Source organism: Carya illinoinensis, chromosome 16, assembly GCF_018687715.1.
Source record: "Carya illinoinensis cultivar Pawnee chromosome 16, C.illinoinensisPawnee_v1, whole genome shotgun sequence".
In the NCBI taxonomy this organism is placed as follows: Eukaryota; Viridiplantae; Streptophyta; class Magnoliopsida; order Fagales; family Juglandaceae; genus Carya; species Carya illinoinensis.
Window position 1 is genome coordinate 11012422 of NC_056767.1, and position 71530 is coordinate 11083951.

Below are 71530 nucleotides of genomic sequence, written 5' to 3' on the forward strand. Positions count from 1 at the left end.
GCTCTCAGATCTTGCCGCAAACAATACTTTTGTTTCAAGACATGTTGTTTTTCATGAGTATGTCTTTCCTTATAAATCTCATTTTTCCTTACCTTTTGTTTCACCTCCTGCTTCCACTACAGTGCATTTTAATTATGTTTCAAGTCAATCATCAATACTTGAACATTATCGTATGCCTTCAACTGAGTTTTCATTCCCTGCTAAGGATTTTTTTTCACCAAATACAGCTTCTCCCAATATATCTCAAGTTCATACAACTCATGAACCACAACCCTCGTCATCTACACATATTCATACAGATTTTGAACCACTCACAGAATCTCAAACAGAACCTCAAATAGTCTCCATTCCAATCCGTAAATCATCTAGACATAGAGGAGTTCCTAGTTATTTGCAACATTATTATTGCAACTCTCTTACTACACACTCTGCATCAAATTCCACAGGTTCTGTTCCTATACCAGCAGGTACTCCATATGATCTTAATCATTCTTTCTTATCATAGGCTATCTCCTAAATATAAATCATTTGCTTTAGTTGTTACTGTTGATATAGAGCCTGAGTTTTATTATCAGGCTGCCAAGCACTCTCATTGGAGAGATGATATGGCAACCGAAATTCTAGCCTTAAAAAATAATAATACCTGGACTGTTACCTCTTTACCTAGTGGAAAAAAACCCATTGGATGTAAATAGGTTTATAAAATCACATATAGAGCTTATGGTTCTATTGAGTGTTACAAAACTCGATTGGTTGCTAAGGGGTATACTCAACGTGAAGGGTTGGATTATTCTGAAACTTTTTTACTTGTGGCAAAAATGGTTACTGTTCATACCTTTCTTGCCATAACTGCTGTTCAGAATTGGTCTTTGGTTCAACTTGATGTCAATAATGATTTCTTACATGGTGATTTACTTGAGAAAGTTTATATGACACTTCCTCCTGTTTTCATACTAAGGGAGAGTCTAAAGTGTGCAAATTAAAAAAGTCCCTTTATGGATTGAAGCAAGCATCTCATCAATGGTTTTCCAAATTTTTCAATACTCTTCTTGCACTTGGTTTTAATCAGTCCAAAGCTGATTATTCATTGTTTACTCGTTCCAATGGTGCTTCTTTTATTTAATTCTTGTGTATGTTGATGATATCTTAATCTCCAGTAATGATTCACATGCTATTGATGATTTGAAATTGTTACTGGACACTAAATTTAAGCTGAAAGATCTGGGTCAGCTTAAAATTGGGCTTCATACCTTGATACTCGTAGATCTATCATGGGCTATTGTGTTTTCTTGGAGATTCCTTGGTGTCTTGGAAGTTTAAGAAACAACAAACAATTTCTTGTTCATCTACAGAGGCGGAATACCATTTTATGGCCACTACAACTTGTGAAATTGTTTGGCTTCTTTTCTTACTCTCAGATTTTAGAGTTTCTCATTCTAATAATTCTCATTTGTTTTGTGATAACACAGCTGCTCATCATATTGCTGCCAATCCTCTTTTTCACGTGCACACAAAATATATTGAGCTTGATTGCCATTTTGTACGGGACAAACTTCAAACTGCGATTCTTAAGACATTTCATGTTCCTTCTCAACATCAACTTGCTAATGTCCTTACTAAAGCTTTGGGCAGCCAACAATTTTCTACATTGATAGTCAAGATGGGAGTTCATTCCATTTACTCTCCATCTTGAGGAGGAGTATTACATTTTATAGTGTCTTGTATAGAGTTTTTATTGTAATATGTTATTTTATTGTGTCCTTATATGTAATTACACATTTTTTACTTTACTCTTCGTAACTAGTATAAATACCTTGTATTATTTTACAAATTAATACACACTGAAAGTATTTCCTTTCCACGTGTTTTCACATTTGATAAAATGTTTGTTCAATTTATCATTCTGTACAATTGAGTTTCATCTGTTAGTGATTGACTATAATTTCCTTTTGCTATATCCTTATTGGATGAGATACCATATCTGACGTGTTACCTCTATCTTGTTTTGACCCAAATTTTCGCTATCAGCATGGAATTTCACTTAATTATATATCTGCCAATTACTTCCCTGACCCGAAGCAATTCTGATAATTGGCATAGACTCATGTTCATCATCTTGATATGCATGTATGCATTCAAATGGTTCATTATCTTGATAAGGGACACAATTTCTGTTTTGACTTTTGGAGCCTGTTGGTCCCCATTTCCAGGTTTTTTTGGTTGCCAATAGTGGTACTTGTTGGCACTTCAGAATTTGTCTTGCATGGGAGCAAGTGATGTGATGAGAAAATATTCTCATCGGTTCTAATTTTCTGCCATCATAATGATCTATCCCAACTGATCTGACTTTTTTAAGACCCGCATGGAGCAATGGGAGAGAATATGGGAGTCTGCCCAGTTTGCCGCAAGGTTTTTCATTCTAAGGATATGGAGAATGTGCTTGGTTCTGTTGGCTCTCACTCTTCTCAATTGGTATGTCTCCTAACCGTGTAAGTTATATTTTTGGTTTGCATCGAAATACAAACTTTCCACGATAGACCAGGCTAGAAGTTACTGGTGAAGTTACTATTTTTTTTTTTTTTCTTTGATTCCAGAATGCTGATATATATAAGTAGATAACAGTGAGAGGCTGCTAAGTTGCAGTTTGATATGAGCAATTTCTTTACGGTTTTCACACTACACCCTGCAGACTAAGGCAGCAAAACCAGTGCTGGGAAAGTGTTATCACAAGCCAAAGAAGTTCTTCCATGTGGGGATTATATTTCTTTGCTGCTGCTTTTGGATTTTTCACATTTGTTGGAGGGTACAAATCCGTACAATCGTTTAGTATTACTGAAACTGCACCTGCTGCAAAGTTTAATTGACCAAGAGCTGAGACAAAGTTGCATTGCAATATTTCCTAACAAGGCTATGCTTTTTATACTTGAGGGCAACCCGTCTTCATTGCATCTACCTTTCCATTACCATCTTTTCATTTCCGTTTTTTAAGGCGAGCATGGAGATTGTTGATTGCAAAGATCCTCTTCAATTGTATGACTGATTTGGATGATACATTTCTAGAAAGAGACAGACATCTCAGAATTTCAGACAAAAGTTATTCGTCTTCTCTTAACCATCTTCTTTAAGTTCTCTGAAACCATTTCTGTCAAATTAGGATATTCAAATCCAAAAGCTCTGAACCAAGTCTGCCATTGATAGAAAAACAAATACGTCGTTCAGCATTTATAGAAAATATTGGACGGAAAAGTGGAGTGCAAATTTTAAGAGGGAAGAATGTCAATATAATGTTACAAACAAATCCAATTTTACTGGACATCTGGAGCAGCCTCACTTAAAAATACATCTGGAATAGCTTTTATAAAAATTACAACATATAAATTCAGGGAATCACTTTTCAATCGAACCCATCTGGTGGTTATAATAGAAGTTCCACAAAGGAATAGCGAGTCTGCTGAAACTTTCCACCCAGGGACATGTTACATCATAAAGCACCTCGCACAGAAGGGCGTAATATAATATAACCATTTGAGAATAGCACTTCTGTGGTCTGAAATAGACTCTGTTTTCCTTTCAATTAGTGGGCATGCAGTCCACACTTTTCAGAAATTCATTCCTCCTTTTAGCAAATAAAGATAGGGCAGTCCACACTTTGTTTGTGTAGATGCAAACATAAGCAGTTCTTTATTTATTCTGAATTTTTTGTTTATGATAAGGCTATTTTTCTGTTCAACAAAGATGGGTTGATGCCAGAAAAATTCAACAGCCAAGCAAAATAGTCAAACAGAAAAAAGATAAATGAAAGTGCTCAAGCACACCGACAATCATATCAAACCATAAAAAATTCAATATAATGCCAACCATGCCGCATGATAATTGCTTTTTTAAAGATCATGTCTTTCTAAACAACATGTGTTTGAGCGAACCAACATTCATATATCCTAGACATGGAAGAGCTGACATGTTCATGTGATTTTCTTAAAAAAGAAATAATTTACAAATTTTCATGTGTGCTCAAAAAAGGAATCTGTAAACTGAAACTTAATAATTTCACAGGAGAAGAGTTCCATTGTTATACACCGCATCGCAGCGTTTGAGCTCCCCATCTTTCTTTCTTTTCTTTTCTTTTTCTGCAGTTCTTATTTATTCTACTGCCACCAACAATTTCCATAAAATACCAATTGCAAGGTAATAATAGAGTTAAGAGAGGTTGTGACATTCTGTTCACTTATTTTTTCATTCCATGGTGGCTAAAATGAGAAATCCAAACATGTAAGAACTGGGAATCAAACGACCAGAAGTAATAACTTGAAACAAAGCACAGAGCTAGAAGCCCGAAACACAATTTGAGAAAGAAATGAACGAATATATATATATATATATATATCAATAAAACTCTGAGACGTTTACTTTTCCTTAATCTCATGGCTTCCCCACCCCCCCTAAAAAATGGTGGTCTCTATTTTATTCAGCTAAATAAATTTAATTGCAGTGACACATCTCAAGGTCGGATAGTCATAGGAGAAAGAATAAGGCCTAAATGATCTTCATGAACTCAGTCTCGTAGCAACAAAAAAATATTTACATATCCAAATGCAGTATTTTAATTAGGTACTGCAAATTAGACCGTACAAAATTTACCAACGTCTGGGTGTATACTATTTTTTTTTTTTTTTTAAAAGATGACGGACTCCAATTAGATTGATAATTCTCACTTGTGGTGGAGGATTACCGGTTACAACTTAACACTTGGGCTACAAAAAAACACCAAACCGGACCGAAGCATGCAAAAAACTAAAGCAAAGCAAAAATTAAAATTACCATAGCCAAAACAAAGCAAACCGTGTCAAAACCTGCACTAATTTCCTCAAATATGGCAGACCGCCCTTATCGAGTCGTAGGAAGCCTCTAGCCGTCTGTGGTAGGTCCAAAGCAGACGAGTAAACCACATTACTCCCTTTAGAACCAGACTTCGTCAAAACGTCAGCCACCGCATTGCACTCCCTATAAATATGACGACAAGTGAAGCAAACAGAATTAAGGAAGCTCATGATCTCCTCCCAGAAATCTTCAATCTTCTAGGTACCACAAGCCACACCTACGATTTATGATCCAATCAATAATTATTTATGAGTCCATCTCTACCTCAATAGCATCAAAACCCATACGCTGAGCATGTCGCAATCCATAAAGTAAACCCATCACCTCTGCCTGCGTATTAGAACCACAACCTATAGGAGCACAAAAGCCCAATCTCAACTCACCATAATGATCTCTTATGACTCCCCCTACTCCTGATGCACATTTCCCAAAGAGCAGCCATCAACATTAAGTTTACACCATCCAATCTTTGGCTTCTCCCACCGCACAATCTTATCACATCTCATACGAACATTCGGAAAAGGAAGATGTAGAGACTGAAGCACTTTCTCATCCCTTTTACTGATATTATTTTGATCTTTAAATTTTAAAGATACCCAAGACAACCAGTATTTAATCGATATCCATACCGTTTCAATTGAATCAAGGGAGCCCTCCATACTAGCCTTACACCTCCTCCACCACAAACGCCATGTAATGACAATAGGAAGAATGCCGAGGATTTGTCCTCTACAAGAGGAACGTTTTGCACGACGAAGCCAACACTCCACCCTTTCTCTCCAGGTTCTTCCTAACAAATTTGGCATGCCTAAATGAAGACAGGCTCGACTCCATATCTGAGAAGCAAACTCACCCAAATCTAGAACGTGGTCCTGATCCTCATAAGCACCCATGGCACAACAGTCATACTTTCATACTAGAGTTATACCAACTCTCCTCAATCTCTCATCTACAGGAAGACAACCATGCAAAGCTTTCCACATCAAGAGTCACTGATCGGTCAATCCATCTATAGGATCAGCACCACAAAGTTAGACTCTGTAGCAGAAAATGTTATTGATTTTCAAATTCTATACTGTATCTGTTCTAAATATTGGAGTTATTAGAAGTTGAAGGGTTGAAAATGCCCACCGTAATACCTCTTTTTTTTTTTGTGGTTTCGATTGCTAGTTGGGGTGTGATTACTTAAATATGCCCCCAACTCTCGCTTTTCTTCTGTTCTGTTTTTCCTCCACAACTTTTCATAGTTTGGGATGTATATTGCACAAGGGTGGATTTTTTTCGTCAGCAAAAGGGTGATAATTTAAAGGGAACCTACTCTGCGGATAGTGCATACGGTGCTACAGCACTTTAATCAATTAAATGAGACAGCTTTAAAAATTTTATTCATAATTCTTCTCAGTACACTTCATGAAAGTTTTTAGAACTCATAACTCATCCCGAAACAGAGGTTCTAGACGGTTGCTAGGACAGCTTGCATAAAAATTCTGCCAATGAACATAGTATTACTTTTTTGTCGCTTGGGGGTGGCACTGAATCATTTTTGCAGGGAGTTCAGCTGAAAATTGCAACATTTTCAATTTGAAAATTGATTTGCCTTTATCCTAGGGAATTTCTTCACCTAGTTCTTCTCCATCAGAGCTCAGAGGTAACTAAATGCGAGTAAATCTTATGTTTATACGTTTTTTAAAAACCTCCATTAGAATGTAAGATATTCTCTTAATTAAGAATGTAAAACTGGAATCTGCTTCCATACCATTGGGGTGGGGTTTCAAAGGAAGGTAGAAATGCTTGTGAAGAAAAGAACTTTGATGGCAAAATGGCCCAGCCAGAATCACATGATTCTTTTTGCCATTTTCCTTTTATTCTTTTTCAGTTTATCTTTCTTCTTTTCTTTAATCAGAACTTAACGAAATAGCTAAAATTCGATATAAGCATTCTATTGAACTTTCGGGTTGAGTTGTCGTGCATGGGGACAATGAACTACGTATTTTCTTGAACGGCATTTAATACGACAAGCACCTCATTCATCGGAGTCATGAAGCTTGGGCTGTCTGAATTAAAAGGGATCCATGTTTGATTACGTGGCTTATATCTAGCTACGAATCAAGTTAATGTAATTTTTAAGGCAGAGTATTGTTCTCATGGATAACATCTCTGTATTAATTAATCCTATTTGGCCATTGATGATCTTCGTGCATGAAGCTAGCTGGGAAGTTAACTGTACATGATGATGAAGTTATTCTTCATTACCCTTCCTGACCTGATCTGCTCCCCCAACACTTTCCTCATTCTTGCTTTCATGCGAAGTGTTTCTAAGGCCAATTAATCAGGAACCAGTGAATTTTCACGACACACTGACAACTTTTGTAAACAACAATGACAGCATAAAAGTGTAAATTTTTCTGTTAATTTTTCTTTCCTGAAAAGTTCAATAACATCTAAGGGAAAACCACAAGAATTTATTAAGTATGGAACCCAGAACAATTTGGATTTCCATTGTCAAAAACGGTGTGGCATTCTTTTTTGTCCTTTCTCAAAGACTTCCATTAATGGTAGACAGATTAAATGTAAATCCAAAAGAAGACCTCTAATCATTCCCAACCATAATTTCCCTGAACTACATAACATCTCACTGAAAATATGAAGAATCTAAAAAACAAGGAGTTTTCAATTTCAAATGTTTTTCCCTCATGACTCAATCGCCTTCAGATCTATAACGAATTCAACCGATCAAATGCAGAGACATTTGGCATATTTCTAAAAGAATATTGGAATAAAAAGACGAACCAAAACCTGTTCAAACATTTCCTTCACCCTCTCAGCCTTAAAAATCAGATCTTGTGTCACTATGAACTCCTATGGCATCAAACATGCAATAACTAGAAATAGTTGGTGATCTATTTTTCAGAGTATGCACTGAAAACTAGTTTTTTAGAACGTAAAGTTGGAATCTGCTTCCATTCCAATGGGGAGTGGCTTCGAGGGAAGTTAGTAATGCTTGTAAAGAAAAGAACTTCAATAGCAAAATGGCCTAGCAAGAATCACATTTTCTTTGCCATTTTCCTTCTTTCTTTTTTACTTTTTCTTTCTTTTTTCTTTTATCATAACTTAACGAAATGATAGTAAGTTACTGTTGTAGAAAGTGAATCTTCACTTGCTTACACGTATCCTTTCCTCAAGATTGGTTTGCAAGTAATGTAGGAATGCATGTGAAGAAAAGAACATAATCGACAAAATTGCCAAGAAAGAACCAGAACCTCATTTTCTTGCAAAAGGCATTTAGACTTGTATAAGTAGACACAAGAAATAATGGGCGTTCCCCTACCATCTTTGTGATTTCTATCTAAACTACATTTTGCTCAAAATCGCTCTGCTGCTCTGCTATTGTTTTCCAACGTCACTTTCTCAAATCCATACATACATTTCTGTGTTACATATATACTTTCTGCTTTCAAGAGGAGGCCGTAGAGGTTAGTCCCAGAAACTTTCACTTCTTTCTTTCGATGTTTCTCTGTCATGTTTTTCTTTTAATTCTCTACTAATTTCATTTTTTCTATGTAATACTTCTTGGATCTATAATTGCGAATATATAAATGGTAAACAATTTCTCATAGGCTATGGGTCCTCCTTGGCATATGTCGGTTTTAGGACCCTATTCTCTTCTTCTTCTTTCTTTTTATTTTTTATTTTTTATTTTTTATTTTTGGGTTTAAACTTATATTCTTGCATACAGCTAGGCCTGCCAGCTAGGCATAGTTACCTGACCCCAGCCTAGGGCAGGCGGGGTTGCCCGCCCGCAACAGTGGCAGACAGGCGAGCACCCTAATTATAAATACTATGTTTTTGTCTCATCTCATTTGTCTCTTTCCTAGTTCTTGGCCGTCCTCCCTTCCTCTCTTCTTATCTTCTCCCCTCTTCTCTTCTCTTTTTCCTTTATCTTTTCTCCCCCTTCCTTTCATGCTTCAATGGCCGTTCAACGTCCTCTCTCATCTCCTCCCTCTTCTCTTCTTCTTCTCCTCCTTCTCTAGGCCGGCTTCTCTTTCTGTTGCCATGGGTCACAAGTCACGGCCAAGCCACAGTCTATGACGATAAGACCACAACTTGGATATGGGGACAACTGTGACCCATGATTGTGGCCGTGGCTTTGTAAGTTAAAGACTTGCGACGATGAGTTTGGGTCTGCGAGTTTTATGACCCACGACTATCACCATGGGCCATAGAGATATCATGGCCATGGATCTTTATGAGTCATGGCTGCAGCCTGCGGTAGTGGCCTATCAATCTGTGCACATATATTAAGATTTGTGCGATTTGTAACTTTGTTGTGCTTTGTTTTTTTTTTTTTTTTTGTTTGTGCAATTTTTCTGATTATATGTGATTTTGTTAGATTTTTTTGTAGAAAATGTATTGTTGAATGGGATGGTTAGACGGTGGTTGCGTCAATCCACCCGCCTAGCATGTGGATGTGGACAGTCACCTCGCCCAAGCAGAGATGTGGTGCAGGGTAGATTTAGGGCTAGATTGGGTAATGAGATGAGATGTGAAATTCTCAAAAAATTTCAACAATTTATTTCCAAACATCACTAAAAAAAATAAAATACTTTTCAATTTCAAATTTTTAAATTTTGCTTCTAATCATTACTCAATCATTATAAATTTTACAAACTTTAAAAAAAAAAAAAAAAGCCTCAAACATCAATACAACTTTTTCTTTCTCATTTTTCAACACCTAATAAAACATCTTAATCCAAATTATTTTACTATTATTCAGTGTATTTATAGAATTCTAAGATAGTCCAAGTGCCCAAATGAACCCTTAGTCACCTAGTCCAACAGAACAGGCTGTGGGATGGGTGGCTACCCTCCGTATAGGTCAAGTAGCACCCCTACATACAACAACTAATATTCAAAAATCAAAGAATATATAGTTCGCATTTATTTTAGTATAAATTTTTATTGTAGGTATATATTTTCAATATTTTTCTTTAATGCATATATAATTGCCTACACGTTAACCTTTGCCCCTATAAAAAATTAGAGCCATGTCCATTTGTCTTTATAACCTACAACCCAATTGAATAGTTGAAAGGAGTCGCAAAAATTAAGAAGCTAGGAGATTGATGATATTAAATTCTCTATTGGGGTGTATTGTCGTTTCTTTTTTGTTTATTCTTTCTCGTTCAATGAATCTTGATGACTATTTTTTCATAGAATACAAATTATATTGATCTATTGTATTAAAAAAGTAAATACTTTTCTTTAAGAATTTAGAATTTCCTAATGATAACTCATTTCAAATAGATGAGTTTTTGACTGAACTTGAAAAGAAAGTTCATTTTGAAATTTAGTAAAAATTTGCTCACAGATGATTTTGAAGATCTAAAACAATAGCAAGTTTTATTTTGATAGTTAATTGAGGTAAAACTTAAATATATAACTAAATAATTACTTAATGATAGCAACTAATGTAGTGTTGAGCTGCCTCAAAGTATGAGGCCGCACAATAAATGTTTTTCAGTATTTGGTGAAGTTTCGTGGTTGTTAGTCTAAGACACAGTCTTAGTATTTATGCCCTTTGAATAGTAGAGCACCACAACTCCAATCAACTTGAAGAAAAGTAATAAGATGAGGAGATAGGTAGAATCGAACTAAATAGTAGGGTTGCTATATGGGTGGATAGCCACCCCTTCTGCACCCCATTCTCGTCTGGGTAGGTGGCTAAATCTCACCCTTGCACCTTGTCCCAACCCGCATCCTTGATCATCTACATCCACTTATCAAACAGGTGGATTAACACCATCACCAGTTGGCCACCCCATCTAACAATATATTCTTCACCAAAAAATAGCACAAAATTACAAATACATTAAACAAATCGCAAAACACCAACTAAAAAACCTCATATTTGTGCATAGAAATACAAATTGTGGCTCATAAAGCTTATAGACCCGGTCGTGGGTCATAAAACTCATAGACCTATGATAGCAACCATGGTGATTAAACTCACAAACCCGCGACAACAGTTGTGGATCATAAAACTCGCAGATCCATAGGCGCAATTTTGAGTCTTTAACTTACAAATTCACAATAACAACCGTAGTTATGGGTTGTAGAGAGATACGACTTTGGCATGAGAGGAAGGGAGTAAGAAGCGTCAACATGCGATGAAATATGGTAGGAGAGAGGTGCGATGTCAGCATGAGAGGAAGAAGAAAAGGAGAAGAGACTATATGAGAAGAGAAGGCCATGCAAAGGGAAAAGAAGGGAGAGAGAAGAGAGGTGGGCGATGAGAAGAAAGTGAGTAGAGAAAAGAGTTTAGGGTTTTATATTATATATATAAATTAACGAGGCGGGTAGGTGAAATGCTAGGTAGGTGGGGTACCCACACCCACCAACATGGTCTCTCTCTCTTCTTTTTTATTTTTATTTTTTTGGTCTTTAGCACCTGCTTGCATCAGCACCCATGGCAGATAGGTTGCCTGCCCATTCCCTAAAAGGTGGGTTGGGCTGGTGGGCTAGGTTGTGAGGGGTTGTCGTAAACTCAACTAGATAGTTAGAATTGAAATGTATTTTATTTTTTAGTATGTAAAAGTAGATAGGTAGAATTTACAAGTTCTAGAAGAGATTTTTGTAAAATATGATTTTTGATTTTGTTTTTTTAAAGTTATCTTTTATGCAAGCGTAAGTAAATGATTGGAAATATATATATTTTAAATCTATTCTTTTAATTTTTAAAAGATGTTTGGCTTGAAATTAAAATTTTTATAAAAAAAAAAAAAAATCTCAAAATTAGCAAAAACCAAATATTCCCAAAGTTTGGACAAAGATAATTGTGGCTGTGGTCTACTTGTTTACGGGGGAACAAACTCTTTTCTAGTGTATAGTTGTAGCTTGAGAATATTTTCATCAAAATAGTTTTTATTGTTTGGTGTGCATAATCTTTTATGTAAATGTAATTTTTTATGTGATAGATGTAGTATTAATGCAGAAGCTTAAACTTCTATAAAGCAAGAAATCTCTTTGTGCATATTAAGATTTATATAGTTAGGGCCTGTTATTCAATTTTTTTGAACTATTCAATTTTGTTTTTTACTCTTATGATATGAAACCCCAAGCGAAATGGACCTGGGTATTTTAATTTGCATGCCTAAGACCAAATATATATATATTCCTAAAGCTGGACTATTAGGGGTGAAAAAAAAGAACCGATGAACTGGTGGAGAGTTCAGTTTGGTTCTAAATCGATTCGGTCCGGTACCGATTTCATTTTTTCAAAATTAATCGAAATCAATCCGGTTCCGGTTTTTCTTTTCCTAACACCGGATCGGACCAATTCATATAAATATATATTTTAAAATTTTATATTATATAAAATATTTTTTATATCTAATATATATAATTATATATAAAATAATATTGTATTATATGCAAAATTACTAATTAAAATAACATTAAATTTTAAAATCCTATATAAATAATTATATATTATCACTATAGTCTAAAGTATCAGTAGTAATACTAATACAATATCACTATATATTGTTATATATTATAATATATCATTATAGTCTATAATATAATTTTAATATATATTATAATATACTACAATATATTATCAAGATATTATTATATACTATAATATATATAGCATATTATATATACTAGATATATAATATATCGGACCCTAAAGTACTGGTTTATGGATGTAACCGGTTTGGTATTGATTTTTCAAATCTTAAAACTGGTGTATACCAATTCGGTTATAAAATATGTTCAAAACCGAACTGAACTCAACCCGTTACACCCCATGGATTACATGGGTTTAAAGTGGGCTTGGGCTTAGATTTCATAAGAAAAAAATGATTTTGGACCTAGGATTACAAACTACAATAAGTAGGTCTATTTGGTGAATTTTCTAAATATCTATCTTGCACCAAAGGGCCGAAACCCATTAATTGGGACATATAGTGACTTGTACTTTGATCGTCCTGTGTGATATTCCTAAAGGCATTCATTTCATTTTAGTGTTTCTTCAATATTCCTTTGCCCCAATTTTCCATTAAACTTTTTTTTTCTTTTTTTTTTAATGGTTTTTTGATGTTTTTCTTCTCTGATTGTAAACAGGTAGAAGTAGACTTTGTCTTGTTATTTATCAAAGAAGTTAAAAAAACCAAAACCAAAAACAGAAAACTACTTTTGAAAAAATGGAAATCCTTTCATCAATTATTGTAAAAATAGGAGAATACTTGGTTCTTCCAATTGGAGAACAATTTGGCTATCTTATTTCCTACAAGAGTAGTATCATGATTCTTCAAGAGAAATTTTCGAAGCTACGTGAGAAAAAGGAGGCGGTGCAACAATCTGTTGATGGAGCCCTATGGAATCAAGAAGTAGTCCCAAGTGAAGTTAACACGTGGCTAACAAATGTGGGGGAAAGAATTGAAGAAGTGCAAAAATTCCTTGAAGAAGATGTCAAAACTAACAAGATGTGCATGAATGGTTGGTGTCCTAATATGAAAATCCGGTATTCCTTGGGCAAGAAAGCTCAGAAGAATACTCGAGCCATCGTTGAGTTGCTAGAAGAAGGTGGAAAATATGACAAGGTGTTCAATATTTCACCCCCATTGAAAGTGAGATCATCAACCACAGAACGGTTTAAGGATTTTAGATCACGACAAGCAATGATTCGAAATGTTTTGGAGGCTCTAAGGGATGAAAAAATCGACATGATTGCAATATGTGGTATGGGAGGTATTGGCAAGACAGAAATGGCAAAAGAAATAGCTAGAAGAGTCAAAGCTGATGATTTATTCCATGAAGTTGCCATTGCAGTTGTGTCTCAAAGTCCAAACTTGACAAAGATTCAAGGTGAACTTGCAGAAATGCTAGGTGCGAGACTTAATGCAGAGAGTTTACAAGGAAGAGCAAATGAATTATATTCAAGACTGACGAAGAGTAAGAGTGTCCTTGTGATATTGGATGATGTTTGGGACCCACTTGATCTTGAGGTTGTTGGAGTTTACCATGCATTAAAAGAAAAGAGCTGCAAAATCTTGTTGACGTCAAGAAGTGAAGAAACTTGCAATCAGATGAGATTTCAAAAGATTTTTCGAATTGGACTTTTATCCAAAGAAGAAGCTTGGAATTTTTTCAGAGAGATGGCAGGTGATTGTATCAATGCCCCTAATCTAATCTCAATAGCAAAACAGGTTGTGAGGGAATGTGCATGTTTGCCCATTGCTATAGTGACGGTTGGAAGTGCTCTTAGAAACAAAAGAGATGAATTTGAGTGGAAAGCTGCACTGCACCAACTTAAAATGTCTATCCCACAAAATATCCCTGGTCTACATCCAAAGGTATATTCTAGCATAGAGTTCAGTTACAATTATTTAGGAAGTGATGAAGCCAAATCATGTTTGTTGCTATGTTGTTTGTATCCCGAAGATTATGATGTTCCAATTGAGCATTTAGTCAGGTATGGAGTTGCAAAAAGGTTTCTTAAAGGCTTTAGTATTGTGGAACAAATAAGAGCACATGTCAACACAATAGTTCGGAATCTTCAAAGATCAAATCTCTTGTTGGTTAGCAAAAGCATCGAATGCGTCAAAATGCATGATATTGTACGAGATGTTGCTATATCAATTGCATCCAGAGATGAACATGGTTTTATGGTAGAGTTGGATAGAAGACATGAAGAATGGCCACAAAAGGACACATATGACAGTTACACCACAATTTCTCTTTTACTTGGAGAAATGAAAGGGCATCTTGATGGGTTGAAATGTCCCAAACTTCAACTTTTGCGACTATCATGTTTAAAGGATTCAGAAATATTGCTAGGCAATTTATTTAATGGGATGAATGAGCTAAGGATGTTGTCTTTACAAGAAGGCTGCTTCTCCTTGAATTCATTGCCACCATCAATCCAGATCCTCGAAAACCTTCGTATGTTGAATCTTGAGAGCTGTCGTTTAAGAGATGTGTCAGCAATTGGAAGCCTTGGAAAACTAGAAATTCTTAGTTTTCATGATTCCAAGATCGAGGAGTTACCATGGAAAATAGGAAATCTTAGTCAATTGAAGTTGCTAGATATGAAGGGATGCAATTATCTAAAGCGAATTGCAGCTGGTGTCTTATCCAATTTATTTCGACTACAAGAGTTGTACATGCCAAGATTCAAGAACTGGAAATGTACTACTACGATGGAAGGAAATGGAGAAGGAACAAGTAACAATGCAAGCCTTGCTGAACTAATTCCTTATTTTGGTCAAATGACGGTTTTAGAAATTAGCGTACTAAGTATCGGGTGCTTGCCTAAAGAATTGCACTTCAGTAACTCCAGTTTGAGATTTAGGATAAACACTGAAGATGATGGGAGATATTTATTTGAAAATGAAATTAGCCTCGAAGGGGAGGATGCAAATGATCTTGGAAAAATTCTGGAAATGGTCATTAGTAGGGGTGTTTTTGGCAACCAAATTCATTGTCGAATAGCTAAGTGCAAGCGTTCGGAAAGTATATTTTGGTTGGCCATGGTGAGAGATTTGGTTCAACTCAAATCGTTAGAGGTTTTACATTGTGAAAAGATACAAGAACTTTTTTCAGAGGAGGGAGAAGATAAGGAGAAAGTCATTGGTGATGCCATTACATTGCCGAAGATGGAAAAAATACGACTATCTTCCTTACCAAGGCTCATTGGTATCTCTAAATCCATGAACTTGGTTGAGGTATGTTCTCCCAATTAATAGTACATCTATGATTCACATTCTATATAGATTAATTCAAAGATCAAATCTCTTGAAAATTTCTAAAGAGTTAACGGTTTTATACTACTGCTGGAAAAATTTAGCTTTCTTGCTGAAAGAATTTGTAATTTAGAAATATGATTTTCGTTGGGAATAAACATCTTATTAATTTCCTATCTTAAGGATATACATTATATATAAATATATATATATTTTTTTATATTTGAAAACTAATACACACAACATTGTAATGGTTGAATTAATGGATTAAATAGGTTGAAGGAGGAGGCAACACTTCATCAACAACCCTCTCTCATAAACTATTTTCATCCAACACCATTTTCTGGTTTCCCAATTTGAAATTCCTTGAAGTAGATGATAGTGGATCACTAGAAGTGATATTTGATCTGGAAGGACTAAAGGTCATAGAGAAATGCCAGCCCATCCTAGCACTTTCTCAATTAACAAGTCTACATTTCCGGTTGTTAGATGAGATGGCACATGTGTGGAAGAATATTCCAAGAGGATTTCAAGGTTTTCAAAAATTAAAATCAATTAAAATCTGGAAATGTTGTAATCTTAGAAGTTTGTTTCCTTTTTCTGTTGCAAAACTACTTGTTCACCTTCAAAAGGTACAAATAAGTTTTTGCCAATTGATGGAAAATATTATTGAAAGAGAGGACGAAGGTGGAGATGAAAGGAAAGCAGATATTATTGTATTCCCTCAAATTCAAACCTTCCATCTACATGGTCTAGAAAATCTTGTGAGTTTCAGTAGTGAAGCCCATTCTTTTGAGTGGCCATCCATAGAGGAGATTGCTTTGTTTAATTGTCCAAAATTAAAAACATTTGATTCTGAAGTTCAAAGCGAAAAAAAGCTAAGAAAGAAGGATACAAAATTGGATGCAAGAGCCCCCCAAGTGCCTAGTGCTGGCTCCTCCTCAACAAGAGAATCTTTTAGATTTTTCAATCGATGCCTAGAGTTGTCTGGTGTACGACGGCATAGGAGTTACAATCCAGACCAAGGATATTGCAGCTCCACATCGGGAGAGAGCAAACACAACCTTAACAAAGAGGTATGTGCATCAAAACTAAGGTTTATTTATTATTATTTTTATTTATAACTTTTTTGAAACACTTTGTCTTCTACTATTTCTTTTCATTTTAACTTTTAAAAAGTTTCTTTTTATTTGTTTATCTTCATATTTTAAATTTAAACCTATAAGAGTACGTACTATTGCTTTGAGTAAAACAGAAAAACAAAAGCAAATCTTTTCCCTCCGTCCTTTTTATATCAGTACATTTACGTCACTTTAAAAATTAAAAATTAAATTTTGGAGAACTTCACTTTATATATTAAAAACAAAACTATCACTCGTTTTTCAAAGAATACTAGAAATTATTAAAACTAACGATTCTTTTATTTTAGAGATTGAATTTGATCTAAAACTCATATAGGGTGATTGAATAAATTTATTTTTCCTTACTATAAATTATAATAATCTAGTCACCTAACTACCCTTAATTAGTTTAGAACAAGAATTTAAAAAAAAAAAAAAGAAAAAGAAAAAGAAAAAAAGAGAGAGTTCCTCAAGTCTACATTTGACAGTGTCATTTTTTAAATGTTTTGGTAGGTTACATTGACGAATCAAGATGAGCTTGAAAATCAAACAAAGATGTGCTCTCTTTTTCCATACAACTTGATCGAAAGTTTGGAAAATCTTAAAAAACTTTTGGCATCTAAATGTGATTCACTGGAAGTGATATTTGAACTTGAAGGACTAAATGTTGAAGAAAGCAATATATTCAATAACTTGGCAGAGTTGTCATTAAAAACTTTACCGAAAGTGCTGAATATATGGAAGAAAGGTCCACGAGATATCAAGGGATTCAATAACTTGAGGTTGCTAAAAGTATGGGGATGTGATAGTTTGAAATGTTTATTCACACTATCCATAGCAAAACTTCTTGTGAAGTTAGAGAAAATAGAAGTACATTACTGCAACCAAATGGAAGAAATCCTTGCAAAAGAATCAGGAGACGAGAAGAAAAGAGATGTGATTACATTCCCTCAAGTGAAGACCCTCTCGCTCAGGGGTTTACCAAAATTAGAATGTTTTTGCAATGAGGCGATAGCTTTTGAGTGGCCGTCTTTGGAAAAAATGACAATTGTTGGATGTGAAAAATTAAAAATGTTTGTTTCAACAAGTATGCAAACACCTAAGCTAAAAGGAGTGCATACAGGGTCTGAAACTTTTCAACCAATGATAGAAGGAGACCTCAATACCACCATACAACACATTATCAAAAGAAAGGTATGTTACCTAGCAGGTTTCCCAAATTGCTGGTGAATTTGCAAGAGATATTAAACATGAGTATATATAGCGGTATTTTAAGTTTCTGTTTTCAAAATTTCAGGCGAATTTACAGGAGATCTCACAGAGCTCCAGGTCTCCATAGCAGGTTAATTCCTCAATTCGATCAATTTCATTGTATTTATGACTTCTTTTTTTTCTTTGGTTGCATTTCTCAATTTTCTCTAATAAATTAGCAACCGGAGAGTTTATTATCAATTTTTCTCTCATCATGTGAAATGTGAACGAGCTCCCCCAATTAAATACTTTGTGAAAAAAATCATATTAAAGCACCGGTTTCTTTATGTTGGTTTTTCTTGCCCTACCCCTGAGAGATTGTCTTGCAGCTTTGGAGTTTCTGGAGCTGCTGAAATGGCACCATCAGTTTCGTTGATATCAATAAGATTCCTAGATGCAAAATTGCGTCTCTTGTGGTTGGTCATTTCATTGGGCATTTCCAATAATTTGCCGTATAGTTTAATCTTACAATTCTGCTACATACAGTCTCAATTCAGAACTCATTTTCATTCCTTTCTCAAAAGAAAAGCTGATATCCTCATTTCATTCTCGTTCCTCTCTCTAAGAAAAGCTGAGATCCTCATATTCTCTTTCCTCCATCCTCTCTCTCAGCCCTCCACCGTGCTTGGTGAGTTTCGGCCTCATATTCATCATCTTGATAGGCATGTACGCATTCAAATGGTTCATCACCTTGATATGGGAAAGAATTTTTGTTTGACTTGTAGAGCCTGCTTGTCCCCATTTCGAGGTTGTTTTGGTTGCCAAGAATGGTGCTTGCTGGCACTTTAGAATTTGTCTTGCATGGGATCAGGTGATGTGACGAGAAAATAATTTCTAATTTTCTGCCATCTTAATGATCTATCTAACTGATCTGATTTTTTTTTAGACCTGCATGGAGCAATGGGAGAGAATATGGGGAGTCTGTTATGATCCCGTTGTAAGGCGATGTCATTTGCTGGAGGTTAAGTAGATGCAGGATGCAGTGTTTTGGTGAGGATGTGGAGATTCAGGACTACCATCAAGTGCACCATTTTGGGCAAGGGGATAGTGGAACTCAACATTTCACCTATTATAATAAAGTCCCTTTCCATTCTACAGTAGCTTATTTCCGTGTATTACTTTATTGTCTTATTTCTTGCTTTCCGTTAGTTATGAACACGTGTTAATTAATGTATGGTTCTGTTAATTCCCCTGCATGGGATATAATGGGAGGGAGGGGAAATTGCTGAGATATTCTGGAATCTGGAAAAGTAGTCTGAACTTGTATTTGCATTTTGGAGGTTTGGGAGCCCTCGAAGTTACTCCCGTATATCAATACTTAGTAGTGCATTTCCTTTATAGTAATTTGTCAAACATCTAGTGTGCCTTCTGCTTGTTCATCGCTGCAACCATATCCCTTAGCTTTCCATCATATTCCCTTAATATAATACATTCAATGCATCAGTAAAGCATGTTCTTAACAAGTTTGCCCAGTTTCCCGTGCTGAGGTTTCAGAGTGAAGACCAAGTATTTGAGAAAAGTTTTCATTGAGAATGTATTCCTTTACAAAGTAGTGTTGTATATTCACTTGCACCATTCAATGACCCTTATGGTCCTATTTATACAAAACTGACTTTTTAGAAATAAAGAGGATATATTCTAGACTTTCTATACTTTGGGACCACAAAAGATAATTCCACAATTATGTTATTATGTAGCTGCCAATCCAGAATCTTCTAGGTGCAATGAAATGTGCTCAGACGTGAGCCCTTCCTTCATGGTTTGATCCTTGCTATGTTGATCTGCTACAGCAGCTACCATTGCCTCAACAGTCCCCTGTGATCCAAGCAGCACATTAGAAATGGTCAGGCTTGATCGTTGATGAGCAAATCGAGCTGAGGATAAGGGTTTAGTGAAGATATATGCAATTTGATCCTTGTTAGATAGGAAGGATACTTGAAGAGCTTTAGATACCACACGGTCTCTAACAAAGTGATAATCCAAATCAACATGCTTAGTATGAGAGTACAAAATGGGATTAACTGTCAAGTAGGTAGCACCCAAGTTATCACACCATAAAGTTGGTGGATCAGTGAGAAAAATTCATAATTCTTTTAGGTGAGACTGTAGCCACAACAACTCACATGCAGTATTAGCCACTGCCTTGTATTCGGCTTCAGTAGAAGATCAGGCAATTGTGGGTTGTTTCTTTGAACCGAAAGAAATTAAATGGGAGCCAAAATAAATGCAAAAGCCGCAAGTGGATTTGCAGTCATCTGGGCAGCCAACCCAATCAGCATTCGAGAAGGACCTTCAAGAGTCATAAGTTTCATGGATGATGACATAGGAGTTGAAACTGATTTGGACTTATGCATGTTAGTATGAATTAATAGATTCAAAATATATTTTGATTGAGAAGGAGAAAATGGGTAGGAGAAGAAGAAGATTTGAGAGAGTGAGAAGGAGAAACTGATAGAGTATGGGTTGGATGGAGTGGTGGGCTTGATGTAAGCAGGTGCTAAGGGTTAGGTGGGTTGGTTGGTGGGCTGGATAAAAGGGAAGGAGATGGGCCAGTTGAAGTCAGATGAGGGGGTAAAGAATTTGGTGAGGAAGGCATAAGGGAGGTAGTATGTGTGGGTCCAGTAGTGTGTGGAGTGGACTGAGAGGAGTGAATGGGCTAAGTAACAAATGGGAATTCAGTCTCAACAAATGTGACATCCCGAGATATGTATTTCTAGCCTGTGGGTATGTGCAAACAAATGTAGCCCATATGATCTAGGCTGTAGCCCATAAATACACACAACTTGGATCTAAAATCAATTTTGTGACGATTTGATGGTCGTAAGTTGGGCCAACAGGCAATTCTAAAGGTATGCAAAAACTTATGATCAGGTGGTTGATTAAACAAGGTTTGATAAGGAGAAGAATTCTGAAGAATTGTTGTGGGCATTCAGTTAATGAGGTAAACTGCGGTTTGGAAGGCCTCAGCCCAATATTTATGTGGGGCTGAGGCATGTTCTAAAAGAGACAAGCATGTCTCAATAATGTGTCGGTGATGTCTTTAGACACTACCGTTTTGGGCATGTGAATAAGGGCAAGTATCTCAATGAGTAATTCCACACGATTTAAGCAAGGATTGAAGTGGACGAAACACCCCACCCCAGTCCGATTGCACGAAAATTACATTAATGGAGAATGTGTTGCTCACATATTGCAAAAATACCAAAAAGATAGAGGAAACATTGGATTTAAATTGTATAACATCCATATGTATTTAGAGTAATCATAGAAAATAGAAAAATAAAACCGACATCCTAATGGAGATAACATAGGGGCAAGACCCCAGACATCCAAAAATAAAAGTTGAAAAGGTCTCTGTGATCGAGAAGGTAGTCGAATTGGTCACTGGAAGATGAAACTTGTGGAAAGTAAAAGAGGTTATGCGAGAGGAGGGGTGCCCAAGTCGGGCATGCTAGATCTGAAGGGTGGTTTTTTCACCAAGAAAAGCTTGTGGAGGGGCTGAACAGGTTGATGAAGAAGCTTCCAAAGTCGTCGAGCATGAAGGTAGAACATAGAGGCCATCTTTAACGGCTCCCTGAAGAAGTGCCACCTGAGTTCATAAATCCTTCACAAAGAAATGAGAGGAGTGAAATTCAAATTATACTGAGTTGTCCAAACAAAATTGACGAGCTGAAATTAAATTTTTCGCAATGGAAGGAACATGAAGAATATTGTGAAGAAGATATTTGCCAAATGGAGTGTTGAGATGAGCAAAGCCAACATTCTGAATTGGAAGTCAAGAACCATCTCCTATGCTGACTTGGTTAGTGCCGATATAAGGTGCAGAGTCCAAGTTAAGGTTTGAAAAATCGGCTGTGAAGTAGTTTGTAGCTGCTGTATCGGGGAACCATGGACTCGAGGAAGGGGTAGAGGGTAAGGAGGTGAAGTTGGCTGTGAGAGAGGGGGGAACAGGGGCTTGGTATGGCTAGTTAAATCAGTGATAGCATGAGATGGCTGTGTGACCGTGTTTATGGCAGACTTGGCAAAGAGGTCTGGTATTAGGCCGAGTGGAAAAGTAATTGGGAGTTTGTCCTCCTCGTCCACGACCGCGATGACCTCCTCGTTGATTGGGGTTTCTTCCTCTGTTTGAGTAACCGGCCTGACGTCAAGGGAGGTCGAAAGCTTGTGGCATGTGAAGCAATGTTGGTACCTGAAATCAGTGACTGAGTTTGGTGAGCCAAACGTGATTGATGATTAAGTAAAAAACTGTAAATCTGATGTGAGGATAATGGGTCGGGACAGGTTGTAATAAACGTGACAATTGACTCATAGTCTGAGCCAAGGCCAACCAACAGATAGATCAAAAATTGGGAAGATGACAGTGGATGTTCAGCTTCTCCAAGAGAAGCTGCGAGTGATATGGCTTTATGATAGTATTCTGAAATTGATTCAAAACCCTTTTTTAGAGTTGCAAGTTGATATTGAATTTGGACAACGTGTGCTGAGGACTGGGCAGCATAAAGAGTTTGAAGTGTAGTCCATACTTCGTTTGAAGTTTTACATTCAAGATAGTGAGAGAGAACGGTATCAGATAGAGATGAATTTATAGCAGATATGATCAATTGATCCTGCAGGAGCCACCGAGTATATTCGGGATTAACAGCTTCATCGATGGTGGAAGGAGGCTGAGGAAGAGTCCCATCTACATAGCCATAAAGCTGATGGTCCTTAAGAAAAGGTACAATTTGTGCTTTCCACAATAGATAATTATCTATAGTGAGTTTGAGAGTGATGAAGTGAGAGGCAAAGTTTAGAATGGAAGAATTGAGGGTTGGTGATGGGTATGAGGAAGCAGATTTTGGGATTTTGTCGTTGGACCCCATTTTTGAGTTCTGGAAGAAGAAAAAAAAGGAAAGGAGGTAGCGTGAGCTTTTTTCAAGCTCTGATACCATGCTAAGGTTTCGGAGAGAAAACCAATTGTTTGAGAAAAGTTTTCATTGAGAATGTATTCTTTCACATAGTAGTGTTGTATATTCGCTCGCACTATACAATGACCCTTTGGGTCCTATTTATACAAAACTGACTTAACAGAAATAAATTCTAGACTTTGGGACCACAAGAGATAATTCCACAATTTTGTTATTCTGCAGCTGCCAATCCCAAATCTTCTAGGTACGAAATGTGCTCAGATGCAAGCCCTTCCTTCATGGTTTGATCCTTGCTGTGTTGATATGCTACAGCAGCTACCATTGCCTCAACATGCCGCTAGGTTTTTCATTCCAAGGATATTGAGCATGTGATTGGTTTGGCTGGCTCTCATTCTTCTCTATTGGTATGTCTCCTCACCATGTAAGCTTTATTTTTGGTCTGCATTGAAATACGAACTTTCCACGATAGACCATGCTAGAGGAATAGAAAAAAACACCCTGCTCAATTACTGTAGGACCAAGCAGCAGCAGCCTCCTATACTGAACTTATGGGGATTATTTACTATACTCCTTTATTTTAGGTTATGTTATTTGGACTGAAGGTTTTCTTCTCGAGGGCATGTTGTTGTTCTATTGAAAAGGGCAAAGTGGAGTCACGGCCCAAAACAATACCGAGAGGAAGAATGCAATAAGTATCTATTTTTCAAATAATATCTTGCCTCTTAACGTTTAAAACCCAAGTGCCCAAGTGCCAGTTTTGCAGCATTGTCATCCGATTTCTTTTAGTAAAACTGTCTTGTTTGGTTATACAGTTCAGATAAAATGAGATAAGATGTTTTGTTGAAAGTTGAATAAAATATTGTTATAATATAATTTTTTAATATTTGTTTTGTTTTGGATTTAAAAAAGTTGAATTGTTTATTATATTTTGTATTAGGATTTGAAAATATTGTAATGATGAGATGAGATAGTGTAGGTTTGGGTAAACAAACGGTAATTATTTTTAGATTTAATGCAGATGGTTTTCTAAACTTGGCTGTGGTAGTATTTTGTTAGGTCGGTCATGCTAATTCATTCCATTGTTCGTTTATGTCAAGTGCTGGTGAAGTCAACTTTTTTTTTTATTTGATTCCAGAATGCTGATGATATTGAAGTAGATCACAGGGAGAGGCTGCTAAGTTGCAGTTTGATAAGAGCAATTTCTTAATGGTTCTAACACTTCGCAGTTCACCCTGCAGACTAAGGCAGCAAAACCAGTGCTGGGAAAGTGCTACGATCAGAAGGCAAAGAAGTTCTTCCTTATAGGGGTTATATTTCATTGCTGCCGCTTTTGGATTTTTCACGTGTTGGAGGGTACAATCTAGTTGTTTGACAAGTACTTAACTAATTAAACCCTAATTAAAGGTTGTAAATTGGCCCCATGATTAATTTGAAACATTTATTTGTAGAATTGAAGCATTGGAGGACCAAAAGAAGTGGGAGAAGCAGTGGTTCGAACCATTACAGGGTCAGGCAGACGTCCTGATGTTAAGGGGACATTGATAGAATCAACTTTGAGAGAGGATCTTATAATGAATGTCTAATATTACGAGCTGGAATTGATCAGAGTTGAGAGCCCTTCATTTCAGAGGCATAATCTTGCAGTTTGTTGCTCTCATGGTGGTTGGCTATTCACTCTAAATCCTCAGGCACCAGAATCCGCATGGCCAGGGGTGAAATCAGACTTGCACACGATGGCTGATTCATTTATAGTATTACTGAAACTGCACCTGCTGCAGAGTTTAATTAACCAAGCCCCGAGACAAAGTTGCATTGCTATTTTTCGATTACCATCTTTTCATTTCAGTTTTTTAAGGCAAGCAGGGAGATTGTTGATTGCAAAGATCCTCTTCAATTGTATGACTAATTTGGATGATACAATTATAGAAAGAGACAGACATCTCAGAATTTCAAACAAAGTTAACCCTATGTAAGAATCTAATACTGCATCTATGTCTCTACATTGGATCATTCAATTCGGTCAAGAAATTGGAGAGAATGTCCAAACAAACATGGAAACAAACAGTTTGAGCATGTAACTCCTAAAACACTGAAGTTGTTATTATTATTTTTTAAAGCAAATGTCTTTTTCTCCGGGAATACTCACAATAACATAAGAATGAAGATTTTTTGTTTATGATAAGGCTATTATGAGTTCAACAAAAATGGGTTAATGACAGCAAAATTCAACATCCTAGTAAAATAGTCAAACATAAAAAAAGACGGATGGAAGTGCTGAAGCACATGCACCAACAATCATATCAAACCATAAAATTCAAGATAAAGCCCACCATGCCACATGATAATTGCCTTGTTAAAGATCATGTCTTTCTAAAAAACATGCGTTTGAGGGAACCAGCATTCATATATCCTAGACAGGGAAGAGCTGACATGTTCATGTGATTTTCTTAAAAAAGAAATAATTTACAAATTTTCATGTGTGCTCAAAAAAGGAATCTATAAACTGAAACTAGTTTTTCAAATAATGATCCTAGCAAACTTTATAATTTCACTGGAGATCGAAGAGTTTTCATTGTCATACACTGTGTAATAGCCACAAGGCAGTATATGTTTCAAGTTATAATACCTCATTTATCATATATAAATATCTGATCACTTGTAGCGGAAGAAAACCATGGTTAAGGTTTAGATCTCAACCAACCCCTTTTCCTTTGTCCCCTGTTCTTTGTTTTTTTATCATGGTTGAGTAAGGAGTAGTTGTTTTGGTAGTATAGCTCAAGATGGCACTACAATTTAATTAGTAATTTTGTATGTATATGTTTCATTAAATGCATAATTGTGAGGCTATATTCGTCTAATGTTTTTTAGGATGTCACATTGACATGCATATGGGGTTTAATTTATAAGAAGAGGAAAGATCGAACTAAGCAACGTCACATTTAGAATGTAAAGCGATACTCATATATCCACATAAACTTAAAAAGAAATGTGATGGTTGTGCATTTTGGCATTTGATTGAGAGATTAATTAGTAGGAAAATGATTATTGAATGGACATGGTCGCTTTACATTAGACCCACGAGAATTTGAGTCTGATGCATCCCATTGAGGAATAAATCCCATATTGACTGTGGTCAAGATCTTGGACATGTTTATAAACAATGAGCAACTCTCTTTTGTTGAACTTGTTTAAAAAGATGAGTTAGGTTCATGAATTTTTTCATAGTATCATAGTCTACTATACAACAAATGAGGGGGCCCACACTATTTACCCCGTGATAAAGACTAAAAAAAAATACTAGCCTATACGTCAAGGAAGGTATATAGGAATAAATCCTACATTGCCTGCGGATAAAGTCTTGAGTATGTTTATAAGAAATGAGCAACTTTCTCTTATTGAACCGGTTTAATGAGATGAATTAGGCTTATAAATTTCTTCACAGTCAACCAAAATATTCAAACTGTTTGCTGTTTTTCAGTTTATCTTTCTTTTCTTTTATCAGAACTCAACGAAATATTGATAGTTACCGTTGTGGAAAGTGAATCTGCAATTTCTTACATTCTCTCTTATTTATTCTCTCTTGTTTATTCTTTCTTATTCAAGGAATCTTGATGACTATTTTGCCGTATAAACCAAATTATATTCATGTATTGTATTGGCGTTTCGAGTTACCTAACATTAAAAGATCAAACACCATGCACACATTCAACACTTGCAGAAACCTTGTACTGGACCCCACATTTAATAATGTAAAAAGAAAAATTTAATACTTTGGAAAAGTTCAAAACCAGAACTTTAAAAAACAATACAAACAAAAATTAAAAATTAAAAAATTAAAATAAAAAGTTTAATTTCAAAAATTGTTTATCATCTCATCTTCTTCCCAAATACATACATCACTAAAATACAAAAACTTTCAAATTAATTATTAAAATTTTTTTAGACTAATTGTTATAACCTTTTCAAACTAATCATTATAATTTTTTCAAAATTTCAAATATAAAACAATTCAACTTTTTTAAATTTCAAAACAAAAATATAATGAATTTGTAATTTTCTTTTTAAATATTTAAAGGAGTTTAAAAAATGTTTGAAAAAAATAAATACAATTTGAAATATCAATACAATGCAGGATCATATTTTTTGGTGGGCCTAATATTGTCCTTATAGTTTATATCCTATTATATAAATATTAAGGGTGTCAATACGTGACACGACCTATGAATCCAATATGAACGTACAATACAAAATTAGCGAGTTTGAACTTGATGTTGACGAGTTTTGATCAAAACGGATTAACCAGTTAAGATATAACTTTTAAATAATTTAATAACGAGCCAATCTGCCTAACATGAAACTCATTTTGACCTATTTAGAATTTATTTTAAAATTAAATAAAAATAAAAAATATATATATAGAATTGATAGCTTCTCTCAGTGGGAGAACATTTTTGAAACTATAAAAGGGTGAAGTCAGAAAATAGAATAAAAAAACTTAATAGAGATGAGCAGAATAAAACTGGTAGCATTAGGTTTGAAGTGTGATGCTCCCTCCTTTTTACAAAGTCCTTTTTTTTTTCTTTTTTTCTTTTTTTTTTTATGCATGTACTTACATTTGCAATATTTAATTTGTAAGATTTAATTTTTAAAATTTCTATTCCGAATCAAATTGTTAAGTGCGTTATTTACGCATTTTAAGTATATATGCACAATCCTCATAAATCTGCCCATCACAATTCATATTCCTTTGGTGAGACTTTAGAGGGGAAAGGGGGAGAAGTCAGGCTAATCATCAAAGGGTATGCTTGTTTTACCTAAATTTCTGCCCCCCAGAATTTCTTTGTTGTTTTTTCATTTTGGTGCTGAGTTTTCCTATCTATACAGTCTTCCACAGGCTGTGGACGCCTGGACGGTCTTCAACACCATTCAGGATATATAGTAAAGAATGACAACACTATATTTTTTCTGCTTGTATTGTGTCTCTCCTTTGTTTTATTTTGCCCAGATTTCATTACTCCCTCTTTGATTGATCTTTGTTTCCCGATTAGACTTGGGAGACATTGCCCTTGTTCTTGAGTGGAGACTCGAGAGAACCCTTACTATGGGGAGCCACACGGCGTGGGAAATCATCATTTGCAGCCACCATTACCCCTTAGATTGACGTGCCCAGCAGGAAACGATTCAATTGAATCGGTGGAAAATTGATTTTAACAATTTTTTTTTTCTTTTTTCTTTTCTCTAAGCAAGAAAATTTCATTAAAATAAAAGATAATACGTACATGTTAGGGGGTGGGGTTCCCCAACAAATATCCCAATACAACAACCATAGTGCAAAAGTAGTGAAAAAAAAAAGGAGGGGTTTGAGACCAATTTATTGGTCTCTACCCAAGTCCTACAAATAGGGTATCGCATTCAGAAGGTAAGCTACCGTTGGAGATGATGTAAGTGGGTGCACTGCAGTCTATTGTTTTAAGATGTTTTTCGAAGAGATCCTTAGTCCCTTTAACAAAATCACTGGTTAGGAAAAACGATAATCCGGATAGACCGAATTAGAAGAGTAAATCTGCAGCAGAGGAACAGTCAACTAGCGCCCTTGAAGTGGCGTGTGAGGGCCACGCGCCGGAGACATAGAGGTGGGGTCGGGCCGATCTAAATGATCGAAGGGTGGAGAATCTGCTGGTATGGCGTGTGTAGCCGGCGGAGCTATCAGAGGGTGGCAACGCATGAAGACCACGTGTGGAAACAAGTCGAGCATGAGAGCCACACTCAGACATTTTGGGCGCAGCTCCACATTATACCAGCAGATCGGTGGCAGGGGAACGTAATGGTGGGATGCACTTTCCATGGCCGAAGTGCAGCAGATTTGACAAAATCCAAACTAGTGAACAAAAACTACCACATAAGCATATTCACATATAGGTAGTGGAAAGGAAAAGGAGATGGAGAGGAAGGTGTGAGTCACCTTCGTCTTTGGCGAAACCGAACTTAATGATGAGTTTATTTCTATAGAGCAGCTATCTACCTTAAAAAGGATTTTAACAAGTTAATGATGAGAAAAGTTTCTTTGGGAAAATTCAGAGAGATCATATAAATCATATGTTCTTTTCATTTACATATATATATATATATATATTCAAGAATGTTCTTAGTTAATTTTTTTCTTTTTTTTTTTTTTTTTTTGCGTACAAGAAAACTTTATATTATCCCTAATTATTTTTTTTTATTGGTATCGAGTGTAAAAAAAATAGCATCCCAATTAATTTTGAGAGTGCACACAGCAAGGTGTTTTCCACAAATGCACCATGAGTAATTCAATAAGAAAATCCCCTAGCCTTTACCACTTGAGCCAATCTCTAAGGATTTATATTGTCCCTAAATGTTATTTTTAAACGCATCATTTTCTAGATAATTAGGTATTGTTCTTACCTTTTTTATGGGCAAAAAATTTCATTACTAACAAAAAGATAGCATCAAGAGGGGCGCTGGATTCACTAACAATCATCCCAAAGAAGTATATGCACAGAACCAAATGGTGTTTTGGTCCGATAGTTGGTCATAATAATGATAATTGTTGTAGCAATCCAATCAATGGATTGCTTTGAATCATCCATCACGAGAGGTTACCGCAATAGGAGTGTGAACACTAATCTAACTGTGTCAAGACATTAGTTGAAGATCTCAAATTCACATCAAACGCCTTCTCAGATAAGGTAGGTGGACAGAAGCTACTTCTTGACAAAAGAGAGCGCGCACACACTCTTAGCAAGTGAAGAGGAAGTGGGACATTTTGAAGATCTTAATAGATCGAGCTTCCATGTACCAAAAAAATAAAATAAAATAAAATAAAAATTGATAAAACAAAGACATAACAATGGATAACCTAAATCTAATGCCCAAATGAGATTGGACTTGTTTGGAGGAGCAAGTGGCTCTGAGTGGTGGCTAATATGGAAGAGGAAAAGTAGTGGCGCTTGGTGACAATTTATTTTGTCGCCAGCATGCGTGCCACACATGGTAGGCAAGGTGCAGTGAGGGCTTAGTTAGAAAGGCGATGGAGAGTGGAAGTGGTTAGGCAGGCATGTGGCAGGCGTTCAAGGGAGGATGGGTAGTGGTTTGTGGCATTTTAAGGAGAAGAAGTGATGGTGTATGAGATCTACACGTGCTGGAGTCTGCATGTGGATCACATGCTCATTGCGGCTTGTGTCCTCGGAACCCTGATGGAGAGGGAAATGGGACAACCCAGCAATTAGTGGTCGATCGTCTTCTTACAAAAAAAGAAAAGGACCTAGGAAAGAGGGGTTGGCTAGAATCTATGGGTGTTGGTGTGGAAGGAGAGGAGGAAGAGAGGAGCTGGAACTCCTCTCTTTGCCCCGATGGTGTTCTTTGTTGAAGGGCAGCGGTGGGCTGCATAGAAAGAAGGGAGAGGGTTTTTCACGATTAAGAAGCCGGAATGGCCAAGAATAAAGGGGAGAGGTTTCAGCATAAGAAACGATAAAAAATACTTAATAAAAGTTGGTTCAATTTAAAAATAAATAAATAAATAAAAGTTGGTTCAATTGTAGTAGAACTCAACAAACACCTTAAAACAATAGATAAGAAGTTAAGAAAGAAATATAAATGGGGAAATTGTGCCAAAAATTTGGCCTGATTCTATTACTTCTCGACCTTGAGATTAAGATACGGTTTGGATAGTGAGTTCAGATGAAAATTGACAATAAAATAAAATATTATTAGAATATTATTTTTTTAATAATATTATTATTTTAATATTTGAAAAAATTGAATTATTTATTTTATTTTATATAAAAATTTGAAAAAGTTATAATGATGAGATAAAATATGATGAAATGAAACGAAACATTTTTACTTTCTAAATGGGCCCAAGAAAGAAAGGCAAATCTACTCAATGAAATACTTAACATCTTAGGTTAAGAGAATCCCCAAATAGGGATTAGGACGTTAAGCCGGTTGGTCCAAACTAGAAAAACTGATTGGACTGAATAGTTTATGTATAATGAAATTATTTAATATTCATTAATCATATAGAAAATGTATGACATTATTAATAATTATACATAATAAAAAATAAAGTCTAAATTCGTAAATAGTAACTATCATCATCATAAATATAATATAGTAAAATATTTTTTTAATAAGTTAGTTACATAATCTACATTAATAATTCACTTAATTTTAATTTAGTAATTTAAAAAAAAATTATTTGAAAAAAAAAGGAAAAAAATAATTAATAGTTGAGCCGGACCGATAAAACCGCTATGAATGTTTACACCTCTAATAGGGATTAGTACAGTTAGAAGCAATGGCTAGAGCCTAGGGTCTCAACACTTGGCATCTACTTTGTTCCATCACAGGGTACATATCCTTGGCCCTTTTTTTATTTTATTTTGTTTTATTTGAAACTATAAAAATTAAAAATAATTTTCAATTTTTTTTTAAACAGGCCACCAAAAGCAACCAAAAGACTTACTAAAAGTCACTAAACACCCCAAAATGAAAAGGCTCTTCTTGAAAGCTCTTGCCAAACGGATCATAAGACAATACTTTCCAAGAACGAAAATATTGCTACCTAGAATATGATTGGGTTGATCAGCCCCATTATATCATCAAGATAAAAGATGGGGGGCCTATTTCCTCAAAATCTGAAAATCGTACAGATGAGCCATAAATAAAGGTTTCAAAATCAAGAGAAACGACTTTTTTAACTTGCTTATGCACAAAAGTTACGCCGGATAGAACGTTAAGAGTCTCATTTCTACTGCAAATATAACCATTGCGACACTAATACAATGGCAGCCAAGGCACAATCCTTGGTTCAAAGAAGCTGCACCCAACAAATAAAAAAAATAGTTAAAAGGAAAACCCTAAAAAAAATGGGGCCTACATTCTTTATTTTGGGAGTAAAGGGCCCGCCCTTGGTGTAAAAATTGTGTCATTGAACAAATACCCATCAAATGTGATTTAACAGTCAATTTTCTTAGAGCCAAACAAGAAAGCCAGATTCTTTCCCACTCAAAGGGAGCTGCATCACAGATTCACATGCATATTGGAGAGAACACATCGGAATCAACGTAGGGAAATAAATCACACAATTACGTGATAAATCAGCTAAAATAAACTATAATATTTTCCCTGAATTATTTTTGTATTAAATTCAGATACAGGTGGAGCACTGAAGTGACTAGCCTCTCTAACAAAGCAATCGTGAAAAAAAAACATGACAAAACGCTATATGTAAAACGGGAGAAACAGAAAATATACTTAAAGGGCAACAAAATATCATACTAATCTGGATTTTGGGATCTCATCCACAGCCAATTAGCCATGGAGTGCACCCAAATATAATCTACTGATTGATATATTTGGAGAACAAAATTCTGTCAACTCAATACTAGCTTGTGTATGTAACCTGGTCAGTCAGCGGCCCGATTTGTGATGTCGCTCTTTCTTATACCGAGACTGATCCGGATCAAATCCACCTTCCTCTGCTCCATAGACAGCCCAGGATGGTGTGGCAGCCATGTAATCCATGCTGTCAAAAGGTTTTCCAGAAGCCACCTGCATTTACAATGATAATAAAAAAACATAACTAAAAAAATATCAATCTAAAGGCATTCCAGAAGAGCAAAAAGTTCTGTTGCTGACCAAGTCATGGAACTTTTCATAATCTATCCACGTGAACCACTTGCCGTTGACCTTAAACTTCTCAGTATTTGCCAGGAGGACACAGCAGGAGTGGACATGTTCACATGCAACCTCATACTCCCCTTGGCTTCTTAGAGCTAAGGCTTCAGAAAAAGCTTTCACATCAGAATGCCATGGGACATTCTCCATTGTCAACTTTGATGTAGCAGACCTGTAGATACATCACAAATGATTATGCAGCTCAAGAAAACTTTTTGAGACCAGGGGAAAAGAAGGGGAGAACTCACGATCCACAATATGTAACGCCTTTTATTTCAACAAAATCAGGTTTTCCTATACTAAAGAGTTTAGAATAAGCATCTATATCTTCGATATTCCAGCCTTTCACCAGAGTGAGCCGGTATACAGTTCGCTGTTGTTTCTCCTTGAGAGCTTTTAAGGAATCCTGCCAAAGATTTGTAAAAGGATGCAAATAAGTAACGTCAAAGTCACTAAAGTCCCTGTCAAGTTAAATGATCAAAGAAACTAAAACGGAGTGGTGGTGAAACACTGCATATTATGTTAACTTTCTTTTTTTTTTTTGATAAGTAATATGTGCATATTATGTTACTTTCTTCATTACATAAACAGAAAAGGATCAATTATTAGATGGATTCGTGAGATGTAGACATCTTTAAAAGCCATATGAATGTAACTTATTTGAACAAACTATTAAAGAAAAGCCTAGTTACATTCAGCCTTTTGAGCCAACTTCTCTGCAGTAATCTAATTTATAACCTACTTCTACCTAAGAGCACAGATAGTCCTCGAAGAAGTAAAGCTAGAAACAAAACAAACATATATCAAGTTATGATATTGCCTTATTCAACTTTACAATTATCCACAATTAAATGTTTACTGTTAATTTTGATGGATGGAGAGACGCATCTAGACCTCTTTGGCATCATACCAAGTACGGCATGCCATCCTTTGTATATAGGATCTTGCCTTACTAATGGTTCATTCCCAGAGGATTTCAATGTGGAATGGCATCAATTTCATTACTTTCCAAGTAAACAAAAACAGGACCATCAAAGGTAGTCCTTGAAACACAATTCATTTAATTAAGGAAGAATAGAAACAATTTTTTTCCCTTCTCGGTGACAAACAATAGCAAATTTATGAATGAGTTAAGGAACTATTGATTTGGATTTATATGGTCCCTTAAAATGTGACCTTCAGAATGCAAAGTGCATAGAGGTCATCCAGCCAACTTGCAGATTGTTAGGCTACAATTACATTGGAGTGTTTGAAGGGAAATAACACTTACCTTTTTGGTTAAGAGGGAAATAATTTATCCCCAGCATGTATACGACTTCAGTATCAGGGACAAAGGCAGGAGTTTAATTTGGAGTCCCACTAAATTTAGGCCCTGGGCTTGCAAGCCCGGGGCACAAGCTTACAGGGCAAGAACCGATGCAAGCATTATTTTATTATTATTTTTTTTTATAAGCATTATTTTAAAAAAATGAAAGAAGAAAGCCAAACACAGTTATCATCTCAATCCCAGCATGAAGCAACATTTTTTCAGATTCACCAACCAAAATCCACCATTTTCTTCGCTTTATCAACTCCAAACTAACATCTTTCACACCCATTTTTTTTACTTTCTCAACATTCTTCATTCTTCACTTTCTCAACATTTTGCCTCACTTCTTCAACGCCAAACTAGTTAAGAGTTGAGATTGAGTTGTGAAAGGGTATAAAAGGAAGAGATCATAGTGTATGAAATGTGGACAAGAAGCAACGGTGATACTATAAATGACAAATAAAAACAATGGAGAGCTTTCAATGTTAAAGAACACAAAAGCAGCAAAGAGAACTAAGAACCAGACAGTATGGCTTAAAGTGAAGTTTTGCTGGGGCTCTCTCTCTCACTTCTCTTTGGGCTTGACACAGATCTGCTTTGATAGAACTCTCGTTTTGCCAAATTGAAACCACAAAATTGAAAACCACCAACATGTCCACTGCAGAACAGACCCAGAAACTAACACCTCACATGAGAAAAAACCCAAAAACTTGAATACGTCTGCCACAGAGGAGAACAGAGAAGCTTGAAGCTCGGCAGGAGTATTTTTTTTAATTTTGACTTTCTCATGCTGGACAATGGGTTACGAGATGAGGGAAGAGGATGGAGAAATTGTAGGGGTTCTGGCTTGGACTGGGGATACAGGTTCTTTTTCAATTTTAAGAACTGGGGCTGAATTACAAATTTTTACACAAATTAAACAACTAGTGTAGCATGGTACTGCAACAATGGTGTGGCCCAGGGACTGCACACCAGGGCCTGCGCCTAGAGTTTTCTTTAATTTGGGGCACAGGATATAATCTTAAATAAGATATAAAAAAACAAATTTTAACAATTAATTGATGATTGAATGTTCAAGTTAAATCTTTGGTTAACCTATCAAAAAGGATTGAATGTTCAAGTTAAACTATAAAAACGAAAACATATTTCCTATGATATTGCATGCCAAGAAATTATCATCTAACTCGAAACACCTATAAAAATGGTTAAGCTTAAGTTATAGTTTCAGATCTAAGGAAAAAAATCAATTATTCCAATTAAACTTGATATTTATTCAATGAACAAAAATTATTAAAACCATAAATAACTCAAACAACAATGTCAAAGCTAATATAATTAACAGGTGCACAAAGAAATAAAAACATCAAATTCAGTTATACACATACAAGAAAAAAAAAAAAAAAAAAAAAAAAAAAAGAATCTTAAAAGAGTTTACAAAATTTAGAAACACCCAAATTCAAGAATTTTTTAATTAAAAAGTGCAAAAATTCAAGTCCCTGCGTACAGTAACAAAAACAATTATTATTCATATTCATCTAATACTAAGGTTCTAATTTTTACTTATTCATATTTTATTTTTTATAATTTTCAAATCCTAAAATTTAGGGAAAAAATGTTCAAAATATTTTTTTAATAGTTTAATCTTCAAAACCCTTAGGATTACTCACTGTTTGGAGTTATTTTTGCATGCCTTATACTTTCTCCTTTATAACCTCTCTTATTACTCCACTCCTCGTTGAGTTAAAAAGATTTCCTCAATTCTTCACTTGCCTCTCTCCTTGATAAAAGAATTAGTGCCAAACAGTTTCAGCTAAATAATCGTGGATACTGAGAAAATTTGCATACAATGAATCGCTCCCAAAAGTCTCCAAAGAGTGGCCTATCAATTGCCTTCAAGCTCTCCTTTGTTCCAGCGTCTACACTCACGTATAACTGCACATATCAAGAAATTGAGCCAACTATGTTCACAATTAATTACAAAACCTGCAAAGATCTTCTGATGCTAGATTCTTTAAAATAACGAATTAAATTGGATGCATACCTGGGTAACAGGCTTCAGTGCTTCAATCTTTTCAGGAAACTGTGCGTTTGTAACTAGAAAAGTAGATATCCGCCGCCGGTGCAGCTCATTCACTAATGTATTAATCTCTGGATACATAATCGGTTCACCAACAAGAGATAGGGCACAATGCCTAGGTGCGAGACCCTCCATTAATCGCTCCATTTTAACACCTTCATGAACAGATTCTTGGGTCAACTACAAGTTTACTGTGTATAAATATAATAAACCACAATATTTCTTTTTAATTGGCACTGGGTATCCAAGAACAAAATCCCGACTAATCCCATGGGTGCACAGGCACTCAGCAAGGAGTTTAATAAACCACAATAGCAAAAAACATTGCTTCAAGTTGCAGACTCATATGCTCCCCACAAATCCATTATGATGAATGCAAGATATTCTATGGTAAAGGACTGCTCTACAGATGCCCTGAATCTTCAGGTAAGGAATTAGTAATCACTAATCTTCCCAAATCGTATAAGGGACCATATCTGTTTTTCGATAAGTATATAAGGGACCATATCTACTATTCTTTCAACATAGATTTTTTCTTAAAACACACATCAAACATAGACATCGATATGCATAAAAACTGAAATAGGACTTGCACAACTTTTTCAACTCATCATTACAACTTTTTCAAATCCCCATACAAAATATAATAAACAATTCAACTTTTTGAAATCCCAAAACAAAACTAATATTAAAAAATTATATTATAACAATATTTTATTCATTACTATTCAAAACATTTCATCTTATCTTATCTTAATTGTGTAACCAAACGGGACCTATCTATGCCAATATCATGATCACCAATAAACATCAGATGAAACCAGGGCAGACCAGAAGATTTTCATATCTCTAGGCCCACCTTAATGTTAATACCATGGTTCAACCTCTAAAGAAGCCCTATGAATCTCCCCGTTTTCCCAAAAACAAAAAAAAAAAAAAAAAAAAAAACCTAAGCATAAATCTGAGTCTCCACAAAACTAATTCAAGGTCAGTCACGTGATGAAGACTGTTTTGTAGAACTCACAACTACATGCAGGATCATATATGATTGCCACAATTATTTTTCTTTAAGAAAAAAATAAAAAATAAAAGGCTAGCTACATAACTTTTGCCACCTGATTACTATGGTAACTGCACAATCCAGGCAAGCAACTTAGTTAACCCAGAACTTGTTCAATTTGATAAAATCTACTGTAAGCAGCTTTATTACCTCTAGAAGGATTATCAACTAGTACAGAAACAAAATAATATTTTTGATCAGTTACAGAAACAAAATAATTTTTTTTTCAGTTATAGAAACAAAATAATTACCAGGTACTCCTTTCATTTGCTTAATCATATTTGTATGCAGGTCTATAGCAGTATTCACAATCTCTAGCGGATCATCCATCTTCCACTGCCAACTCTTTCCAACAGGATTTGTGTGATGTCTCCAACAGAAAACACATTTATTGGCACATGCCAAACTTGGGGTTGCCTCCATGCACCTGTGGAAACCAATTTTTTGAAAAATTTAATGTGCTAGGTGAGGCACTATAAGATCATAGGCATGAATAAAAAGCAGACCATCTTAAAGAAGGGGGTGGGAAAGAATGCAGAATGGAGAACTTCATATCTTTTGATAGGCAATCAAGAAGTTTTATTCATAAGAGAAGGCAAAGCCTAAGAACACAGGATGTATACATGAGAGAACTTCATCTATATGAACATAGAGAGGTACATAATCTTTAGTGATTAGTCATCAGTTTTTATTTGAATTATAATGATCTGATGAAGGTTTTCTAGGAACAGACCATATCATTTGGAAATACAAATACAAATGAAAACAACTTTTAATTAGAAATAAAAATAAATAAATGTCAAATTACCTATGACTCTCAATTCCATAAAATGAGTGCTTGTAGCAGCCTCCCCGGCCTCTAAGCTGTGATTTGGTCCATCTACAAATTTTCACACCGCTATGTGAACCAATAATTTTATATCCCTGCCAATTTAGAGTCATTTAGAGCCAATAAAACAGTAAATTGCATTATATAAAGGAAGGAGAGAGAGAGAGAGAGAGAGAGAGAGAGAGAGAGAGAGAGAGAGAGAGCAACAGATAAAGCTGAACTAGCAGAGATGTGAGGCTCCTAAGATCATTCTTATAATTGGGAGAGGGGCACCTCCCAGCCAATGTATCATTTAACCAAAAATATCATGCCATAACAATATCAAATTCACTGGGAGCTACAAGTATACAACAATTTAACTGTAGCATTACCTTTAGACCCATAACATCAACTTATTACAAAATGATATAACCTGCCACATGACAGCCATGTAACCTCCAATTGCAATATCTCTGTCTCTAAAAGAGTTGCTTCACAATTCCATACACTTTGCAGCTTTCTTCAATCACGGACAAAATTTGACTACTAGTTCTGTCAAAACTATTGACACAGGTTCTTGTAAAACTCAACCTGCTTCAGTGCACGAGCTGGAGCACTGAGTTATTATTCATCCATATTTGAACTTAAGCCAATAAACTAATTGACCTAGAGAGAAACTACATGGAAGAAAAATAGCTTTGCCACTCAATTTCAGGTAAAAGCTCATAATGATGCATCTGTCATTTAAAAAGGGTTGAGAACTGATCTAAAAACATACAAAAAAGGCAATGAATATCCAGGAATATCTTATAAAAAAACATATAATAAAAGGCTCTAACATAAAAAGGCAATGAATATATAACAAAAACATCTCTGATGCCTTTATCCAGGGAAAACAATTCATGAAATATCCAGAAATTCTACATGGAGTATTAATTAAAACCTAAACATCTCCATTAGCTCTAGTTAATAATCTAGAGGTTCCAAGACAACTTCATTGAGTTTAATGGGACTACAAATTAACAAATTTACAGTCACAGACATAGCCTTAAATGCTATAAAAATTTGTGAATCAAAACAGATCTTTTGTAATGCTCCAAAGGAAGTCCCAAGTCATGTCTGTGTCTATACTCCAAAGAGACTTTCAATAGTACAATTGGAGCTCCATTGAACCATTGTAAAAAGCAATAACTTTTTCATTCCAAGCAATGTAAGATCTTATACACCACATACACTCATCAATCAATATGGGGTATCATGACTCCACTTTAAATTCTCAAAATCCTCGTCAGGACAGTCTATTGTAGGTGGCACAGCACAAGTCCACACTTCTAGTTGAAATAGGCTTTGATACCATTTGTAACACTTCAAGGGAAGGCCTAAGCTACATTTGGGCCTATACTCCAAAAGAAACTAGTTAATGGTATAATTGGAACCCTGTCGGAACCATTATAAAGACCAAGAACTTCTCCCTCCCAAGCAATGTGGGATCCATGCACCACCTAGACTCATCAATTAATATGGGATATCACAACCTTAGTGCACGGTGTTTCACATAGCTGCGACATATAATTTTCAGAAATCTCAATCTCCGCAAGTGCAAATTTCAAGTTGGGGAACAGGAAGCAATAGAATAGGTATTTGAAATCCCAATACACAACCAGGGAGGGTGTAGGCAATAAAAATGTTCCACTAGAAACGACAGGCCCAGCCAATATCATAAAAGTTCAAAAGAACACATTTTTCCTAATTTCAGGGACAAGAAGATAGAGATAAAGAGAAAACTGCAAATACACGAGCGCACCTGCTTCTCTAAGCTCGCCCTAATCACCGGAGTCACCATCTCTTTTTTCCCATTCAATTTCCCGTTACTTTCAGCCATTACCGCCGACTTCCTTGATGGCCATTTTCCCGCAATATCCTCCAGATCAACAATCTCCGTGCTGCCTTCCCGATCCTCATCCGAGCTACCAAAACTCTCAGCATCACTCACCCCACCAGCTAAGGCCTCAGTCTCAGAACGCAAAACTGCACCATTATCTAAGACGCCAACCTTCAAAAGCCCAACCACCTTAGCACTCCAGGCCTCAAATACCTCATCAAAATCACCGTTATCCACATCCCCTTCCCAGACTGGCAAAACCTCGTTGGCACCCAACGCTCTCATCTGCTTCGAATAGTCCCTCGCAACCGCATTGAATGTCGCGCCGTAAGCACCGCTTCCCACGCCGAAGACTGCGAATTTACACCGAGACAGCAACAGAGACCCGACTCTAAAGTCCTCTGCGCTCTCGGAGAGCCAACTTGAGAAGAACTTGGCGTTTGGAGGGGGCTTGCCATCTTCCCAGGTGGAAGCGATGATTAAAACTAGTGATTCTTTCGGGAGGTCCTCAGGCTCGTAGTCCTTGGGATCGACAAGATCGAACGACAGATTGTTCGACGATAAAAGATCGAACAGACGGCGAGCTAGGGCTTCCGAGGTACCAGTTTGAGAAACAAAGAAGATCTTGGCTTTCGAATGAGAGAGATTAGGGTTAGTGTTAGGGATAGGGTTTAAGGAGAATTTGAGTTGTCTGAGGCGGCGAGACTTGTAGAAGCAATAGAATGTGGAAGCAGAAAGAAGGGCGAGAAGGGTGAGTCGAGCAGGGACAGAGGAGAGGGACATGGTGGGGATTTAACCCTCTGGTTCTGACCCTTCAGGAAAAGTGGCAAATTGTCGCAGACTTCATGTTCTTCGAGCTCATGGAGGTTTAAGATTTCGAGAGGTAGGAAGACTGGAAGAGCATATAGAACGAGAAGCGACAGCGCTTTGGCACATATCAAGGCGAATTGGCACGTATCAAGGTGCAAGCACATAAGTAGAATCAGTCACAAGGTGCGGGTACATGTACGGTTCCTATACGTGTAAGAGAATTCTGAAACTAAAGGAGAATTCTGTCCCTCAAACAATCCAAGGAATTTTGAGACTTTAGTGGTGCTCTCCACGCAAAGGTGGGAAATATAAGCAAGTCAAAGCAAAACTTCTATTTGTTATGCTCCAACATGAAACTTAATTTAAGATGATCTCAAATATATCGCAGCCTCAAATTGAAAGTATAGGCATCTCATATAGTGCTGCCAATGGCATTAAGATCATCTCAAGATCCCAAAAACTTTCTCAACTTAATGCATCATGGAAAAAGCTCAACTTAATCGAAAATGAGAAACTGTCTTTTCTATATTTTATTGGCTAGGCTTGCATATTTATTGTATTTTTTTTTAATCTTAATCTTAAGCATCCGGCTCACTTCCCTAGTTGAGGTTTCCTTCTTTTTCAGCCTAATGAAAAATAGTTAGCTCAAGAACATTTAAATAATCAGTGACTAGCAGAAGGATAATGCACATTCATAACTCTTGTCCACTTCAACCATTTTATAACAAAAATAAGAGTTCTCTCCCAAGCTCCAAAATAACCCATAAGGAATAGCACAGGAAAAGAAAAACCAAAACTGTTAAAGCATGTACACATACAAGATACATAAAATAGAATTTCCAAGCTCTCCCTCTTTTTTTCATTTTTTTTGAATGAAATTAATTCTTGGTTCCCTAACAGTACTCAGATTTTCACTCTAGTTATTCTGGGAGGAACAACAGGACTTATATGGCAACGGTAATGGCTACAACGTCAACTACCGTATTCAAACAAAAAATCAAGAAATCTCCATCAAAATCAAGAAGTCCCCATTCTTCCCCTCTTACTATTTTTTCAAACAAAACGTCAACAATAACCATGCTCAACAGTAAGAAATTAATCAAGAAATCTTCCTCAAATTGCAAATAAAAGAAAATAACCTTGCTCAACAGTAAGAAAATAATCTAGAAAAATTTCCAAATCACAACAATAACCATGCTTGAGAGAAATTTTACAAATCACAATAATAAGAGCAAACGACTGTTAGAAATTATGAGAGTTAGGAGAAATTTCGGGAGTAAGACTGGTGCCAGGTTTGAAGAGAGTGGGAGTTTCTTATGGCCTCTACTTTGCTAATGATTAGGTAATGATTAGATAAAAAAATTGAAGATTTAAAATTGAAAAATTTTTATATTTGATTAATGTTTGTAAATAAAATATCTGTGAATATCTTGTTATCCAAACCAGCCCTAAATAAAATAGGTAATAGAGGGAGAGTATTGTCTAATGATTAGAAAGAATAGGGGAAGTAATATGCCAAATTCATATATCATTTGAAATTTCCACGTTTAGGGTGCTAGCAGACGTCTTATTTATATACAATGGCTAAGAAAAGAACCTCTCTAAATTTTTGTCCGAACTTAAAGGTCTCAAGTGGGAGAGGGAAGACACAAATTTCTATGTAAGGATGAGTTCGTATTACGTACTGAAACCAATTGAAATATCTCTTCGAATAGGAAAAAATATTGCTACATTTAGACAAAACTCCTGAAAAGGGCAAACACCAAGCTAGTGGAGATCAATTAGGCCCCTTTCTTTCTCATATGATCGAGATGTAAGGTTTTTCTCTAAGATTAAACTAGAGTTTGTCAACCATTTTTCAGGAGTTTTGCTTATTGTCTCAATGAATAGAAAACTTAGGGGCAGTTTGGGAATATAGATGATTTATCTCATCTCATCTAATCTAAAAATTTCATGTCTCATTTTCTTCTCAAACATCATTCAAATAAAAATACTTTCAATTTTTAATTTTTAATTTTTTACCTAATTATTACTTAATCATTATAATTTTCCCAACTTCTAAACAGAACATAAAAAAAAAAAAAATTCATAATTTTTAAATCTCAAAACAAAAATAATATTAAAAAATAATATTCTAACAATATTTTAACTTATTAATATTTTTATTCAATTTTTTCTCTATTAATTTTCAAAATCTAAAAAAATATCTTAACTCAAACTATTTCACCACTATTCACAAACTATTTTACTACTATTCATAATTTTTTTTATTTCGTCTCATTCTCCAAGCATCCCCTTAGTAAGAAGGCTTTAGGGGTTAGGCACCTAAGCTTCTTTGTGCTCTAAGTTTAATTGGAGCTTGTAATCTTAGTCTTCCCTTAAAGAATAGGCTACATGTGTCTTCTTAGATGGGGAAAGTTGATACATGCATTAGGAATTAAGTCTATAATACTTGTGTTGATCTTTATTTGAGAAATAACTATTGTTGCTCAGATGACTAACACAAGAGGGGGTGAATTGAGTTGTATTTAAAAATTAAAAATCATCTACATTTTGCATAAGTCAAAAAGAGCATCACTCACTTTTGAAAATATTCAAATAAAGCATGCTCATGTGAAAGATGACAATCAATCATCTTTAATATTTTTAAAATTTTCAAACAAAATTATCTATTTTTTGCATAAGTCAAAAAGAGTATCAATTACTTTTGAAAATATTCAAATAAAGCATGCACATGTAAAAGATGACAATCAATCATCTTTAATATTTTCAAAGTTCAAACCTTTAATCATGTCATACACATATGAAAGATGATAATCAATTATCTTTCAAAATTTTCAAAATATTCATGCACATGTTGAAAATGTATTTTAATGATTTATGATAAAATATTAATTTTAAGCCTTAATCCTAATTTCGAATTTTTAAGAGATTTACAACATTACTCTATGACTTTAATGTGAACTTATTCCCTTCTTACCCATGCTTGGTTCATTGATGTGCTTGATTCCATTGTGTAGACAACTTGAGATTGAGACTCCTTTATTCTTTGAATTCATTTGTTATCATCAATATCTATGTGTAGATATATAATTACACGAAACTTAAAACATTGGGTTCAACAACTATCTTATAACTACCTTATAAAATAAAAATGAGAGAAAGAATACAGAATTACTAATGTTCAGGACAAGTAGACAATGAATAGAAAATTCACCTCATAAAGACGTCTACGACTGCTAGCCAAAATGTGATAATCCGCTCGTTCTTTCTTCTGTAAGTATGAGCCTCGTTTTATGTGCTAAGTTTCGATCTACGTGCTGAGCCTCGTTCTATATGTTGTACCTCGATGGCGTGTTTTAGAAATTATCCAACGGATTTCAAAGCTAAATAGATATTTTAAAACTTACGGATATTTTAAATATTCTGAAAATATTTATAGGAGATATTTCCAGTATTATTAAATAAACTTGTTTTAAAGTAACACAATTATAATCTTTTGATGAGTTTTAAAAATATTATAATTGTGGATAATTATTTAAATTAAATATTTTAAGTCAATTTAAAATATTAAGAGATTTAACTTTACGTTGAAAACTCCAAATTTAATTTAAATGATTTTATTCTTTTTGAGTAATTAATGATACTTCATCATTTTAAATAATGATGAAGGAATATTATTTTATAAATTTTAGTTTATAAAATAATATTCTATCTTAATTCCTCTCAATGTAAATAAAACACTTACGTGTTTTCAAATTAGTGTTTAAACTCATCGTTAGATAGTTTTGAAGATCTCGAAATAAAGAACTTGGATTAAATACCCAAGCCCCTCTCTTTTCCTCCTCACTTTTCTCTTTTCCTCTCTCTCCTCTCTCTCCCCTTGAACCTGACATGCCCCTGCTTTTCCTCCCTCCATCATTCGGTTCTTGCCTCCCAGTCGGCGCCACCTCCAGCCACCGTACCTCACCTCCACCACCGGCGTGTTCCCCTCCCTCTGGTGAGCTCAACCCCGAGTTACATCGGTAGCTCTCCCTCTCCCATTCTCCTTCCAACCGAATGGGTTTGAAAACCCATTTATTAGCTCCTACTGCCACCGTACACGACCAAAGTGGCCACCGACTACCACCAACAGCTTCCCCACCTCATGAGCTTCCCTTCCATAGTCTTCGTTCCACCCAACTCTCTCTCTCTCTCTCTCTCTCTCTCTCTCTCTCTCTCTCTCTCTCTCTCTCTCTCTCTCTCTCTCTCTCCACTGGGCTACCTCAAGCACGGATCTCTTCATGCACAGCTTCACCGTGCGCAACTCTTAGCACCGCTATGCGTGGCCAGCTGAGCCACCAAGCTCCACCACCATGCTCCCTAGCTACCAAGGAACCATCAGCACCCTTCCACCTCCCCCACGAGCCCCTCTCTCTCTCTACCCGAAATGGGTTTCTCTTGGCTTAGATCCACCACCGACGGCTCTAGCGCCGCCGTGCTCCCACTCTTATGCCACCAAGCACTTCCACCAACCTCCCTCTACCTCCACCTAGCTTCTCACAAAATTCCATAGCCTTCCTCCACCTCAAGCACCCTCACTCTCTCTAGGATGCACCATTCACTGCGTGATGCCGCTATGCTCTGCCACCTCAGATCACCACGAGGCCATCTTAAGCCTTTCCAAGACCACGCCTAACTATTCTCAAGCCCAAACGACCACTTTACGTGGTGGACAGCCACTGTACGAGGTTTAACTGCCACACAAGACTCCTCCGATGCCTTGATTGTGACGGGCAACGAGCGACGCGCGAGTTATTTTGTTGATGGTATAACCCTTTATCTCTCGTTATTTATGTAAATATGTTAGTTAGTTGATAGGTTGTGAACTATGCTGTTAGTATTGTGGAGTTCGCTGTGTAGTTGTGAACTGTTAGGCTCAACGATGTAGTGTGCTGTGTAGTATGGGTGTGAGGTGTGCCGTAGTTGGCATGTAGCGTGCTTCATGTAGTGCAGCGACGCACCATGTGACGTGCGCTGTAGTGACATGTGGCGTAGAATGAAGAGAGTACACGTTGTGTGATGTGTGTCGTGATAATAAGTGATGTAGCGAAGGGAGTACACACTGAGGCGTGCATCGTAGTGATGTATGTCGTAGTGTGGATGGAAGAGAGTTCACATGAGTATACTCTGTGCTATGTCATGATATACCGGACGGCGTGTCACAAAGGGTTGGATTGCATGGATGACAGAAGCGTAGAGTATATTGTGTATTATCGGGAACTGTATAACAGTGTCTTGAAGCAATGGTAATGTGGCCTGTAGTCCGAGGTGACAGGTGTCGCCTTGTGATTGACTTATGGTTAAGAGTATATGGAAGTGGTGGAAAAGTATCAAAGAGTGTAGCGGAAGCATTACGGCCGACATGACGTGACTCGGGATTAATCTCGAGCTACGTGACGTAACAGAGGTGTATTTGTGGATGTAGTCCTCTCCTGTCAAGTGTCGAGATGAACTTGTACAGGGCCAGGAAGTAGGAAGAGTCCTATCGACTGGGTCTGAGCAAGTTGTTATCGGAGTATGGAGCTTGTTTATACAAGTGGGAATTCATTGGACTATAAGTTGGTCTTGGGTGATAAAAAGGATAAGATACATGTGCCTCTGGCGAGACACATGTACTGGACAGGTTTACCATATGTAATGGGTAATCTGTCATCAGCATGATTACATGGTGTTTTAGCCCTAGAGTTGGCTTAAAATCATGTAGCCTACCTGGTTGGGAATGATGATTTATTATGGGCTAGAATACGTGAAGATAGTAATGGATAAGTTGTTTAAGATTGGAATGCGTGACTTAGTCAGTTTGAGTCATGCATTGAAATGTGAAAATAGAAGAATAAGACAGAGGTCTTAGTATCTTAACCCTAAGGTGAATCATGGAGGTTCCCTTTAAAGATAAGACTCAGAAAGTTTTAGCATAGTAAATGGCCTGTAAGAGCCCAGTGATAGATGAAGAGTGTTCCAAGTGAAGCATAATTCTATTTTTAGTATAGTTGCTTATGCATTAGATAGATGATGACGTAAGGTTATGTGTATGCATGTAGGTTGTCATCTGACACGCACACGAATGGACTGTATGGAATGAGTATGGCATGAAGTCTAGGTAAGTATTGAGTTCATACTCTTTTAGAGTTTTTCCTAAATAAACGAAGAGGAAAACGAATTTTTTTTTTCTGTAAAATGAAAACAAAACGTTTTCTCCACGAGACACAGTTTACGAAAAAGAAAGCAAAACATAAATTTTTAAGTATAAGTATATAGCGGCCCTTTCTTTGCAGGCCCCTTTCACGCACCCAAAGTACGTCTGTATATGTATGTGGATGGATGCTATAAGTGGTAAGTATTGTATGTATGTTCACGAAAGGAAACAAACTGAAGCCTTAAAAGACACAAAAATAGACTTTTTAAACGATGTAAATGAAAGAAAACTGCTTTGAAGAAAAGAAAGAAAACTATTTTCTTTAAAAATGACTTTTTATGAACGAAAAGAACTAAAAAACAGTAAGAACTGTTAAGAATTGTAAAGAAATGTAAGAACTATAATGGACTGTAAAGGATTGAAAGGACTGAACGGATTGTAAAGGAAAGAAAGGACTGTAAATGAATGAAATGACTGAATGAATGGATGTATGAAGATACGTAACGGTCACATGAACTGAAATGGAAAAGGTACCTAAATGAATGGACTTGGCAGATTGCAATGCCGAGTAAATAGCACTGGTAGTGTACCCAATGCTGCAACTTGACGGAATGGAATCTCAACTCGTGGCCACAGGTGGAATCAGGTCCAAAAGACTGCCCAGCACACAGGGCGTAACAGTGTGCTACGGCCAATGAAAGTAAAAAGAAAGAATGAATGCATGTTAAGAAATAATGCATGTATGCATGTATGTATGTATGTATGTATGTATGTATGTATGTATGCATGCATGCATGAATGCATGTAAGAAAAGAAGCATGCATGAACAGATTTTTTAATAAATGAAGGCAGCGATGCGTGGGGAACTGTTTTAAGAAAGAAAGCATGTTTTTAAAGAAAAACGACACTTCGCAACATTTTAAAACGAAGTGAATGTCTATGCATACTATGTACGATATGTATGTATGGAACGATAAATGCATGACAGAAAATCTATGTTATTATATTTTAACTGTATGAAGCAATGCTTACGAGTCATCAACTCATTTTAGTTTTTATGTGTGCCCTCCCATGGATAAGATGAGCATGACAGGTTAGGACAGGCACAGCCCAATGGGAAGAGCACGAAAGCCTATGCAAGATATTTTGTACGAGAAACTTTAATTATAAAATTTATGTTTTCTGTTGTAACATTTTTAATTAAGATAATGAGTTTTATTTATAAACATTGAGTCTTTTGTATTCTAGCATGAAAGGAAAAGAAATTTTAAAAGGAACCATAATTTCTGTCTATTTTTATTAAAATCATTTGAAAATGACCCACCACAAGGACGGGTATTACACAAAATGTTCAGAAGAGGACCGGCCTGAAATTAGACAAAATTAATTTTAGAAAACTGAGAATTGCAAAAAAAAAAAAAAAAAAAGAAGAAGAAGAAGAAGAAGAAGAAGAAGAGAGAGAGAGAGAGAGAGAGAGAGAGAGAGAGAGAGAGAGAGAGAGAGAGAGTCAAATTTTGGGAATCAGTCAAATATAGAAATTTACCTTCTTGTGCCCATGGAGACATGTTCTTAATTTGAGATCTAGGACGAAATGTAGAAACTGAAATTTGAAAAGAATAACTTTAAGAATTTAGATTCTAAAAAGAAAGAAAAATATTTAACCACATTATGTACCTGTTGCTGTAGCCAGTTCAAGATATGAATAATTGAACCCCTAAAAGCAAAGAGAACCCATATATCAAAACCAAGTCGTGGAGCTCAATTATTAACTCATAAATACTATGTTACTACGAGGTGAATGATATTTAAGTTTTATAATTATATGCATCTCTACTATTACGATACGATGATAAACAAATAGTTGAAGTAAAAACTTTCCCATTAAGCAATGTTTGTTATAAATTGTAACATACCTTTCCCTTGATAATGTGTTGTATGGTGGCATTGAGGTCTCCTATCATTGGTTGAAAATCTCTTTCATTCAGTAGTGGAGGAGGTTCGGGCAACGTATACACTCCCTTTAGCTTAGGTGTTTTTGCACTTGTCGAAGCAAACATTTTTAATTCAGGACATCCATCTATTGTTATTTCATCCAGAGATGGCCATTCAAAAGCATGATTATCTTCGGTGTAAAAACATTCCAACTTTTGTAAATTCATGAGCTCGAGGGTCTTCACTAGAGGAAATACAATCACATCTCTATTCTCTTCATCTCCTGATTCTTTTGCAAGGACTGCTTCCATTTCATTGCAGCCATGTACTTCTATTTCCTCTAATTTCACAAGAAGTTTTGCTATGGATGGTGTGAATAAACATTTCAAACTATTACATTTCCATACTTGTAGCCATCTCAAGTAATTGAATCCCTTAATATCTCGTGGGCCTTTCTTCCATATATGCAACAACTTTGATAAATATCTTAACGACAACTTTGTCAAATTGTTGAAGCTATTGCTTTCTTCAGCATTTAGTCCCTCAAGTTCAAATATCACTTCCAATGAATCACATTGATATGCAATCAGTTTTTGTAGATTTTCCAAACTTTCAATCAAGTTGTGTGGAAACAGAGACAACATCTTTGTTTGATTTTTAGTCTCATTCACATTTTCCTCCCCTTGCTTTGTCAATGTAATCTACCAAAACATAAAAAAGTGTGAAGGAGTGCATAATCTTTTTTTTTTTTTAAAATGACACTTTCAAGCTAGGCTCGCAAGAGGACATTCTTAAGCTCAACTTTGATTTGAGCCCCTAAATTACCATATTTTCTAATTAAATTACACGGCCAAACTAGCAAAATCAATAATTTGATAGTGCAAATAACCAACTTTTTTTATTTATTTATAGTCTAATGGAACTCTAAGTCCTTTAAGCCTAATGTGGATGTTGATATGATTTCATTTCATCATAGTCCATCCAATCTTATTTCAACATCCAAATATCATTCAAACACACACTTTTTAATTTTAAATATTTAACTTTTTTATCTAATCATTGCATAATCGTTACAAATCTTCTAAATTTCCAAACAAAACACAAAAACAATTCAATTTTCCAAATTAAAAAATATATATTAAAATAATAATAATTTGATGATATTTGAACTTTATAATATTTTTATTTAATATTTTCTCTCTTATTTTCCAAAATCCCATAAAATATTTTAACTCAAACTATTTTACTACTATTTACAAACAATTTTACTATCATTCACATATTTTTCATCCTATGATCTCAACATCTAAACGATGCCTAAATGAATTGTTCAAACTTCCTATGGAGTTTTAGTAAAAATATATATAAAAAAGAAATAACAAGAATAAAAATAAATAATGCAATCGTCAAAGTGTTTCAAAAAATTTTTAAATGAAAAGAATAATAAATAAACTGTAATTGCATACCTTTTTGTTAATTAAGTCGTGTTTATTCTCTCCTAAAGAGGATCTGCTATTTCGTTGGGCTGGACTATAATTCTTGTGACGTGGTACACAAGACTCCATGCATCGGTTAAAACATCTTGAAGATTCTCTTGCTGAGGAGGAGGCGGCACTAGGCTCTTGGGCTCTTGGATCCAATTCTGCATCCATCTTTCTTTCCTTTCTTCTACTTTTAACTTCTGAACCAAATGTTTTTAAGTTTGGACATTTGGACAATTCGATATTCTTTATGGATGGCCACTTAAGAGAATGGGCTTCACTACTCAAAATATCTACTCTCCTTTCTTCTCTAGCTTCGTACTCCCTCTGAATAATAATTTCCATCAAGTTGCATTCCCATATTATAACCTCCTGTAGTTGCACAAGTAGTTTTGCTATAGAAGCAGGGAGTAAATTTCTCAGTGTATGACACTTCTTGATATTAATTGATATTAAGTTTTGAAAGCCTTGAAATCCTTGTGGAATATTCTTCCACACATGTGACATCCTAGACAAGTTCAGTAAATGTAGATAAGAAAGTACTGCTAGGATAGGCTTGCAGTTCTCTTTAACCTTTAGTCCTTCCAGATCAAATACCACTTCTAGTGATCTACAGTCTTCTACATTAAGGGATCCCAACTTGGGTACCCACAAAATGGTGTTGGATGAAAATAATTTATGAGCGACGGTTGTTGGTGTAGTGCTACCTCCTCTTTCAACCTATTTAGTCCATTAATTGAACCATTAAAATATTGTTAGTAGTTTTCATATATAATATGTATTTTAAAATAGGAAAGTAATATGATGTTTATTCCCTACAAAACAATATTCTTGAAGAATTATTCTATTCATAAGTTGGTGTGTAGAGCACATTATCCACGTCATTTAAATAATAAGATTTGATTTGGAAGATTCAAATTTTAAAATTTATCTTTCAAATTAAATCATACCATGTAAGCTGTGTGCGGTTTACAGACTTTAGAATATGAGTAATCATTTCTAAATTACAAATTTTCCAGCAATGTTTAAAACCATTAAACTCTTTGTTGGGCTTGGCAACATGTACAAAAATTTTCAACTAATCCACGTAGAAAGTGAATCATATATGTGGTGGTTACTGGGAGAACATACCTCAACTGAATCCATGGAATTACAGATTCCAATGAGCCTTGGTAAGTTATTTAATGATAGTGACTCCAAGAGATGGAAGGTATTAGGTGGAGTAACATCCGATGTGCCTTCGAGTAGATATTCTAAATCTTCACATCTAGAAAATTTTAGATCCTTCAAGCTGCATGGTAAAATTCTTTTTTGCTCTTTCTCAAACCATATATGTTTTGAATTTTTTGCAATATCCAACCACAAAACTACAGCTTTCTTCAACAGTGAACGAAATGTTCGGTGTTCCCCAAGATCACTTGCATCCTCCATTTTGAGTCCCAAAGTATTTTCAAATAAATACCTCCCATCGTCTCTACCATTTATATTAAATCTGAAATCAGAATTACAGAAGTTCAATTCTTCTGGCAAGCAACAAATACTTGGTACACTGATTTCTAAAACCACCAGTTGATTGGAATAAGGAATTAGTTCACCGAGGCTTGCATTATTATTTGTCACTTCTCCATTTCCTTCAATCATAGTCGTACATCCCCAATTCGTGAATCCTTCAACGTACAATTCTTCCAGTTTTGATAAACCAGAAAATACACCTGCTGCAATTCACTTTTTAGAATAATATCCCTTCATATCTAGTAACTTTAATCGACTAAGATTTCCTATTTCTCGTGGCAATACAACATTGGAATTAGGAAAGCCAAGAATTTCTAAGTTTCCAAGGGTTCCAATTGCCGACACATCTCCTAAAAGACAATCCTCCAGATTTAGCATTCGAAGGTTCTGGAGGATCTGGATTGATGGTGGCGACGATGTTAAGGAGAAGCAACATTCTTGCAAGGACAACATCTTCAACTCCTTCATCCCGTTAAATAAATTGTCTGGGAACGTTTCTGGCTGGTTTAAACATGATAGTCGTAAAAGCTGAAGTTTGGGACACTTCAACTCAGTAGGATGCCCTTTCATTTCTCCAAGTAAAAGAGAAATTGCAGTGTAACTGTCATATGATCTATCCGTCGATGGCCAATCTTTGAGTCCTCTGTCCAACTTTACCATAAAACCATTTTCTTCTTTGGATGCAATTGATATGGCAACATCTCTTACAACATCATGCATTTTGATGCATTCGTCCTTACTACTATCCAACAAGAGATTTGATCTTCTCAGATTCTGAACTATTGTGTGGACATCTACTCTTGTTTGTTCCACAGTACCGAAGCCTTTAAGAAATCTTTTTGCAACACCATACCTGACTAAATGTTCAATCGGAACATCATAATCTTCGGGATACAAACAACATAGTAGAAAACATGATTTGGCTTCATCACTTTCTAAGTAATTGTAACTAAACTCTATGCTGGAATACACCTTTGGATGCAGACCATAGATATTTTGTGGGATAGACATTTTAAGTTGTTGAAGTGCGGCTTTCCACTCATTTTTGTCATTTTTGTTGCTAAGAGCACGTCCAACTGTCGCAATGGCAAGGGGTAAACGTGCACATTCATTCGCAACCTGTTTTACAATTAAGATTAGATCGGAGGTATTGGTACAATCACCTGCCATCTCTATGAAAAGATTCCACGCTTCTTCTTCAGATAAAAGTCCAATTAGAAAAATCTTTTGAATTCTCATCCAATTGCAAGTGTCTTCATTTCTTGACGTCAATAAGATTTTGCAGCTCTTTTGTTTAACTGCATCGATAACTCCAATAGCCCCAAGATCAAGTGGTTCCCAAACATCATCCAATATTACCAGAGCACTCTTACTATCCATCAGTCTTGAATAGAGCTGAGATGCCCTTCCAACTAAAGTCTTCTCATGAAGTTCAGGGCCTAGCTGCTCAGCAATTTCATCTTGAACTTTTATCAAGTCCACTTTTTGGGACACTATTGCAATTGCCACTTTATTAAACAAACTATCAGCTTTGACTCTTCTAGCTATCTCTTTGGCCATTTCGGTCTTTCCGATCCCACCCATACCGCATAATGCAATCATGTCGATCTTCTCATCCCTTAGAGCCTCCAAAACATTTACAATCATTGATCTTCTCGATTCAAAATCCTTAAACTGTTCTGTAGATGTTGATTTCACTCCTAATGGAATTTTAATATTGTACACCCGATCATATTTTTCACCTTCTTTTAGCAAGTCATTGATAGCTTGAGTATTCTTTTGAGCTTTCTTACCCAAGGAATAGCGTAGCTTCAGATCCGGACATGAACCATTCAAGCACATCATATTAGCTTTCACATCTACTTCATCAAGGAATTTCTGCACTTCTTCAATTTTTTTCGCCACATCCATCAGCCACGTCTTAACTTCACTTGGTACCACTTCTTGATTCCATTGGGCTCCATCAACAGATTGTTTCTGTGATGACCAGTTTTTGAGTGTATTTTCGCTGAAATAGTTGTTTTTATTTTAATTAATGTATTAGTTATTTATTTTAATTTATTTGAGTTTTAAAAATTAGTTTTTAATTTATTTGATGTTGTGTTTTATTTCTTTTAGTTGTTTTGTGGTTTTTAATCTTTTTCGGCGTTTAGTTAGTTTTCCCGGAATGAGGATTAGATCTCCTCTTTTCCCTACATCTCTTTTCCTTTTTCCTTTCTTTTTCTTTTTCCTTTTTCTTTTTCCTTCTTCTTTTCTTTTTCTTTTCTTTTTCTTTTTTTCTTCTTTTCTTTTTTTTCTCTCTTCTCTCTCCCCGATCGGTCCCCCCCCGAGCTCTCTCTCTCTCCTCCCTCTCCCTCACGGCCGGAAACTTCAGAAGCTCAGACCGCCGCCGTCCGGCCACCGTTTGGCCCACCGCCGGTCTCGTTTGAACCCCCTCCCTCCGGTGCACCTTCCCAGCAAATATCTCCCCCTGCCGGCCGGCCATTTGGCCGGAAAAGCCAGTTGAAGCCCCACGGTTTTTCGTCCGATCCGTCGCCGTCGCTCCACCTCCGGCCACCATTTCTTCACCACTTCATCACCGGTCCCTTGCCGTCCTAACCCACCCATTTCCGGCCTCCAACGACCACCGGAACAGCTCCTACGAGCTTAGTTTCCGATTTGCTATTTTCGGCCATTTCCGGCGATTCCGCCGCCACCCACGGCCGTTCATCACTTCCAATAGCTTCACAACCATCCTTAGACCATCCCCTATCAATCTCGTGTCCTAGTTTGTCCCCGTTCAAAAGTGGGTTTTTCAGACCCACGGCCACAGTGAATTTTCACTGTGACGTTGCTGTTTTTCCGCCGTTTGCATCGCCTCGTGTTTTCTAAAATTGCCATATAGCGCTGTAAGTATTTTCCAAACCCTATTTTCAGGTTTTAATATATATTGCTCATTCAATTATTTATTTGTTGTTGGTTGTTGATTCCGGACTGAGTCCGAGGAGTTTCGGGGGTCGGATGGATTGAGGACGGAGTGTTTTGTTTGGTTGGTTGTGTTTGGTTGATTTGGTTGTGCCGTGTGGCGTGCGTTGCATTTTATTTGCGTGCGTTGCATTTTATTTGCGTGCGTTGCATATTGCGTACATGTGCATTTTGTTTTATTTGAGTAAATCATGTTTATCGGCATTTTTTTTGGCGGTTGGGTGCGTGTGTCTCACGAGCCCAAGCCGGGATGGGTTATTATCACGGTGGAGCTCCTCTGGTCACTCGGGAGCGGTCAATATTGAGTGACGTCCCCTGAGTTGTCGCTGGGCGCTGACGAGATCGGTACTAGAGGATGGGTCTAGCCCAGTACGCGCTTGGCGCGAGTCTAGGCATCGCTCTATTCACCGACTCCGTGGCCCTTCGCGATGACGGGAGCAGAACTAGAGGATGGGTCTAGCCCGGTACGCGCTGAGCGCGAGTCTAGGCATCGCTCTATTCACTGACTCCGGGAGCGGAAACTAGAGGATGGGTCTAGCCCGGTACGCGCTGAGCGCGAGTCTAGGCATCGCTCTATTCACCGACTCCGTGGCCCTTCGCTGGCGAGGGCTAGAGGATGGCCTGGCTCGGTACGCGCTTGGCGCGAGTTTGGGCATCGCTCGTTTAGGTGTCGCACGCGTAGCCGTTCTCTACGGTGTGGCACTGAGCCAGGGTGTGCGGATGATCCCTAGGGGAGATCATGGTGCATACGTAACGGGTTGTGTTATGGTTTTCGGATATGATCCATTTTCTGGAAAAATGGTGGCTTGGGCCATTATCGGGGATAATGGCGAGGTTTGGCTTTATGGATGTTTTATGGGCCAACTGGGTTTTTGGCGTGCGTGGTAAAAATGTGTTTTGCGGGGCATGTGTTTTGTTTGATCTTGCATTCATGTTGTTTGGGTTATATGTGTTTTTATCTGGTAGTGTTTGGGTTATACTTACCTGCGGAACCATTTTTGGTTCCGTAGCTTTTGGTGCAGAGTTCGAGGACGAGGAGGAGGAGGCTGAGCCCGAGGATGCGGCTCCGCCGGGTTGCTGATGCTGTGTTTTATATTTGTTTTAAATCTGTATTGGTGGTTTTTGTAATATTTTATTTATGTATGTTTTAAACAGCCTGTTTTATGTTAAGAAAAAAATTCTGGTACTTAGTTTTTGACTTTCTTTCGCTGCGTTTTCTTGTGCACTTTGTTGTCTTTGCACACACTTGGCACACGTCGATAGGGTGGTGACCCGTGATGTCACCATCCGGACGTCTCGATTTCCCCGTGTCCGTGCGTGGGGATTTGGGGGCGTCACAGGTGGTATCAGAGCGGTTTGGCTCTGGGTAAAAAAAACCACATGTCCCGTAGGTAGTACCAGAATGTTTTTAAAGTTGTGTTTTAAAAAATTATGTTAAGTATAGTTGTTTTATTTGTTTTATTTGTTTGAGCTTGTTTGCTTGTTTTTATTTATCTAGTTATGTTTTTGCATGTTGGTTTCTTTTGTTTCTCGCTGTGTAGTGTTGTTTTTGTTTTTGTTGGTTTCATGATGGTTTTATTTGTTTTCTTAAAGGAGGGTCAAGAGTGGTGTTGTGACAGGAAAATGGGGAGACCAAGGAAAAATACACAGGAACCACAGGACAATACCTCCAGGGATGACTCCATAGCCGAAGCTATACGGCAGATGACGGAGTTTATGCAACAGAGTGCGAGGTCTCAACAGGCAGGACCTTGGCCACCACAAGGGGGTCCTTGGCCACCACCAGGAGGGCCTTGTCCGCCACAAGGAGTGTATTGGCCACAACCAGGAGGTCCTTGGCCTTATCAGGGAGGGCCTTGGATGTATCCAGGAGGATCCAGTAGCATGGTGCAAGCCGGGTGCACCTATGAGCGCTTCCTAGCGCATAGGACTCCACACTTCACTGGAAATGAGGATCCACTTCAGGCTGGAAAATGGATCAAAGATCTGGAGAAAACCTTTGAGGTGTGTGGATGCACTGAAGCACAGCAAGTACTCTACGCCAGCTATCTCTTGCAAGGTATCGCTTCTGATTGGTGGGATACCAGGAGGGTGATGCTGGAATCTGAATTGGGATCTTTCGCTGCGGTGACATGGCAGCGTTTCAAGAAGGAGTTCAATGACCGCTTCTTTCCCGCATCGGTAAGAAAGCAAAAGCCAAGAGAGTTCTCCAATCTGGTCCAAGGGGGCGCATCAGTGGAACAATACGGCCGGAGGTTCATAGAACTTGAGCGTTTTGCTCCCCATCTTGTTGTCACAGAGGAGTTGCGAGCAGAGCGTTTCCAGGAGGGCTTACGCCCTGATATCCGCCGTATGGTGGTCAGCCATCGGATATCCACTTTTCAGGAGTTAGTGGATGTGGCCACCCTTATAGAGCGAGAAAATAATCTGAGTATGGGCTCCCCTCCAGGGCAAAAGAGGCGGAGTTTTTCTGGTGAAGGAAGCAGCTCGGGTTCGCCTCAGAAGTTTGTTCAGCGGTCCGGGACTCGACCGCAAGCATCCTCAAGTGTTCGCATGGGAGGACGTGTACCTGTTTGTGGAGTTTGTAATAGAGCCCATGTGGGCGAGTGCTCTTCTGGTGGAGCTCGATGTTTTAATTGTGGCCAGCAGGGTCACTTTTCCCGAGAATGTCCAAGAATGGTTCAAGGGAACCGTGGAGGTAGGCGCGGTGGAAGAACCAACCCGAGACAAGCAGTGCAAGCCCGGGTTTATGCGGTCACACCCGGAGAGGTAGATGATGAGGCACCAGCGACCCATGATGCTGGAGTAATCACAGGTATGGATTAAATTAATTTTAAGTTGAATTTAATTTTCGGTGTAATTGGTTTTCTTTGCTTTTTGGATTTCATGGGTTGATGTGTTTGGTTCAGGAAGGGTCCGTTTGTATGAGTTTTATGCTTGTACTTTGTTTGATTCTGGTGCTTCACAATCGTTTGTGTCTTCCACGTTTGCTCGAGTGTGTAACTTGATTACGGAACCGTTGCCGAAGGCTATGGTAGTGGCGCTACCCGATGGTGAGATGGTGTGGTGTTCCAAGGTTGCTTTGGGATGCCCGTTAAATTTTGAGGGAAGGTTCTTGGATGCTGATTTGGTGGTGTTCAAGCTGTTGGGTTTTGATATCATCCTCGGGATGGATTGGCTATACCGATATTCTGCGACTATTAATTGCAGAAGTTGGACAGTTAGCTTTCAGCTTCCGGATGGTGATTGTCTGGAATTTGCGGGGAGTAAATTAAAGGAAAAGCCAATGATCATATCGGCGATTCAAGCAAAAAGAGAGATTGCATGGGGAGCGGATGCATTCTTGGTTCAGATGGTGTCCACGCCGTCTGAGAAGAAGTCTGTGGCAGCCATTCCAGTTGTAGAAGAATTTCCCGATGTGTTTGTGGATGACTTGCCCGGACTACCCCCTGTTCGAGAAATGGAATTTGCTATTGACTTGGAACCTGGAGCGACTCCTGTGCATAAAGCTCCTTATCGCATGGCACCGGCTGAATTAAAAGAGTTGAAGACTCAGTTGCAAGAATTGGTAGAGAAGGGATTTATTCAGCCTAGTACGTCGCCGTGGGGTGCTCCAGTTTTATTTGTTAAAAAGAAAGATGGAACCCTCCGCATGTGTATTGATTATCGGGAATTGAATAAGGTGACCATCAAAAATAAATATCCTCTCCCGCGGATAGATGATTTATTTGACCAGCTTCAAGGAGCAGCCGTGTTCTCTAAAATTGATCTGAGGTCGGGATACTACCAGCTGAGAATCAGGGACCAGGATGTGCCTAAAACTGCTTTCAGGTCGAGGTATGGGCATTATGAATTTAAAGTGATGCCGTTTGGATTAGCCAATGCCCCTGCAGCTTTCATGGATCTAATGAATAGAGTGTTTCGGCCTTATCTGGATTCCTTCGTGGTAGTATTTATCGATGATATTCTGATTTATTCCCGAGATGTCGAAGAGCATGTGTATCATCTTCGTCTGGTACTTGGGAAGTTGAGAGAACACCAACTGTATGCCAAGCTCAGTAAGTGTGAATTCTGGTTGGAAGAGGTTAAATTTCTTGGGCATGTAATTTCCCGAGACGGAGTGGCTGTTGATCCCAGTAAGGTAGAAGCCATTTTGTCATGGCCGCGCCCGACTACAGTGCGCGAGATCCGGAGTTTCTTGGGGCTTGCCGGATACTACCGAAGATTTGTAGAGGGTTTTGCTCGCCTATCCGGACCTCTCACAGCCTTGACTCGGAAGAATACAGAATTTGTATGGTCAGATAAATGTGAGAGAAGCTTCCAAGAATTAAAGAACCGGTTGACGACGGCACCAGTGTTAGCACTCCCAGAACCGCATAAGCCATTCGTAGTCTTCAGTGATGCGTCTAAGTTTGGTTTGGGTTGTGTCCTTATGCAGGAAGGACGGGTTGTAGCCTATGCATCTCGTCAGCTAAAGGACTATGAAAAGAATTATCCGACGCACGATCTAGAATTGGCTGCGATTGTTTTTGCACTCAAGATCTGGCGGCATTTCTTGTATGGGGAAGCTTGTGAGGTATTTACTGATCACAAGAGCTTGAAGCATTTGTTTTCCCAGAAAAATCTGAATATGAGGCAAAGGCGTTGGCTGGAGTTAATCAGTGACTATCAGTGTGAGATCAAGTACCACCCGGGGAAGGCTAATATAGTTGCTGATGCTTTGAGCCGGAAGTCACACTTAGAAGATGAAGCCGAGCCGTCGGAAGTGGATTCGTTGCTTTGTGGGATGAGAAGGCTCCTTATAGAGAGTTCGCAGCAAGTAGAGATTTTATCTTCAGTTCTTGATATTCGGGTAACTGACTTTGAAGAATTGAAGACTCTCCAAAGGAAGGATCCGAAGCTGCTGATCATCAGAAAAAGAGTCAAAAAATCTCGAGGGCCGTTGTATTATAGCATGGATAATGATGGGATACTTCGGTTCCGAGATCGCAGGGTGGTCCCTAAAGACTCAGAATTCAAAGAGCGGATCATGGCGGAAGCTCATGCGGCCCCTTATTCTGTTCATCCCGGCAGTACAAAGATGTATCGGGACTTGAAGAAAAATTACTGGTGGGATGGAATGAAGAAGGACATCGCCTTACATGTTGAAAAATGCCACACATGCCGACAGGTAAAGGCCGAACATCAGAGACCTGCAGGTATGCTCCAACCCCTCCCTATTCCTGAGTGGAAATGGGATGACGTCACGATGGATTTTGTTGTGGGTTTGCCGAGAACGCCTAGTGGGAAGAATTCTGTTTGGGTGATTGTGGACCGGTTAACGAAGAGTGCTCATTTTCTGCCTGTTAATAACACCGACTCTTTGGGTAAGTTGACCCGTTTGTATGTCAAGGAGATAGTGCGGCTACACGGCATACCAAAGAGTATAGTGTCGGACCGAGACCCGAGGTTCACGTCGCAGTTCTGGAAGAGTCTGCAGGCAGCTTTGGGTACTAAGTTGAAGTTCAGTACTGCTTATCACCCGCAGACAGACGGCCAGTCAGAGCGCACCATACAGACCCTGGAAGACATGTTGCGCTCATGTGTCATGGAATTCCAAGGGAGTTGGGAAAACCATTTGCCGCTCATCGAGTTTGCCTACAATAACAGCTTTCATGCGACCATTCAGATGGCTCCCTATGAAGCTCTTTACGGGAGAAAGTGCAGGTCGCCCTTGTGTTGGGATGAAGTTGGAGAGAGTAGAATTATCGGACCCGAGATAATTCAAGAAATGCAAAGCCAAGTCCGGATCATCAGAGATAAAATGGCGGCAGCTCAGAGTCGCCAGAAAAGCTACGCTGATACCAGGAGGAGAGAGTTGTCTTTTGAAGTTGGTGATTGGGTTTACCTTAAAGTCTCTCCCATGAGAGGTGTTAAGCGTTTTGGTAAGAAGAGGAAGCTAGATCCGAGGTATGTCGGCCCTTTTCAGATTCTGGAGAGAGTAGGGTTCGTCGCCTATAGAGTTGCTTTGCCAGATTATTTTGGGGATGTTCATGATGTTTTCCACGTATCATCCCTGAAGAAGAGCTTTGGACAGCAAGAGCCACGTTTCGTCGACCCAGCGAGTATTCAGTTGCAACCGGATCTCACTTATGAGGTTGTTCCGTCGCAAATCATGGATTGGAAAGAACAACAGTTGAGGTCCAAGATGGTACAGTTGGTTAAAGTGGCTTGGGGAGATCCGTTAGCACAAGACTTCTCTTGGGAGCGAGTAGAGGACATGAGGGAGCGGTACCCATACTTGTTTGAATGATGAAGGTATGTATTTTAATCTTGGTCTCAGTTGGTTTATGTGCGTTTGTGTGGCTTGTTTTAAGTTGGTGGTTGATCTTGCAATTTCGAGGACGAAATTGTTTTTAAGGAGGGGAGAATGTGATGACCCGTTTTTTAGTGTATTTTCGCTGAAATAGTTGTTTTTATTTTAATTAATGTATTAGTTATTTATTTTAATTTATTTGTGTTTTAAAAATTAGTTTTTAATTTATTTGATGTTGTGTTTTATTTCTTTTAGTTGTTTTGTGGTTTTTAATCTTTTTCGGCGTTTAGTTAGTTTTCTCGGAATGAGGATTAGATCTCCTCTTTTCCCTACATCTCTTTTCCTTTTTCCTTTCTTTTTCTTTTTCCTTTTTCTTTTTCCTTCTTCTTTTCTTTTTCTTTTCTTTTTCTTTTTTTCTTCTTTTCTTTTTTTTCTCTCTTCTCTCTCCCCGATCGGTCCCCCCCGAGCTCTCTCTCTCTCCTCCCTCTCCCTCACGGCCGGAAACTTCAGAAGCTCAGACCGCCGCCGTCCGGCCACCGTTTGGCCCACCGCCGGTCTCGTTTGAACCCCCTCCCTCCGGTGCACCTTCCCAGCAAATATCTCCCTCTGCCGGCCGGCCATTTGGCCGGAAAAGCCAGTTGAAGCCCCACGGTTTTTCGTCCGATCCGCCGCCGTCGCTCCACCTCCGGCCACCATTTCTTCACCACTTCATCACCGGTCCCTTGCCGTCCTAACCCACCCATTTCCGGCCTCCAACGACCACCGGAACAGCTCCTACGAGCTTAGTTTCCGATTTGCTATTTTCGGCCATTTCCGGCGATTCCGCCGCCACCCACGGCCGTTCATCACTTCCAATAGCTTCACAACCATCCTTAGACCATCCCCTATCAATCTCGTGTCCTAGTTTGTCCCCGTTCAAAAGTGGGTTTTTCAGACCCACGGCCACAGTGAATTTTCACTGTGACGTTGCTGTTTTTCCGCCGTTTGCATCGCCTCGTGTTTTCTAAAATTGCCATATAGCGCTGTAAGTATTTTCCAAACCCTATTTTCAGGTTTTAATATATATTGCTCATTCAATTATTTATTTGTTGTTGGTTGTTGATTCCGGACTGAGTCCGAGGAGTTTCGGGGGTCGGATGGATTGAGGACGGAGTGTTTTGTTTGGTTGGTTGTGTTTGGTTGATTTGGTTGTGCCGTGTGGCGTGCGTTGCATTTTATTTGCGTGCGTTGCATATTGCGTACATGTGCATTTTGTTTTATTTGAGTAAATCATGTTTATCGGCATTTTTTTTGGCGGTTGGGTGCGTGTGTCTCACGAGCCCAAGCCGGGATGGGTTATTATCACGGTGGAGCTCCTCTGGTCACTCGGGAGCGGTCAATATTGAGTGACGTCCCCTGAGTTGTCGCTGGGCGCTGACGAGATCGGTACTAGAGGATGGGTCTAGCCCAGTACGCGCTTGGCGCGAGTCTAGGCATCGCTCTATTCACCGACTCCGTGGCCCTTCGCGATGACGGGAGCAGAACTAGAGGATGGGTCTAGCCCGGTACGCGCTGAGCGCGAGTCTAGGCATCGCTCTATTCACTGACTCCGGGAGCGGAAACTAGAGGATGGGTCTAGCCCGGTACGCGCTGAGCGCGAGTCTAGGCATCGCTCTATTCACCGACTCCGTGGCCCTTCGCTGGCGAGGGCTAGAGGATGGCCTGGCCCGGTACGCGCTTGGCGCGAGTCTGGGCATCGCTCGTTTAGGTGTCGCACGCGTAGCCGTTCTCTACGGTGTGGCACTGAGCCAGGGTGTGCGGATGATCCCTAGGGGAGATCATGGTGCATACGTAACGGGTTGTGTTATGGTTTTCGGATATGATCCATTTTCTGGAAAAATGGTGGCTTGGGCCATTATCGGGGATAATGGCGAGGTTTGGCTTTATGGATGTTTTATGGGCCAACTGGGTTTTTGGCGTGCGTGGTAAAAATGTGTTTTGCGGGGCATGTGTTTTGTTTGATCTTGCATTCATGTTGTTTGGGTTATATGTGTTTTTATCTGGTAGTGTTTGGGTTATACTTACCTGCGGAACCATTTTTGGTTCCATAGCTTTTGGTGCAGAGTTCGAGGACGAGGAGGAGGAGGCTGAGCCCGAGGATGCGGCTCCGCCGGGTTGCTGATGCTGTGTTTTATATTTGTTTTAAATCTGTATTGGTGGTTTTTGTAATATTTTATTTATGTATGTTTTAAACAGCCTGTTTTATGTTAAGAAAAAAATTCTGGTACTTAGTTTTTGACTTTCTTTCGCTGCGTTTTCTTGTGCACTTTGTTGTCTTTGCACACACTTGGCACACGTCGATAGGGTGGTGACCCGTGATGTCACCATCCGGACGTCTCGATTTTCCCGTGTCCGTGCGTGGGGATTTGGGGGCGTCACAGGTGGTATCAGAGCGGTTTGGCTCTGGGTAAAAAAAACCACATGTCCCGTAGGTAGTACCAGAATGTTTTTAAAGTTGTGTTTTAAAAAATTATGTTAAGTATAGTTGTTTTATTTGTTTTATTTGTTTGAGCTTGTTTGCTTGTTTTTATTTATCTAGTTATGTTTTTGCATGTTGGTTTCTTTTGTTTCTCGCTGTGTAGTGTTGTTTTTGTTTTTGTTGGTTTCATGATGGTTTTATTTGTTTTCTTAAAGGAGGGTCAAGAGTGGTGTTGTGACAGGAAAATGGGGAGACCAAGGAAAAATACACAGGAACCACAGGACAATACCTCCAGGGATGACTCCATAGCCGAAGCTATACGGCAGATGACGGAGTTTATGCAACAGAGTGCGAGGTCTCAACAGGCAGGACCTTGGCCACCACAAGGGGGTCCTTGGCCACCACAAGGAGGGCCTTGTCCACCACCAGGAGGGCCTTGTCCGCCACAAGGAGTGTATTGGCCACAACCAGGAGGTCCTTGGCCTTATCAGGGAGGGCCTTGGATGTATCCAGGAGGATCCAGTAGCATGGTGCAAGCCGGGTGCACCTATGAGCGCTTCCTAGCGCATAGGACTCCACACTTCACTGGAAATGAGGATCCACTTCAGGCTGGAAAATGGATCAAAGATCTGGAGAAAACCTTTGAGGTGTGTGGATGCACTGAAGCACAGCAAGTACTCTACGCCAGCTATCTCTTGCAAGGTATCGCTTCTGATTGGTGGGATACCAGGAGGGTGATGCTGGAATCTGAATTGGGATCTTTCGCTGCGGTGACATGGCAGCGTTTCAAGAAGGAGTTCAATGACCGCTTCTTTCCCGCATCGGTAAGAAAGCAAAAGCCAAGAGAGTTCTCCAATCTGGTCCAAGGGGGCGCATCAGTGGAACAATACGGCCGGAGGTTCATAGAACTTGAGCGTTTTGCTCCCCATCTTGTTGTCACAGAGGAGTTGCGAGCAGAGCGTTTCCAGGAGGGCTTACGCCCTGATATCCGCCGTATGGTGGTCAGCCATCGGATATCCACTTTTCAGGAGTTAGTGGATGTGGCCACCCTTATAGAGCGAGAAAATAATCTGAGTATGGGCTCCCCTCCAGGGCAAAAGAGGCGGAGTTTTTCTGGTGAAGGAAGCAGCTCGGGTTCGCCTCAGAAGTTTGTTCAGCGGTCCGGGACTCGACCGCAAGCATCCTCAAGTGTTCGCATGGGAGGACGTGTACCTGTTTGTGGAGTTTGTAATAGAGCCCATGTGGGCGAGTGCTCTTCTGGTGGAGCTCGATGTTTTAATTGTGGCCAGCAGGGTCACTTTTCCCGAGAATGTCCAAGAATGGTTCAAGGGAACCGTGGAGGTAGGCGCGGTGGAAGAACCAACCCGAGACAAGCAGTGCAAGCCCGGGTTTATGCGGTCACACCCGGAGAGGTAGATGATGAGGCACCAGCGACCCATGATGCTGGAGTAATCACAGGTATGGATTAAATTAATTTTAAGTTGAATTTAATTTTCGGTGTAATTGGTTTTCTTTGCTTTTTGGATTTCATGGGTTGATGTGTTTGGTTCAGGAAGGGTCCGTTTGTATGAGTTTTATGCTTGTACTTTGTTTGATTCTGGTGCTTCACAATCGTTTGTGTCTTCCACGTTTGCTCGAGTGTGTAACTTGATTACGGAACCGTTGCCGAAGGCTATGGTAGTGGCGCTACCCGATGGTGAGATGGTGTGGTGTTCCAAGGTTGCTTTGGGATGCCCGTTAAATTTTGAGGGAAGGTTCTTGGATGCTGATTTGGTGGTGTTCAAGCTGTTGGGTTTTGATATCATCCTCGGGATGGATTGGCTATACCGATATTCTGCGACTATTAATTGCAGAAGTTGGACAGTTAGCTTTCAGCTTCCGGATGGTGATTGTCTGGAATTTGCGGGGAGTAAATTAAAGGAAAAGCCAATGATCATATCGGCGATTCAAGCAAAAAGAGAGATTGCATGGGGAGCGGATGCATTCTTGGTTCAGATGGTGTCCACGCCGTCTGAGAAGAAGTCTGTGGCAGCCATTCCAGTTGTAGAAGAATTTCCCGATGTGTTTGTGGATGACTTGCCCGGACTACCCCCTGTTCGAGAAATGGAATTTGCTATTGACTTGGAACCTGGAGCGGCTCCTGTGCATAAAGCTCCTTATCGCATGGCACCGGCTGAATTAAAAGAGTTGAAGACTCAGTTGCAAGAATTGGTAGAGAAGGGATTTATTCAGCCTAGTACGTCGCCGTGGGGTGCTCCAGTTTTATTTGTTAAAAAGAAAGATGGAACCCTCCGCATGTGTATTGATTATCGGGAATTGAATAAGGTGACCATCAAAAATAAATATCCTCTCCCGCGGATAGATGATTTATTTGACCAGCTTCAAGGAGCAGCCGTGTTCTCTAAAATTGATCTGAGGTCGGGATACTACCAGCTGAGAATCAGGGACCAGGATGTGCCTAAAACTGCTTTCAGGTCGAGGTATGGGCATTATGAATTTAAAGTGATGCCGTTTGGATTAGCCAATGCCCCTGCAGCTTTCATGGATCTAATGAATAGAGTGTTTCGGCCTTATCTGGATTCCTTCGTGGTAGTATTTATCGATGATATTCTGATTTATTCCCGAGATGTCGAAGAGCATGTGTATCATCTTCGTCTGGTACTTGGGAAGTTGAGAGAACACCAACTGTATGCCAAGCTCAGTAAGTGTGAATTCTGGTTGGAAGAGGTTAAATTTCTTGGGCATGTAATTTCCCGAGACGGAGTGGCTGTTGATCCCAGTAAGGTAGAAGCCATTTTGTCATGGCCGCGCCCGACTACAGTGCGCGAGATCCGGAGTTTCTTGGGGCTTGCCGGATACTACCGAAGATTTGTAGAGGGTTTTGCTCGCCTATCCGGACCTCTCACAGCCTTGACTCGGAAGAATACAGAATTTGTATGGTCAGATAAATGTGAGAGAAGCTTCCAAGAATTAAAGAACCGGTTGACGACGGCACCAGTGTTAGCACTCCCAGAACCGCATAAGCCATTCGTAGTCTTCAGTGATGCGTCTAAGTTTGGTTTGGGTTGTGTCCTTATGCAGGAAGGACGGGTTGTAGCCTATGCATCTCGTCAGCTAAAGGACTATGAAAAGAATTATCCGACGCACGATCTAGAATTGGCTGCGATTGTTTTTGCACTCAAGATCTGGCGGCATTTCTTGTATGGGGAAGCTTGTGAGGTATTTACTGATCACAAGAGCTTGAAGCATTTGTTTTCCCAGAAAAATCTGAATATGAGGCAAAGGCGTTGGCTGGAGTTAATCAGTGACTATCAGTGTGAGATCAAGTACCACCCGGGGAAGGCTAATATAGTTGCTGATGCTTTAAGCCGGAAGTCACACTTAGAAGATGAAGCCGAGCCGTCGGAAGTGGATTCGTTGCTTTGTGGGATGAGAAGGCTCCTTATAGAGAGTTCGCAGCAAGTAGAGATTTTATCTTCAGTTCTTGATATTCGGGTAACTGACTTTGAAGAATTGAAGACTCTCCAAAGGAAGGATCCGAAGCTGCTGATCATCAGAAAAAGAGTCAAAAAATCTCGAGGGCCGTTGTATTATAGCATGGATAATGATGGGATACTTCGGTTCCGAGATCGCAGGGTGGTCCCTAAAGACTCAGAATTCAAAGAGCGAATCATGGCGGAAGCTCATGCGGCCCCTTATTCTGTTCATCCCGGCAGTACAAAGATGTATCGGGACTTGAAGAAAAATTACTGGTGGGATGGAATGAAGAAGGACATCGCCTTACATGTTGAAAAATGCCACACATGCCGACAGGTAAAGGCCGAACATCAGAGACCTGCAGGTATGCTCCAACCCCTCCCTATTCCTGAGTGGAAATGGGATGACGTCACGATGGATTTTGTTGTGGGTTTGCCGAGAACGCCTAGTGGGAAGAATTCTGTTTGGGTGATTGTGGACCGGTTAACGAAGAGTGCTCATTTTCTGCCTGTTAATAACACCGACTCTTTGGGTAAGTTGACCCGTTTGTATGTCAAGGAGATAGTGCGGCTACACGGCATACCAAAGAGTATAGTGTCGGACCGAGACCCGAGGTTCACGTCGCAGTTCTGGAAGAGTCTGCAGGCAGCTTTGGGTACTAAGTTGAAGTTCAGTACTGCTTATCACCCGCAGACAGACGGCCAGTCAGAGCGCACCATACAGACCCTGGAAGACATGTTGCGCGCATTTGTCATGGAATTCCAAGGGAGTTGGGAAAACCATTTGCCGCTCATCGAGTTTGCCTACAATAACAGCTTTCATGCGACCATTCAGATGGCTCCCTATGAAGCTCTTTACGGGAGAAAGTGCAGGTCGCCCTTGTGTTGGGATGAAGTTGGAGAGAGTAGAATTATCGGACCCGAGATAATTCAAGAAATGCAAAGCCAAGTCCGGATCATTAGAGATTAAATGGCGGCAGCTCAGAGTCGCCAGAAAAGCTACGCTGATACCAGGAGGAGAGAGTTGTCTTTTGAAGTTGGTGATTGGGTTTACCTTAAAGTCTCTCCCATGAGAGGTGTTAAGCGTTTTGGTAAGAAGAGGAAGCTAGATCCGAGGTATGTCGGCCCTTTTCAGATTCTGGAGAGAGTAGGGTTCGTCGCCTATAGAGTTGCTTTGCCAGATTATTTTGGGGATGTTCATGATGTTTTCCACGTATCATCCCTGAAGAAGAGCTTTGGACAGCAAGAGCCACGTTTCGTCGACCCAGCGAGTATTCAGTTGCAACCGGATCTCACTTATGAGGTTGTTCCGTCGCAGATCATGGATTGGAAAGAACAACAGTTGAGGTCCAAGATGGTACAGTTGGTTAAAGTGGCTTGGGGAGATCCGTTAGCACAAGACTTCTCTTGGGAGCGAGTAGAGGACATGAGGGAGCGGTACCCATACTTGTTTGAATGATGAAGGTATGTATTTTAATCTTGGTCTCAGTTGGTTTATGTGCGTTTGTGTGGCTTGTTTTAAGTTGGTGGTTGATCTTGCAATTTCGAGGACGAAATTGTTTTTAAGGAGGGGAGGATGTGATGACCCGTTTTTGAGTGTATTTTCGCTGAAATAGTTGTTTTTATTTTAATTAATGTATTAGTTATTTATTTTAATTTATTTGTGTTTTAAAAATTAGTTTTTAATTTATTTGATGTTGTGTTTTATTTCTTTTAGTTGTTTTGTGGTTTTTAATCTTTTTCGGCGTTTAGTTAGTTTTCTCGGAATGAGGATTAGATCTCCTCTTTTCCCTACATCTCTTTTCCTTTTTCCTTTCTTTTTCTTTTTCCTTTTTCTTTTTCCTTCTTCTTTTCTTTTTCTTTTCTTTTTCTTTTTTTCTTCTTTTCTTTTTTTTCTCTCTTCTCTCTCCCCGATCGGTCCCCCCCCCGAGCTCTCTCTCTCTCCTCCCTCTCCCTCACGGCCGGAAACTTCAGAAGCTCAGACCGCCGCCGTCCGGCCACCGTTTGGCCCACCGCCGGTCTCGTTTGAACCCCCTCCCTCCGGTGCACCTTCCCAGCAAATATCTCCCCCTGCCAGCCGGCCATTTGGCCGGAAAAGCCAATTGAAGCCCCACGGTTTTTCGTCCGATCCGCCGCCGTCGCTCCACCTCCGGCCACCATTTCTTCACCACTTCATCACCGGTCCCTTGCCGTCCTAACCCACCCATTTCCGGCCTCCAACGACCACCGGAACAGCTCCTACGAGCTTAGTTTCCGATTTGCTATTTTCGGCCATTTCCGGCGATTCCGCCGCCACCCACGGCCGTTCATCACTTCCAATAGCTTCACAACCATCCTTAGACCATCCCCTATCAATCTCGTGTCCTAGTTTGTCCCCGTTCAAAAGTGGGTTTTTCAGACCCACGGCCACAGTGAATTTTCACTGTGACGTTGCTGTTTTTCCGCCGTTTGCATCGCCTCGTGTTTTCTAAAATTGCCATATAGCGCTGTAAGTATTTTCCAAACCCTATTTTCAGGTTTTAATATATATTGCTCATTCAATTATTTATTTGTTGTTGGTTGTTGATTCCGGACTGAGTCCGAGGAGTTTCGGGGGTCGGATGGATTGAGGACGGAGTGTTTTGTTTGGTTGGTTGTGTTTGGTTGATTTGGTTGTGCCGTGTGGCGTGCGTTGCATTTTATTTGCGTGCGTTGCATATTGCGTACATGTGCATTTTGTTTTATTTGAGTAAATCATGTTTATCGGCGTTTTTTTTGGCGGTTGGGTGCGTGTGTCTCACGAGCCCAAGCCGGGATGGGTTATTATCACGGTGGAGCTCCTCTGGTCACTCGGGAGCGGTCAATATTGAGTGACGTCCCCTGAGTTGTCGCTGGGCGCTGACGAGATCGGTACTAGAGGATGGGTCTAGCCCAGTACGCGCTTGGCGCGAGTCTAGGCATCGCTTTATTCACTGACTCCGTGGCCCTTCGCGATGACGGGAGCAGAACTAGAGGATGGGTCTAGCCCGGTACGCGCTGAGCGCAAGTCTAGGCATCGCTCTATTCACTGACTCCGGGAGCGGAAACTAGAGGATGGGTCTAGCCCGGTACGCGCTGAGTGCGAGTCTAGGCATCGCTCTATTCACCGACTCCGTGGCCCTTCGCTGGCGAGGGCTAGAGGATGGCCTGGCCCGGTACGCGCTTGGCGCGAGTCTGGGCATCGCTCGTTTAGGTGTCGCACGCGTAGCCGTTCTCTACGGTGTGGCACTGAGCCAGGGTGTGCGGATGATCCCTAGGGGAGATCATGGTGCATACGTAACGGGTTGTGTTATGGTTTTCGGATATGATCCATTTTCTGGAAAAATGGTGGCTTGGGCCATTATCGGGGATAATGGCGAGGTTTGGCTTTATGGATGTTTTATGGGCCAACTGGGTTTTTGGCGTGCGTGGTAAAAATGTGTTTTGCGGGGCATGTGTTTTGTTTGATCTTGCATTCATGTTGTTTGGGTTATATGTGTTTTTATCTGGTAGTGTTTGGGTTATACTTACCTGCGGAACCATTTTTGGTTCCGTAGCTTTTGGTGCAGAGTTCGAGGACGAGGAGGAGGAGGCTGAGCCCGAGGATGCGGCTCCGCCGGGTTGCTGATGCTGTGTTTTATATTTGTTTTAAATCTGTATTGGTGGTTTTTGTAATATTTTATTTATGTATGTTTTAAACAGCCTGTTTTATGTTAAGAAAAAAATTCTGGTACTTAGTTTTTGACTTTCTTTCGCTGCGTTTTCTTGTGCACTTTGTTGTCTTTGCACACACTTGGCACACGTCGATAGGGTGGTGACCCGTGATGTCACCATCCGGACGTCTCGATTTTCCCGTGTCCGTGCGTGGGGATTTGGGGGCGTCACAGTTTCACTGCCTCCTCCTTCTCACGTAGCCTCAGAAATTTCTCTTTGAGAATTGTGATACGTCTCTTGTAGAAAATAAGATAGCCAAACTGTTCTCCGATTGGACCAACCGAGTACTCTACTATTTTTTCTACAATTACCGGAATAATTTCCATTTTTCTAAAAATGGTTTTCTTTTTTTGTATTTATATAATAGGACGAAGTCTGCCTCTGCCCATTTAGAGATCAATGAAGCAATACAAAAAATTAAAAAAAAATAAATTAGTGAAAAATTTGGGCAAAAATAGATATTAAAAAACACTCAAACAAAATGAATAGTTTTAGGAATATAACACTGAACGAGCATATGAACTTATTAATGTCGACAAAGATGACCACTTTTGGGGCACAATGGGCATAATCCATAAAGTTGGCCCTTTGGTGTAGTATAGAAAATTCACTGAATGGACCAGCTTTTTTTGGTTTGTAAGCCAGGTTGTTTGGGAATTTAGATAAGAGGAGAAATTCTTATTGCAAAATTTTTTATAATTACATTTCTAAATATCATTTAAATATAAAATATTTTTCAATTTTAACTCTTCAATTTTTCCTCTAATCATTATAATTTTTCAATAAAACACAAAAAATAATACAACTTTTTCAAATATTCAAAACAATGTTTAAACTTTTTATATTTTTCTTTAATTTTTTTTTTCTCTCATTTCCTAAAACACAATAAAATATCTTAACTCAAATCAATTCACTATTATTTACAAACCATTTTATATTATTTACAAAATTATTGTCTCACTTCCTAACC

The 71530-nt window shown here is 38.5% G+C and overlaps 4 protein-coding genes and 1 long non-coding RNA gene across 8 annotated transcripts in view; 2 read left to right on the forward strand and 3 right to left on the reverse strand.

Annotated features, from left to right (window-relative positions):
• The window catches only part of LOC122298480, a 6362-nt gene extending 3269 nt beyond the window's left edge, over window positions 1-3093 (forward strand). For both annotated transcript variants that reach the window (XR_006239425.1, XR_006239424.1), the window contains 2 exons: window positions 1-2472; window positions 2690-3093. The exon at window positions 1-2472 is cut by the window's left edge. This is a non-coding gene — a long non-coding RNA (uncharacterized LOC122298480). The remainder of the gene's footprint in view (window positions 2473-2689) is intronic.
• A 5123-nt stretch (window positions 3094-8216) lies between these two features.
• LOC122298538 (probable disease resistance protein At4g27220) lies at window positions 8217-19336 on the forward strand. 3 transcript variants are annotated; one of them, XR_006239439.1, is made up of 7 exons: window positions 8217-8351; window positions 13006-15608; window positions 15902-16702; window positions 17261-17941; window positions 18045-18089; window positions 18724-18809; window positions 18885-19336. XR_006239439.1 is itself a non-coding variant. In XM_043108327.1 (6 exons), the coding sequence occupies exons 2-5, from the start codon at window positions 13086-13088 to the stop codon at window positions 18084-18086; spliced, it is 4047 nt and encodes a 1348-aa protein (XP_042964261.1). In that variant the 5' UTR covers window positions 8217-8351; window positions 13006-13085; the 3' UTR covers window positions 18087-18089; window positions 18885-19336. The 3 variants fall into 3 exon arrangements, 2 of the variants coding, with proteins under 2 accessions (XP_042964261.1, XP_042964262.1); XM_043108327.1 differs by lacking the exon at window positions 18724-18809; XM_043108328.1 differs by lacking the exons at window positions 18724-18809; window positions 18885-19336 and adding an exon at window positions 18328-18712.
• A 12679-nt stretch (window positions 19337-32015) lies between these two features.
• Window positions 32016-40701, reverse strand: LOC122299373 (S-adenosyl-L-methionine-dependent tRNA 4-demethylwyosine synthase). The gene is made up of 8 exons (XM_043109615.1): window positions 39666-40701; window positions 37862-37977; window positions 37305-37480; window positions 35958-36148; window positions 35762-35848; window positions 32856-33013; window positions 32569-32779; window positions 32016-32481 (listed from the first exon to the last, which is right to left on the reverse strand). The coding sequence occupies exons 1-8, from the start codon at window positions 40524-40526 to the stop codon at window positions 32341-32343; spliced, it is 1941 nt and encodes a 646-aa protein (XP_042965549.1). The 5' UTR covers window positions 40527-40701; the 3' UTR covers window positions 32016-32340.
• Window positions 40702-48069: 7368 nt separating this feature from the next.
• Window positions 48070-51785, reverse strand: LOC122298804. The gene is made up of 6 exons (XM_043108658.1): window positions 51276-51785; window positions 50130-50864; window positions 48645-49364; window positions 48406-48445; window positions 48275-48331; window positions 48070-48098 (listed from the first exon to the last, which is right to left on the reverse strand). Exons 1-6 carry the CDS (start codon window positions 51783-51785, stop codon window positions 48070-48072), a joined length of 2091 nt encoding a protein of 696 aa, XP_042964592.1.
• An 81-nt stretch (window positions 51786-51866) lies between these two features.
• On the reverse strand, window positions 51867-53688 carry LOC122299189 (disease resistance protein At4g27190-like). The gene has a single exon (XM_043109246.1). It carries the CDS (start codon window positions 53565-53567, stop codon window positions 51867-51869), a length of 1701 nt encoding a protein of 566 aa, XP_042965180.1. The 5' UTR covers window positions 53568-53688.
• Between the last annotated feature and the right edge of the window lie 17842 nt (window positions 53689-71530).

Excerpts from the sequence above, each read along its gene's own strand:
- LOC122298538 (XM_043108327.1), top strand. The coding sequence starts at position 13,086 with ATGGAAATCCTTTCATCAATTATTGTAAAAATAGGAGAATACTTGGTT. Across the intron at positions 15,609-15,901 it reads AATCCATGAACTTGGTTGAG|GTTGAAGGAGGAGGCAACAC; the intron begins GTATGTTCTCCC and ends TGGATTAAATAG. Across the intron at positions 17,942-18,044 it reads AACACATTATCAAAAGAAAG|GCGAATTTACAGGAGATCTC; the intron begins GTATGTTACCTA and ends TCAAAATTTCAG.
- LOC122299373 (XM_043109615.1), bottom strand. The coding sequence starts at position 40,526 with ATGTCCCTCTCCTCTGTCCCTGCTCGACTCACCCTTCTCGCCCTTCTT. Across the intron at positions 37,978-39,665 it reads GGGCGAGCTTAGAGAAGCAG|GGATATAAAATTATTGGTTC; the intron begins GTGCGCTCGTGT and ends CTAAATTGGCAG. Across the intron at positions 32,482-32,568 it reads ATGAAAAGTTCCATGACTTG|GTGGCTTCTGGAAAACCTTT; the intron begins GTCAGCAACAGA and ends TTGTAAATGCAG.
- LOC122298804 (XM_043108658.1), bottom strand. The coding sequence starts at position 51,785 with ATGATTGAAGGAAATGGAGAAGTGACAAATAATAATGCAAGCCTCGGT. Across the intron at positions 48,446-48,644 it reads AACACATTATCAAGGGAAAG|GGGTTCAATTATTCATATCT; the intron begins GTATGTTACAAT and ends CTTTGCTTTTAG. Across the intron at positions 48,099-48,274 it reads GTCTCCATGGGCACAAGAAG|GCCGGTCCTCTTCTGAACAT; the intron begins GTAAATTTCTAT and ends GTCTAATTTCAG.
- LOC122299189 (XM_043109246.1), bottom strand. The coding sequence starts at position 53,567 with ATGGATGTGGCGAAAAAAATTGAAGAAGTGCAGAAATTCCTTGATGAA.